The 72,089-nt window shown below is 28.5% G+C and overlaps 2 long non-coding RNA genes across 4 annotated transcripts in view; one reads left to right on the plus strand and one right to left on the minus strand.

Moving 5' to 3' along the window:
* The window catches only part of LOC147816096 (uncharacterized), a 46,301-nt gene extending 44,191 nt beyond the window's left edge, over nucleotides 1-2,110 (plus strand). Inside the window, exon 7 of the long non-coding RNA XR_015431677.1 lies at nucleotides 1,104-2,110. This is a non-coding gene — a long non-coding RNA (uncharacterized LOC147816096). The remainder of the gene's footprint in view (nucleotides 1-1,103) is intronic.
* Nucleotides 2,111-7,163: 5,053 nt separating this feature from the next.
* Nucleotides 7,164-31,949, minus strand: LOC147816098 (uncharacterized). Of its 3 annotated transcripts, none has more exons than XR_015431675.1 (6): nucleotides 28,225-30,764; nucleotides 26,008-26,134; nucleotides 21,429-21,620; nucleotides 14,058-14,146; nucleotides 11,653-11,737; nucleotides 7,164-7,369 (listed from the first exon to the last, which is right to left on the minus strand). It is a non-coding gene; the product is annotated as an uncharacterized LOC147816098 (long non-coding RNA). The 3 variants fall into 3 exon arrangements; XR_015431674.1 differs by lacking the exon at nucleotides 7,164-7,369 and adding an exon at nucleotides 31,418-31,949 and having other exon boundaries at nucleotides 11,485-11,737; nucleotides 28,225-28,393; XR_015431673.1 differs by lacking the exon at nucleotides 7,164-7,369 and having other exon boundaries at nucleotides 11,485-11,737; nucleotides 28,225-30,760.
* Between the last annotated feature and the right edge of the window lie 40,140 nt (nucleotides 31,950-72,089).

A 72,089-nucleotide genomic window follows, 5' to 3' on the forward strand; every position in this document is an offset into this window, starting at 1 on the left:
AGGAGCAATAGAAGAGGGCAAAATATTTATTTAATAATTATTAGAAAGAGAACAATCATCTCCGTAAAATGTTTCGTTTTAGGGGATAAGGGAAATTTAAAAAGTTATTATTGGTCTGCTAATTAGGTTGAGGGGAAAAGTCCTACTCACGAGATAGCAAAGGGAAAAACGTTAAAATGCTTAACACACACATAATACAGAACTTGAAAACCAAAATTGTAGATTAAAAGACAGGATGTGAGTATTAACGTGTGAGAAAGACCTTTTTGTCTAGAATAATAGTTTAAGAAAGAAATTTAGATAAATAAATAACATAAAGTGATTAATTGAAGCTCTTTATGTAGCACACACACCCATACATACTTACATACACAGCGAAAGAGGGTGAGATAGATACAGGACCAACATGAAGGAATTTAAATTATTAGCCAGGAAATTAGCTGAATATAAAAAATATTAGCCAAATTTCAAAATTTTTAGTCAAAGGCATTACATAAAGCGAAATATTTTATAAAATGCAAATTCAAAGGAAGAGTCATTTTGCAGTTGAGAAGAAATTGAGCAATGAATGGTGGTGAAATGATAATAAAATGCAAGTAATAAAGAGGATAATTTTAAAATATCAAATATCACTGCAGTAAATGTAAATGGAAAGTTGACACATCCCGGTTTCCTTCGCTAACTAGTTATCTTTAGTAAATTGAGTCTAATTCGATATTCAACCTAGACCGAATATAGAACTTTTATTTTTAATAAAATAGACGTTTTATCAGTTAAACTCTCAGATCTGTTGTTATGACGCCAGCATTTATTTCACTCCCTCCCCCTCACTAACCCTGCACTCTGCAGAAACAAGAGAGGAGATGGAGTGAAGATAGACAGAACATAAAACTTCACATCGTTCTGCTGAGAAGGATTACTGAACTTCAGGTAGATCAAATTTTTTATTGCATGGACACGTTCTTTAAAAAAATCTTTCAAATTGTCACAACAAAACGTTTAAGGAAATCAGGAGGACTCGAGGTCTACAAACGCGATTAAATGCATCCTTTTGTGTGGAAGTTCTTAAAAGGTGTAATGAAACTTTTCTCGTGTTGTTCTAGGTACTCCCACTCTGACGATGGTTCTTCAGTTTTTTTCTCTCTCCAAGGATACAGAATAAACAGGGATTGAGTGGTCAACACTCATCTCATATGCTTATCACGATGGATCTGGATATGTTCCGCCATACTTAGGTTAAAATATCTAATAACTAAAAATGAGTAACACTGTATGATATTATACTATAATTTATTTTGTATATGCTAAACCAGTGATGTAAGTAAAATATATTTTGTGTGGGCGTCATCTTTCACAACGAAAACAGGAATTTTTAGCAAGGTAGGGAAATATTAGGCTAAGCAATTAATCCTGTTCTGTGACATATTCTTTCACAAAGATTTTAATTCTTTCACTACATATTTACACAGAGACTTAACACATGGACAGGTACGAAGCTATGTAGACTTATTATACATCAAAGTTACCAGATACACAAACAAAAATATATGACGGGTACAATAAAATGCATAAACAAATAATAAATATTAGGTGAATAACAAAAGTAGATAAGAAAGAAATATATATTTTAACTAATGCGATGTGCGATACGGCTCGGTACTTATTTAACCTCGTTAATTAACATTCTTACTTATGTAGAGAAACTTAACACCATTTTCTCTGGCCATATGTTATAAAGATTAGGTCACATATGGCTAAATTAGTTCTTGTAGTCTCGACAATGAACATATAACAGGTTCGAGTGGCGATAAATGGTTAGAGGGTTCGAGTCTAACATTAGAAAGTGGTTTAAAAAGTTAGCAGTTACTAAAGCGAGCAGTTTAAAAAAGCGTTCAAAAGGACACTGAAGTCGAATACTGTTCAAAAGTTAGTAAGCTCGAATAATGATCAAATAATATTGGGTTAGATTAATTACTAACGAAATGATAGTAGCTTCGGCAACCGTTAAATGGGTAATTGATTTAATGTATAAGTGGTCCAAATAATAGTGCGATCGAACATTGCTTTGATATTAGGTATGAATAAAAGACTCCAGTTCATCAAAAGAAAATGATATAAAAAGCGATCACATGATAATAAGAACGAATAATGTTCGATTGATCACATGTGAGCGGGGTAGAGTACCGATAAATAGTTTATTGGTTAGAGTTTAACAAATGAGAATGGTTAAAAAGTTAGTATTTGGAGTGACTTAGAAAATCATTAAAAATATGAAATACCAGAGTGTTCGGTTAACAAGCAAATCAAATGATAACAGAATTAAATACTGTTGAATAATAGATTGTATCATTGATAATAGGGAACGAGTGATGAGCAAAGGTAAGTTAAAAACGTGCCAAATGATAGTATAATCAAGTAATGTTCAAATAATAGTAAGATTGAAAACTGATCATATGATAAAGGGTTCGATTATTGATCATATGAAAGCTGGTGTGAGTAACGATAAATAATTCAAGGTTAACAATTAAACGGTTTAGGAAAGTGCTCAAATTAAATGACCAAATGATGCGTTCAAATACTGATAATGAATGAGTGTGCTCTAGATTTTAAGAAATAATCATATAGTATCATACATATAATAGCCGGTCGCATTATTGATTAAATGATAGAGGGCTCATACATAATTTAATTATAATAGGTTCAAGCACCATTAAATGGGTAGCGCGTTCGAGTATAGTATTAAAGAAAAGAAAATTTGTTCAAATGATAAGTCGATCATTTGATATTTAAATGAGCGTGGGTACCATTATTGATCACGTGATAGCAAGTTAGATTCATCTTATTAGTTAGTAAACCCCAGTTTAACAAAAGAGAGGATTATACCAGATAAATGTAATAACAGAGAGATCGAGTAATATACCAAAGATGATAAATTCGATTACAGATCAAATAATAGGTTTGTGTACTGTTGAAATGTTAGCGAAGTTAAACATTGATAAAATGTAGGGGTTATGGAACCGATACATACAGTGTCAGTTCAATTGCTAATATAAAGCGAGGATTTTGATCAGAATCAACTGTCATTTAATCGATTTCAGAACTGACTCAATATCAGTATTTCACTTACGGGCATTTAATCATTATTTGAATTCACTATCTTTTTATTAGCTCTCGAACCAACATACTTTTTTTTAATCCCTCTCAAAGCCCATATAATTTTATCAATACTTGTAACCAATATTTTTCACGTTGTCGAACTTATCATTTGATCGGTACTTAAGTCCCTTAACTTTCAGTTTGTTCTCTAACACACTCTCTTTTAATTAATACTAAAACACACCACTGATCCAACCAACTCTGCTCTTTGTCAATGCTGAAACTCACTTTCATTTCGTAAATTATTGAACCCACATTTGTACTTCCGATTCTTGAGCCTCCTTTTACTTGATCAGCAAATGAACTCTCGGAGATCTGATCATTATTACTTTAAATCGGTTCTGGAATAAATCGTTTGAGTGAGTAAATCAGTTGAACACTTCTGTAACTAAACTCTCTTGTTAGTGAGATCGAGTTTGTATTATGGCAAACTCGATTGCGGATCAAATCATCGAGTACCAATTAAAAGGTAGTGGGTTCAAATACTGTTGAAAAGACAACAGGTTTGAACAGCTGTTTAACGAGTCTTTGCATAAAATGTAGATTCGAGGACATATATATAATAGGTTGTTTGAACAATGTTAAGGCGGTTCAGAAATTGATAAGATGATAGTGGGTTCGAGTATTAATCATATGATTTAAGGTTTGAAAGCTGATCACTGGAGTACAGTAAACATTTATTGGTTCAATTCCTAATGGTTTGATTATTCGTTCGAGATTCTCTAAAGAGATTGTTGGTTCGGATACTAGAACACGCAGCCATTTAATAAATTCTTATTTCCACTCTTTTGTTATTAAGACTCGAACACAGTATCATTTGATGGATAATCGGTCTAATAACTTTTAATCGGTTATAAAACTCGCTATTATTAGACCGGTACTCAATTTTTCACCTATCAAATGGTACCCTAACTCATTCTCGAACCGACTTTCCTTAAAGTGATACTCTTATCCATTATTATTAGGTCAATAATCGAACCCGCTATCATTGGATCAATAGTTGAATACACATTTTGGTTATTGGAACCTGCTTCTGTTATCATTTTATGCCTTTTAAACAGTTATCGAAGCCTCTTTCATTTAAACACATTTCGAACCTTCTTTTTATATGGCCGGAGCCCACTATCACTTGATTAAGTCGCAATTTTTATCAGGCCACAAACGAACTTTCATTTGATAAGTATTTTCACCTACTGTTTAATCATTATATGCACCCGCTATCTATTCACTAGCACTCGAACCTACACAGTTTTCATCCGGTCTCAATACTCGTAACCCCTAGTTTCCAAATTCGCTTTTAATAGATCAGTACTCTAGTCCATTAGCATTGATGAAAAGTTCGAGTAATGATTTTAGATACCTTACTTGAATTGATAGAATTATCGAAGTTTCGAATGCGCCATTAATCACGCGTGTGTAGACCTCCGACGTCAATTTTAATATAAATATACTCTTTAAATAATAAATAAAAGACATTAAAAATCAAACTTTCGTCATTTCCCCCCCCCCTCAATCGATCGTTTAGATAACATAATATTAGCAATTATAACTAAAAATATAGGCTTAAAGCGTGAGCTGAATTTCAACTTATAACCGAAACAGATGCTGCTAGACTAGACTGTACCAGCTGATACTAATCCTTTTTTTGTTGGGGGATGAAAGAACTTGTCCCCGCCTCCTAAGCTTCAAGGTTAAGAAAGAACCAGTTTTCTTTCATCACAAGGGGGGAAAACAAGGAGATGGAAGAATTCCTCCTTCTGAGGGGATTCCCTTTTATATTCTTTGTTATCTATACAGAGCTGATAAGAATGACTGGAATTTCCTTATCAGCTATGAATTTTCATTCATTTCCCACCTCTACCTCTACTGCTTCATTGTTGCAAAAGAATTGTGGGATTCCCCTTCAGGAGGAGGGGATTTCCCTTTATAGTCTTTGTTATCCATACAGAGCTGATAAGAATGACTGGAATTTCCTTATCAGCTATGAGCTTTCATTCACACCCCACCTCTTCATCTACTGAATCATTGTTGGAGAAGAGTTGTGGTTTTGCATTAAAATTTTTATTCTAATCGACTTTTTTAAAAAAAATTTCTGAGGAACTGGACGCATGAGCAGGGACTGATTTACAGGAGGGCATTCGGGGCACGTGCCCGGGGCCCCCTTTCCCAATAAATGATTTTTTACATTACATGGCCAATACAAAACCTTGTGTAGATCCCTTTGAAAGAATGTTTAGAACAGGGACAACTATCAAATTTCATGAATGGGGTACTTGCATTATTCCATTATATCATTACTATTTACTCCGCACTCACACTAGAGCAAAATAATTTGCTATTGCCATTATTTATTACAGTATTATAACAACTTTTAATGCTCTAGTGCAAGGCCATTCTTTTTACAAGACTAAGCTATAAGCTTCTGTTAGTAATTTCTCTGAAGCTTGTTGCATTAGTTAATCTTAGTTGTTTATGGTATCTTAAAAAGGGGCCTCCCTGGCCGAGCGGTATCGTCGGTCCAAACGCTCTGTTAAGCGTGGAGGTAGCGGGTTCGCATCCCGCCGTAACCCTGGATGTATTCTTTGTGATGTCTTTCTCTGAATTGTTCTATCTGTATTTTCTACTTGACAATGACTTATAAGCCTATATTGAGCACACAAGTCAGCAAATGTATGTAATTTCAATAAATCAAATCTTAAAAATTTTCGAATGTTGATGATTACTTTTAACAGACTTCAATTACTTTTATCAGATTTCGGTACAAATATCTTGTTTCCTTCATAATTTTTAACATTCTAGCCAAAACCTCTAGATATATTTATTAAATTTTTGTATTTTTTTTAACAATTTCACTAAATTAAATTCTGAATATCTGGGGGCCTTACTTCTAAATAAGGTTTCGTGTTACTTGCAATTTTTATGGTCTGAGAAATACTTTTTCAATATTAAGTTTAAGACCTTGCATGTTAACTAAAATTTATTGGCTCTTTAACTGGGGCCCAAAAATTTGTAAGTCGGTCCCTGCGCATGAGTCCGGATTTTAGAGATTTCCGGATTTCAGAAGTTCGGATTTTCGAGGTCGTACTGTATTTGATCTGTAATCGAATTTATCATCTTTGGTATATTACTCGATCTCTCTGTTATTACATTTATCTGATATAATCCTCTCTTTTGTTAAACTGGGGTTTACTAACTAATAAGATGAATCTAACTTGCTATCACGTGATCAATAATGGTACCCACGCTCATTTAAATATCAAATGATCGACTTATCATTTGAACAAATTTTCTTTTCTTTAATACTATACTCGAACGCGCTACCCATTTAATGGTGCTTGAACCTATTATAATTAAATTATGTATGAGCCCTCTATCATTTAATCAATAATGCGACCGGCTATTATATGAATGATACTATATGATTATTTCTTAAAATCTAAAGCACTCTAATTCATTATCAGTATTTGAACGCATCATTTGGTCATTTAATTTCAGCACTTTTCTAAACCGTTTAATTGTTAACCTTGAATTATTTATCGTTACTCACACCAGCTTTCATATGATCAATAATCGAACCCTTTATCATATGATCAGTTTTCAATCTTACTATTATTTAAACATTACTTGATTATACTATCATTTGGCACGTTTTTAACTTACCTTTGCGCATCACTCGTTCCCTATTATCAATGATACAATCTATTATTCAACAGTATTTAGTTCTGTTTTGTTATTCACCTAATATTTATTATTTGTTTATGCATTTTATTGTACCCGTCATATATTTTTGTTTTGTGTATCTGGTAACTTTGATGTATAATAAGTCTACATAGCTTCGTACCTGTCCTTGTGTTAAGTCTCTGTGTAAATATGTAGTGAAAGAACTTAGAATATGTCACAGAAGAGGATTAATTGCTTAGCCTAATATTTCCCTACCTTGCTAAAAATTCCTGTTTTCGTTGTGAAAGATGACGCCCACACAAAATATATTTTACTTACATCACTGGTTTAGCATATACAAAATAAATTATAGTATAATATCATACAGTGTTACTCATTTTTAGTTATTAGATATTTTAACCTAAGTATGGCGGAACATATCCAGATCCATCGTGATAAGCATATGAGATGAGTGTTGACCACTCAATCCCTGTTTATTCTGTATCCTTGGAGAGAGAAAAAAACTGAAGAACCATCGTCAGAGTGGGAGTACCTAGAACAACACGAGAAAAGTTTCATTACACCTTTTAAGAACTTCCACACAAAAGGATGCATTTAATCGCGTTTGTAGACCTCGAGTCCTCCTGATTTCCTTAAACGTTCTGTTGTGACAATTTGAAAGATTTTTTTAAAGAACGTGTCCATGCTATAAAAAATTTGATCTACCTGAAGTTCAGTAATCCTTCTCTGCAGAAAGATGTGAAGTTTTATGTTCTGTCTATCTTCACTCGATCTCCTCTCTTGTTTCTGCAGAGTGCAGGGTTAGTGAGGGGGAGGGAGTGAAATAAATGCTGGCGTCATAACAACAGATCTGAGAGTTTAACTGATAAAACGTCTATTTTATTAAAAATAAAAGTTCTATATTCGCTCTAGGTTGAATATCGAATTAGACTCAATTTACTAAAGATAACTAGTTAGCGAAGGAAACCGGGATGTGTCAACTTTCCATTTACATTTACTGCAGTGATATTTGATATTTTAAAATTATCCTCTTTATTACTTGCATTTTATTATCATTTCACCACCATTCATTGCTCATTTTCTTCTCAACTGCAAAATGACTCTTCCTTTGAATTTGCATTTTATAAAATATTTCGCTTTATGTAATGCCTTTGACTAAGAATTTTGAAATTTGGCTAATATTTTTTATATTCAGCTAATTTCCTGGCTAATAATTTAAATTCCTTCATGTTGGTCCTGTATCTATCTCACCCTCTTTCGCTGTGTATGTAAGTACGTATGGGTGTGTGTGCTACATAAAGAGCTTCAATTAATCACTTTATGTTATTTATTTAGCTAAATTTCTTTCTTAAACTATTATTCTAGACAAAAAGGTCTTTCTCACACGTTAATACTCACATCCTGTCTTTTAATCTACAATTTTGGTTTTCAAGTTCTGTATTATGTGTGTGTTAAACATTTTAACGTTTTTCCTTTTGCTATCTCGTGAGTAGGACTTTTTCCCTCAACCTATTTAGCAGACCAATTATAACTTTTTAAATTTCCCTTATCCCCTAAAACGAAACATTTTACGGAGATGATTGTTCTCTTTCTAATAATTATTAAATAAATATTGTGCCCTCTTCTATTGCTCCTGATGTTCCCAATATTGCCCATTGAGGTTGAGGGTTGCGTTTGTGAATTCATTCACCACGATGTGGCGGTCCCTTATAACGTAACAGAATATAATATATCTGCGAATGAAAAGTTCTATCATTAGGTATAACTGGTTTCGAGCTTTTGCTGGAAGGCGGTGGTAAATCTTAGGTTATAACAGAATGCTTGTCGAAAGTCCGAATTTTATATTAGAGCAAACTTCGGGCTTTTAGTAAGCTACTTTCGGTAAGCTTTTACTAGGTTTTACCAATAAATCCTAAGATTTACAAGATTTCGGCCTTTTACAGTAACATAATTATTCTCAGGGGCACTCTTAACTAGTAACTGTGCAATCGCGATCCTTTTCTGATCATTTCCTTACAGGGTTTCAAATTCCAATATTTTTATATGACATTACGACACAAGAATTTAAAATTGTAGAGTAATAATATTCTGACAAACTTGATGCATGAACATTTTTCCATTTAATGCTTCTCTGATCAACGAACATCATTTTAGTGACATGGGAACTTTCAAATTCGTGATGCCATACTATTATGGAAATATATTACTGTAAAAAAATTTTTTTAATGTTCAATTCAATGAAAATTAAAATGAATTATTACAGTCCTTTGACCACTTCTCAATGAATAAATGTGATTCAGTAAGGCCTAAGTCAAAATTTTTGATGGTTTTCATTTGATGGACCAACATAATCTTGATGGTAACCAACCTGAGTAACCATCACTTCAATGTAGGAATTGGGACTGCTTCTTGATGATCCAACACAGGAATAGCAACTTCTTTTGATGATATATTCCTGAGGATCAGCAAGAATTCCCATTCAACTATCATAAAAATGTATAGTTGGAACCATCATGGACCGCCACGGATTGTTGGTCCATGAGAGTTAAACTTCTCTTGATTATTTACCATTATAGTATTAAACTAGCATTTTCCATCATGGAATGATAGAAGTTTGTTGGCATTGCAAAAAATATGAACACATAATGGATGATGTTGGACCATCATGATATTCTCTGAAACCATCATAAACCATCACAATTTTTTCACATTATTTACGGTTTCTCCGGCCTTATAAAGCAGGTGAGTGTTATGATTTTATAATAAAATATTTACAAGTAATTAATTTTTTTCTTTTAATTTGAATATAGTTGCATAGAATAGAGTATAGAATATATATGGAATTCGTATAGAATAGGGTATGCAGAATGGTTTTCTAGGTCTGATTAAGACTAAGATTAAAAGAACAAAAAATTAAATTAAAAGTGCAAATCTTTCATTCCAAATATTTCAATTTGTTTACTTATGAGCATTCCTTATTAAAAATTTTTTAGTTTATAAGTAATATTTTCTTCATTAAAAATTTAAATTTTTCTATAAAAATAGTCAAAACACTTTTTTTTTTTTTTGAAATCAAATGACAAAACATTATATGTTTTCGTATGTTTCACATTATTTTAATTTTTGAAGTAATTAGATTCCTAAAATTATAGGATGTAAAGTTTAAATAGAGTATAAGATTCCTCTCTTACAAATATATATATATTAATATTTAATGACATATATATTTGTTCCTTTCTTTAAAAAAAAACAAATAACAATAGATTCTATTTTGACATCTATATTGTCACTGCGTTGCGAATAACGACACGCGATTACGAAAATTAATTTTCACTTTTTGATGCAGCTCCAGGCGGCTGCATTACAAATTCATATAGGTTTCCTGTGCTTTTATTTATTGCTCTTTGGCAATTTACATGCGTTTGTGTTTTTTTTTGTTTCTGATATTTTGATTTTGATTCGATAACAAGACTAGACACTACTCCATAGTTGATCAGCAATATATAATTTAAAATAGTCACATATTTGTAAAAGAAGTTTAGATTTTTTCCGAAAATGTCACTTTTGAGATACTTTTTGTAAAAATAATTTGGGCTAAAAAGAAGATACAGAAGGGCTGGTTCATTTCATACTCAAAGCTGACGTCACGCCGCACACAGATCTCAAAAATCAGAACTAGAGGATATGAAAAATTTGCTGCTTTCAATAAGAAATGAGCTGAATGTTCGACACTTTTCTGATACTAGCTGTCAAATTTGACACTGTTCAAAATTATTTCTGTTTAAAAATATAGTATTCATACATTTTCTTGGTATTCCTTATAGAATAATAAAAAAAATTTAGAGTTAGAAAAATACAGCAATGGTTGTCATCGTTTTTTAATTTTAGTTTTAAACTCTTTCTGTTAAGTAAAAAAAGGGCATATAAGAACACTTTTACAGTTATTTATTGTTCGATAATAATATGCAACTTGTGCATATTTAATAAAAGTGTCATAATATATTTTATTAATTGTTATGCCTCGTTTTAATTTATTTGCTTACTTATAATTAAAAGAACAATTTATTTCTATATATTATCACTTGGAAACAAAAATATTAAATGCTAATTACTAAAACAATAATTTTTGAGCATATAGAAATGGAAATAATACACGTCCTCATAAATATTGGAAATTAAGGCGTTATAATTAAAACGCATAAATATTTTCAATAATATCATTAAAATATATCTTAATTGGAAAAATTTATAAGCATTAATGTCTTATTTTTTAAATTTAGGATTTTATTTTCTACGATCAGGATTTCTTTTTTCTTTGAAGATCAGAATTAAAGAAATTCTGATTCTTCTTTTCTGTTTAAAGTTATCCTTAAACGTCTAAATAAAAAACATGAAGTATAATGTAGAAGGCTAAATTCTTCTAATATATTTTATACTTCATTTGATGTCACCTTCATATTTTCTAAAATAAAACAAGGAAAATAGCGCCTTCTCACTTTGTGTTTTATAATAATTCTTGCAGGTCGCTATCGCGCAAGCCGATTTTAAAAATTGATTGCTGAAAACAGATAAAGAAAATCACCTAAAGATTTTTTTTAAATATAAAAAACAATGAATGTATTGAAATAAGTTTAAAAAAGATGCTAGTTACAAGCGAAACAATTTATTTTATAAAGCCAGAAGTTGATGCTTTCGCCACAGTGACGTCACTGACTGAAATCAGAAGCTCGGAGAGGTACGAGTCTCTTTAAAGGAGTAACCCAGCCCTTTTATTCTCTCCTTAGCCCCGAAAAATGGTATCCTTAGTTGTTTTACCTCATTCTTAGTAGCGATAGGTTACATTTCTCTTGCCAAAGGAGGACCTGTAACTCTTCTTCACCAGAAAATTGAATGCGACCACCTGAATTAAAAAATAGGTAAAAAATAAGAAATAGCAATAAAATCACAAAATAAATGTGTACAGTGCGCAAGAAAAATCACCCAGAAAAAATTTTGTATGAATTATTGGATTTTCTCTAAATCGAACACAAAAACGTACTTTCTCTGTATAACTTTCTTTTTGTTGCATATTTGAATTCCTAACCTTCTTAAGATGCTTCATTATTGATATTACTACTCAAATAGTTTAGTTAGGAGAGCGGATGAAAGTTTGGTCCCTTAAAAATTATTTTCACTTTTAGCGTTTTTAGTCATACTTTAAAGACTAATTTAACAACATTAATTAGATTGCACCCACTCATAAAACTAATTTATCTAAAGATTATTTCATGCAAAAAACAATACTTTTTAATATTTGTTTATTAATTTTTATTATTTAATTGTGGATGAAAAGAAATTGAATTAAGGTATAAATTTTTTATACCATATAAATCAACGTATATTACTATTATGAAATCAAAAGTATGAACTATTTTTATTTAGTATAAGCCAAAAAAAATTTAAGTGAATAATTTATAAAGAAAATAATTTGAAGACAAGAAGAAATATTTAGATGGGAAGATTAGTATTTAAATGTGGTTGTTTGACGAGACGAACTTGATTTACGCACCCGTAGCTTAAAATTACATTCATACTTTTGTAGATGGATGGTGGGTTAGAATTCTTTTGCCGTTAGGCTAACCGTGGGAGGTTTTCAAGGTCTTCCTTTACCTTTCACGTAGCGCAAATGCTCGTTAGTTCCCTCAAAAACCCCTCCACGAAGGCAAATTTCTCCCAATACTTGATCCAGAAGTTCCATTGTCTTCTGGATTGGGTTCAAAATTATGAGGCTAGGAAGTTGAACATTAATAGTCGCAAAATTTCTCTAAGAAGAAAGCTGAAGAAAGCAATCTAGAACATCCGTAAATCTTTCTTTTAACTGAACGCAAACAACATTTCAAAACATATTTTTCATTAATGATTTCCTTATCGACGAACTTCTAATATAATTTCGGTGAACTGAGAACTATCGATTTCGTAATCGCATACTATTACGGATACTTATTACTGTAATCAGTTGTCGGCAGTAGCGCGCTGCAAGTAGCGAAACTACTGTATTTTCTACTTTCTTCCGTAGTCGTTCGTATCGTGCGCAGCTTTTTAAAAGAAGTTTTGCAGTGAGTGGTGCGATACGGAAAAAAAATGTGGTTTGTAGCGATCCTTGATAACTTCTTTTAACGTTATTAAATAAAGAAACCAAGTTTAAACTCAAAAAATTTCGAAAAAAATTGATGAGTAATCGGCCCAGTTGTTCCTGAGAAATCAAATTTTAAAAACCGCTCTTTTCCAAAATTTGATTTTGCAGGAACTATAAAGTACGTTTTCGTGTCTGATTTCGAGACTTAAATTATCCACTGCATTTATTAATTGGCATATTGGTGGTCATCTTCTCAAATCATTAAGATTGAGAACGTGGGGATCCGATCATTAGATCAGAAGTTATTCAGGGTGGTCCGTTTTTGCTTTACGCTCTGTACTTTATTTCTTGGAGGATATAAAGAAAGCTTTTATAACTTAAATGACCTTTGACAGTTTCCAAGCATTTCTTAAATCACTGTCGAAAAAAGCTTAGAGTTTGAAAATTAAAGGAACGAATTCGTAAAAAATGCTTTAAAATAAAAACAATTTAAATAAACAATAAAAATAAAAACATGAATTAAGACTATCTCCTCATATTTAACCAAATCAATTTTTTATTCAAAATCATTTTTAATATAGGTGAAAATTAAGATATCCAGTTAAGTTTTTGTCTTCCATAAGTAGCAAAGCAGTGACTACATTTCGAAAGTAGTTTGTAGTCGCAACATTAAAAAAGAAGTAGTTATAGTTAACTACAAAGAAAATGTAGTTTTTCCGACCACAGGATGCAACCATATTAGACTGAAGAAATCTTCAGAGCAACTGTACGTAATAATAACGTCCTCTATAGGTTTGTGAATGACGGCACGCGATTTGGAAATTTAATTATCACTTTTTCATATAGCTTGTGATGATTGCATTATATATTCATATTGGTTTACTGAACTTTATATTGATTGTTTTTCGGCCATTTTCACACAGTGTTTCGGGTTCTGACATAATTATTTGAATTTGATAATTATATTTGACACTACTCGATAGTTCAGCAACAATATACTTTTTAAATAGTCAGATATTTGTAAAATAAGACTAATTTTTTCCGAAATTGCCAACTTTTTAGCTATTTCTTGTAATAAAAAAAATAGTAGCCTTAGTTACTTCACCTCGATTTTAGTTGCAAATAGCCACATTTCACTTGCCAGTGGAGGGACCAGTAACTCTTCTTTTTTTTCAGAAAATCAATGGTGACCATCTGAAATTAATTAAGAATAGGACAAAAATAAGAAATAATAAACAAATCACAAAATAAAATAGAAACTAATTAATAAATTCACGACTTTCATGTTTTACAAGATAAATGTGTGCAATGCGCAATATATATATATAGATATATATATATACACACACACATATATATATATATATACATATATATATATTTACATATATTTTTGAATTCTAAACCTTTTGAATACAATGAGGAGATTGTGGCTCTAATTGTAATTGTTTGGTCGGGAGAACGGTTAAAAGTTTGGTCCACTAACAGTTATTTTCACTTTTTGAGTTTTTAATCTTATTTTTCAGACTACTTGAGCAATTTCTAATTAGATTGCCCCCACTCATGAAACCCATTTACCTAAAGATTATTTCGTGCAAACAATGAAGTTTTATAATCATTTATTTTTAAATTACTAAAGTTTATTGTGGCTGGAGAAAAAAGTAAATCACGAGGAATGATTTTTTTTTTTATACCATATTAATCAACATGTATTTCTAATGTGAAAAAGAAAACTTTAATAATTTCTGATGTAAATAGTGTGAATAAACTTTTTATATTTTTTTCCCTTTTTCTTTCTTTAAAAAGGGTTTCATCCCAATCAAAAGGAATTTTTCTTCATTCAAAAATATTTAAAATATACATGTTCATACTGTCATAAATTGAAAAATTATTCGTTTTTAAAGTGTTTGTAAATTAATTGAAAATGGAAATTTTTGTTTCTGAGTTTTGAAAAAAAGATTTTAAAAAGTGCTTATTTTGTATTTTTTGGAAAATAACTATTTTTTTAATTAACTTAACATTTTTGTTATTACAAATTGTTTTTTTTTTTAAAATTCTATTACGAAATAACATTTGTCTTGTGCTCAAAATTATTTATTGAAATTTCCCTTAATCGGAAGGGGGGGGGGGAGTTTGCATTTTAGAAATGAAAATGCTTATCTCTTACTTATTTGCTTATTGACTCAAAAAAATTCTTTCTTTTGTGCAATGTTTTTATTGCTTTTAGTTATCTGAGTAACAGTTAAACAAAAGCAAATAACTTAAAAATCTATAGCTTATTTTTATTCTTTTTTACTCTCTTATTTTTCCAGTTAGTTGAAGGTAACAATATAAAATTTAAAAAATAATAATGTCAAGACAAAAACTTAAAAATTTTTTTTGATCAACCTTTTGGTAAATAAATTTTAAATATTCATAAGTCAGTTTAAGCTCTTTAATATTACTTTTGTTCACATATGTGGACCTTCGCTTTTTAGATTCAAGAAAAACAGTGTAATAAAATTTATAGTTTTACCCTCACTGAAACATTCGTGAACGTTCAAGCTTTCCAGCATTTCCATACAGTCCCTGGCGAAATTATTAGTTGCACTGTAATATTCTATATAAAATCTTAATTATCAGATGATACTATACAGGTTTATTGTTCTTACGCGATTTGCACTTGTTTTCGATCGTGTATCAATTGGTTAAATTAGACGATATATAATATAAATTTAATGATTGGATAAATTAGACGATATATTATATAAATATAGAATATTTATTACATTATGTATTATATTAGCATAGTATAATAATTAGACCAAATTATTAGATACACTGCGTTCTATAATTACATGTGTTGCACGAGTACATATGCAATACTTTTAAATTTAAACATAAATGTAATGGGTTTCTATGGAGATTTTTTATATGCTTCCCATTTGTGTTTATTTTTAACATATTGCATTACAATGTTAACCAATTAATACACAAACTTAAACAAGCGTAAACCGGTTACAGCCGCGTTAAAACGTTAAAGTTGCAAAGTATCACCTGATTATTAAGATTTTATGTAGAATCTTACAGTGCGTCTAATAATTTGAGCAGAGTTTGTTGATTCAGAACATTTAAAGTATTTGGTAAAATTCCACATAAAAAGAGTGATTTTTAATAAAAGGCCACTAAAAGCATGTGCGCGAAAACTTAAAAAAGCAGTTTTAAATATTATAAAATGTGATAATTCTAAAAACAATTATTGTTCTTTTGACTTAGTAGTTCTGTTATCTTTATGAAGCTCTTAAATTTATATTTATTTGACATTTAAAAATAGTATCAACAGGAATATACATTGTGTACGTTGATAGGTATGGCGACATAGATTTAATCACTTTAACTTTTTGAATAATGTTGAAATGCAATCCCCGAGTTTTAAATATTTCTACTATAATTGATGTTAGATTCTTTACAATGATTATTGATTTTGTATAATTAAAATAGTTTTGAAACTGAGATTTGATTCAGCATTGCATTACACTTAAATATAAAACTCCGCATTTAAAAAAAATAAATTAAATAACATTTAACACTAGAAAAATTTATCGTCTTTTACTCAGTTAAAACTTGAATTCTGCATATGTGTGCTGAAAATTATTAGCCCCCTGGCAAAATAATTCATATTTTGTTTTTCTTATTATGTTTTACGGCCTGTGTCATAGTTTTAATGTCCGTTTGGAGGGGGTTTATCTGTTTCTTACATTATATATGTATGTTACTGTGAATGCCCCAAATCAGTGGTTGTTGACTTCCACCGGTGAATGTTGACAATCACATCGTAGCTGTGGTAAATGTGCAAAATATCAAGTTAAGTGCCCTTGCTCGGTATGCCCTACATCAATGTTTTTTAAAGCTCTAGAGCCACTGCCCTCTTTGCATTTAACCGGTAATCCCAACTCTGATATTTCTCCAAAGCTATCTTCAGCAGATATAAGAATATCGAATAAATATAACTACATCAATGAATAAATTAACAACAAATCGAATATAACAAATATTTCGGACATTCACCAGTGACGATCGACATTATAAATAAGTTAAAATGGAAAAAATGAGTATATATATATGTATCTAAATGCAGGGTGATTCTAAAAAGATGGGCTAAATTTTAGGAAGTTATAGTACACACCCAAGCAAACAATTTTTATAAAAGAATGCATGGTCGAAAACAAAACCCAAAACCGCTAGAGGGCGTCAAAGCTTATGTTCTTATATGAGGCAAAAACACACAAGGAACGATGAAGTTAAGTTATAAAAGCAAATTTAATGGCATGTGCTTACAATAAGTGTTCAAAACAGTGGCCGGCAGCGGCTATGGTGGTACAACGGCGAAGAAAAGATAGGCGAACTTTCCCTGCAGCGGCCGAAAGCTTGTCAACAAATAACGTAGCGCAGTAACTCGCAATAGGAATGGAGCTTTCTCGTTTGCATCAAACAACTTTCCAAATGCGCCAGCACTTTCGCGTTTTGTTTTCGACCATGCATTCTTTGATAAAAATTTTGCCCATCTTTTTAGAATCACACTGTATGTATATAAATACGATATATATATATATACATATATATATATATATATATATATATACATACATATATATACATATACATATCATAATAAATAAAAACAGAAAAACACGAAGAAAATTAAGAAAATATATCAAATAGATTTTCTTTACCTTTAGGTATGCTAACAGAATGGAAATGGGGTGTTTATAATTACTTTAAAAACTTTGTTTTCAATAATAAGGACAATTTAAATAACAGTAACAATTCAACAAATTTTTCCAAAATTGTTTAATCTATTAAGCAACTTCAAAAAAATTTTGAATTATTCCCATAGACAAAGCTAACAATAATTATGCAATCTTCTGTAAAAAATTCTATGTTGAACTTTTAAATACGGAATTAAAAAAAAGTAAAAATTTTAAACTTAGTAAATTAAACAATATTGTCGTTAAAAAAATTTTAGCTTTATATAAGAGATTAAAAATTAAAATTAGCAATATACAATTTCCTTACTTAATTATCAGTCCTAAATATACATACATACATATATATACACACAACTTATTTTTTCTCCAAATGTCTATATTAAAAAAAAAAAAAATTTTTTTTTTCTTCTCTTAACTACAACATTTACCGTACAGTAGCTCGTTAATCAAGTAAGGAGGTTTTTTCCACCAAGCCCTCCCCAAAGCTACGCACTGCTTACTGTAGTAAAATAGAAATTAAATAACTGTAAAATATTTTTTTTATATTCCTTTATACTTTATATTTTTCATATTCCTTTATACTTTTTTTATATTCCTTTATGTCAAGAGGTTAAGAAAGAGATGGGCATTATTGATATCTTTCGGAAATTACTCACAAAATTGTTAAAAATTAAAATATATCATTGTTGAGTTAAAAAAAACTTCTATAATAAACTAGCACTATCTGAATTTATTGTATAAAAATTTTAAAAAATCATCATCAAAAGCAAAGTCATAAAACGAATTATTAATGTTTCTTGTTTTTTTTCCTTCCTTGCTAACAATTCACCTGTTGCTGTATGCTTTCCTAACATACTTATGCATACTAATTATTTTTTAAAAGCATAATTGATGTTTCTGCAACTGTTTTGATTGCATGTCTTTCATTTCAATTTAACTCATTAATAGTTAGGCCATTTGACAGACTTACAAGTCTGAAAGTTATAATTATGTTTTTAAGAGTTGTGAATCTTTAATAGTAATTATTTTTATTTTATAGTAATTATATTTATTTTTTTCAGCAAGTTTTTTTGATTGCCATTAAAAGATGGCCATAAAAGATGGAGGAATTGGGGTGGGTCAGCAAACAGGAGGTTGAGTCCACTGATTAATAGTTCAGGTTCACACTTATAGATTAATGGGTAGGGGGCTGGGGTAGCTCGGTTGGTAGGGCACTGGGCCCATGTCCAAGAGGTCGTGTCCGAAGATTCTAGGTGTATTAAAAGGTGACTGGTGCACGTTAAATCTGTCAAGTCACAAAGTCATCCATGTTCCCATACGTGCAGTTACGCCCCATTGCGTCTAATGCAAAGTTCAATGCACTGACCAGGTTTCATTTGAATGACCCTCTTACTTCAATTCATACTTTTTTTCCACATGTTTTGAAAAGATAAATTATCAGCATAATTTGCAATTATAAACACTTTTCTTTCAATAAAGTGTTCTTGTAAAAATTGTAATAACTATATATTTTAAATTTTTACATAAATTTTCGAAAAAATAAAATATTTTCTTAATATTAGCCAAATAAACGTAAACTCAGGTACTTTTTTAAAATATAGTACTTTGGTTTGATTATTAACATTGTGCTACACAGAATGAACTACTACAGATTGTCCAGTGTTCATAAATGGTTAATTTAAATATTTAGTACACACATGGAAGTTCCTAATATCACACTATAAACAAGCCTAATTTACACACTACACCTATATATAAATAAAAGATTAAGAAACTATTTCCAGCTCACAATAATATATTTTACGTTATCTGTAAATACAATTTGCTTAATATGCCATCAAATATCCAATCATACAAATGAATAGTTTTGCTATACATTGAATCCTAAATAAAAACAGATTTGAGTTTTATTTAAGATTAAGTAATTTTAAGTTGAATTATAATGTTACTATTGAATAAACATATACTATGCAAACAGAAAAATCTTTTAAACATATACAGTTTCTGGCCAAATTATTAGACGAACTATACGATTCTATTTTAAATCTTAATTATTAGGTGATACTATACATCTTTGTTGTTTTTACGTGGCTGAAACCGGTTTGCACTTCTTCATTTTCGTGTATCACTCTGTTAAATTAGACGATATATAATATAAATTTAACGATCGGATAAATTAGACGGTATATTATATAAATATAGAGTATTTATTATATTAAGTATTACATTAGTATTAGACGCACTGTAGTTTTTTTAATGATATGTTTTGCCTGAGTTTATATGCAATACTTTCATATTTAACATACGTGCAGTGGGTTTTTATTTGAGAGATTTTTTATATACTTCATATTTGTATTTATTTTTAACGTATTGAATAACAATGCTAACGGATTAATACACGAACGTAAACAAGTTCTAACCGGTTTCAGTCGAGTAAAAACAATAAAGCTGTAGAGTATTATAATTAAGATTTTACATAGAACCTTTAGTGCGTCTAATAATTTAACAAGGATCTGCACATCTGTAATTAGTTAAAAATTAATACAACTGACTAATGAACATCTTAAAAATATTTAACTGCTTATAATTTCTGATTCATCACTATATATAAAAAATAAATGCTTTTTTCTGACGAATGGGCACATTATTTTATGGGGTTCGTGGCATGTTTAGAGGCAAAATTAAATTGCGGTTTTCTGGTCTAATCTTAGCTAAAGCTAGTTTTTGTTTTATTTTTACAGACGGATAGAGGAAAGAAAATTTCTGGTGAGGAAGTGTGGACTGACAATCTATAATAAGCAAACCGGGATGTCGCGCGCCAATTCCTCAAAGCGAAAGTTCGTCGTCGGCACAATTCATCACAGACACAATTCTTTGTGGGCAAAATTCGTCACGATGATAATTTCATCGTTGGCACAATTCGTCGGCAATTCATCTTTGGCACAATTTCATGCGGTAGCATTGAAATGCATCTATAAACGATGTATTTTAATGCATACATTTATTAAAGATGTATATAATCTTTTAACGATGTATTTCAATGCATACATTTATTAAAGATGAATATAATCTTTTAACGATGTATAGCAAAAACTCTTGCATTGCTTACAAAACTATATATTTAATTTTTGATCGGTCATATAATACAAAACCATCAAGGAGGGCGAATGGCTTATGATTCGCTTATCGTTACTTACAAGGCGGTGGAGGGCTATTTATTTTATTTTATAACTGTCCCAATTAGCCGACCCAATTTAGGATTTAACTACTAATGTGCAATTGTAATTTTGATCACAATACAGAAGACAAAGGAATTCATAGATCAAATATTAGGAGAAATTTATCTTTGATGTGGAGTTTTTGGTGGAACTCGCATTTGCGTTACATGAAGAGGAAACCAAGAAAACAATCTTAATGGTTCTATCAGATGAAGTCACCCATTATGAGTTCCAATCTTAATGGGTGACACCTGCTAATTAATTAGTGTAATTATTAATTAAGTTACGAAATCAAACAAAACGTGCTAGCGCAAAATTGTACTTTTTCTGAATAACCATGCATTTCTTTTTTACATATTTCGATTTCTGACTCTTGAAAATAGTTTAGTTATTTTTGTTTAAAACTTTACACAAGACTTTCTTTTAGAACTATGTTTGATTTAGTACCCCGCAGTTTTCTAACTTAAAAGTTTCTAATCAATATGAATATCAAGACAGAAACTAACTTACTTTCTTCTCCTATGACTCTCCACACGCTGATGATGAAAACATGCGTTGCCATAAGTAGAGAGTTCTTATCTACGAAACCTCTAGTCCATTTCGATCACGAATAGCAAAAAGTTAACATCAAGCACAGTTCTCAATACACTTCGGTGGACAAATTTTGTCATCATTCCCCTTCAACTGCAATAACGACTTCTCCTGCAAGAGACATCGTTTTTCTGTTACAACTTTGGAGCAACAATTATCTCAATGCCGAAAATGGTGGCAACTACTTTACACCAAAGTGAAACACCATAAATAACTCTTTGTACTTAAGTATTTTGTTATCCAAAGAACAAAAAATAATTCTTGAAATAGTGAAACACCGAAAATGTCCTTTTAAAAATACTTGGTTGTTAAAGTAGCTGCCACCATTTTGGTATTCAACAACACTAAAATTTAAAATTTCAGTAAGATATGATACACATAGCTGCCATTTCTCCTGGATTTACCAGTCGACTATTGGATTTTGCCATTTTCTCCTGGTCTACTCGTACAATAAAAATTTTCCTGGTTTTCGGACATTTCAGAAAAGTCCCTATTCCCTAAAAGATAATTTATCGCTTGCTTAAATTTTTAAGTACTAATGCATACCTGCCAACTTTTACGCATTTGGCGTAAAATTTTATTTTTATATTTAAAGTGGTATTAAATATATTTTTTCCCCTTTATAATCTTAATTTTTAAATGATTTTGATCACCACTATTCTTAAAAAAATTAAGCATATATATTAATATGTGTCACTATCATAGTTGTCAGTTTAAGCTTTTTGAAATACAACAGATTTCTATGCTTAAAATGGAAATTTTAATTCCTTTTAATACCACAGGAAAAAATCATAACGGAAAGAATTAAAAGTTGGCAGGTATGCTAATGAATAATAAATTGAACTTAATTTATATTAATCAGTTTAAAACTTTTCTTTTTCTTTGTTCCAAAAATTTCAGTTTATTTTTATTCTGTACTTCCTTTTTAAATTATAATATAGTATGAAGTAAAAATCATCAATTTGGGGTGCATATATACACTAATTCTTAAAATAAAGTTTGTTTGCTAATCAAACTTAGATTTATCAAAGATTAAGATGAACTCAAACTAGGCTTAACCAAATAAAAGAGACTCAAAAATAAATATGATAAAGTTTGTAAGTTTTTGTATTTTCATGACAAAAAAAAAATCTCCTAACTTCCCTACATGAAAAATATTTAAAGTATTATGGAACAGTTATTATTTCGTAAAATCTACTAGATATTTTCTTATCCATGTTGACAGCTATGGATACACATAAGAGTCAGCAAGAAACTTATTTCAAAATAAAAGTTACTTCGAAAAAAAAAGTTTGAAAGTTATTTAATTCGAATATTATAATAAAAGGTAATTATCATTTATTTAAGTTGCATAAATACACTAATTCTTAAAATAAAGCTTGTTTGCAAATCAAACTTATACACATCAGAGAGGACATTAAGATAAAATCTAACTAGGCTAAACCAAATAGAGGAGAATCAAAAATTAATATTATAAAATTTAATGGAATTGACATTTTTATGTAAATATTCTAATGAAAACATAATTATTTTTATTACACAACTCATGCCTTTAATAACAACTTCTGTTATTTGTTACTAACTTGCCTTTAATAACAGTTAACTTTGTTTCTGTGGAATGTTCAGTAGCGAGTGAGATAAATGTTCCACCGTCTCGTGATCTATTATAAACAATCAACAGTTGCCATCTGACGGCTTTCAAGAAAACTCCAAAATTAGCAAAAATAATTAATAAAGCAAATAAATGCATCTAAGCTTCCTCAATTAATGGTATTCAGATTTCACTTCAAGTGCGTATGAATACCCAATTCAGTATAAGCTACAAATAAAGTATTTACTCTTTTCAAGTTGATATTTGTTCAAAAATTGAGTAGCAGAATTTTTAAAATAGTTGGTAAAACAATTAAAAAATAAATAATAAGTTCGTAACTAATTACATTACAGGTTTATATGCATTTAGTACACATTTTGAGTATTTAAATAGTACAGTTAACTAAACGGTACCAAATAGTGTACATTTTGAGCACTCCTGATGATAATTAAAAGCACTAATGATATTAGAAGTTCCATAAATATCAGAAATAATTGCTACAATATCTGAATTAAAAATTAAAATAATCTGAAATAGTTTTGAAATTTCACAGAATAAGATAAGTATAAGATAAGTAAACTAAATATTTTTCAGTGATAAGGCAGGGTAGCGTAGAAGTTCTGCTTAAATGTCATTAAAAAATTCGACGAATGCCACAGTGAAAAGGTTTAACCATTAAACTACGGCCTAATAAATTTATTCACAAAAGCAATATCATTTTTCTACACGTGGAAGAGTTTAGAACATTTTAAAATACATATGTAAAAGACTGGCTTGTATTTTTATGTCGTATAGTATGCGAAATATACCTTTTTAATTCCTTAATTATTAATTTTATTTTTATTGATTAAGGCTTTAAAAACTAAATACTTTTTTCACTCAGACATAACACACATTTTACACAAACTTACAGAAAAATGAGTAAGTATTTCTATAAAAATTGCACAAATTGAAAGTGCCCAAAATCACCGTAGTCCAGATAGTGTATCAGGCTGGCCACTAACATTCAGTAAAAAATTTCTTGACTTTCCTCTGAGTTTTAAAACCAATGGTGTAATTTCATTATTTGTAACTAATACAACACGTTTTTAAACAAAATTTTTATTGAAGTATCAATACTTTTTAAAGAAAAAAAATCTTTTTTTAACATTTTTCGAGAGTGAATTCTGGTAGATAATAGACGTCATTTATAATCGTCTAAAAAACATTATGAACAACATACACACATTGTTTTTCACCATATTACTAATTCTTGAATAACGTACAGTGGTTAAAAACTTTCAAATAACAAAATTGGGAAACTAAATTCATTCAAAAAAAAATTTTTTTTCAAAAGAAAAAAAAAAGTATGACATTTAAAGAATATGACAAATTTGTTCATAAGTGTCAAACTCATTGATCTGAATGATATTTACTTCATTATTTATTACATAGTTAAAATCCAGAACAAATAATGGACTTAGTAAATATGCCCAGAATGACAAATACAGTCAACGAATACAATCGGCTCCAACCAAATCTATGCAATTCAATTATTACAGGTTATTCAATTAAAACAGAAAAGCCAACTTGTTCCGGACAGCAAATACATATTTTAAAGTGGGAGTTTATCAATTGTGATTCTTGGTTTAATAAATTCAATTTAGTAGATTTTTATCCACAACTATTTCGAAATAATTCGTAGGCTTATATAATTCACCACTTTATGGTATTACTATCATTCTATTCCTTTTAAAAAGCAAGCAAAAATTGTCAAATATTTTCAAAATTTACCGTTTTTTAAAATTATTTTGGCGCGTCCGAAGCAGTTGGCATCTCTGTTAAAATGTAAATGCAATATTTAATCGTAAATTCTAAATTTTTGCGAAATTTTATTTTTTAAGGGTATTTAATGCGTAGTATAGTGTTTTGATAAAATACACTCAGTCTTATGATTAATGAACAATTATAATTAAAACTGTCTGTGTTAGTATCAGAAAATATAAAAGTAATTTAAAGTTACATAAAAATAAATCAATATTCGTGAAAAGTATAACACAGATATACAACAATTTAAGAAACATTTCTCCCAACAACAAAAATAGCAAACAAAAACCAGGAGAATTGATAGCAAAATTCAGTAAATTGTTCTGCAGCTATGATATACAAATATTTACATTAAGTATTAAAAAAATTTTTGATGTGGTAATTGGAAATGTAAGAATACCAATAATAATAAACGATTCACACAAGTAAAAAATATTTTTATCCAGCGAATATTATTATGTTTCGGATAAAAAAATTAATCTTAACCCGTACCTTCTCGCTCCATTCAAAATATACCGGTATGATGTTCCACCCTCTATTTCTCATGACCGTGATATTTCCAGGCTGATGTTTTCTTAAAAGTAATCAACCTTATTTCTTATGTCCCGAATTATGCATATTACCTACTCTACACACCAGATGGCAGTGCAAGATTATTCGCCACGTGTTTGGAGATAGTTTATTTTAAATCAGCACTTATCAAACATGAAAGCTCAAAATTAACTCAAAAATTAAAAATGAGTACATCGACTGTATAAACACTTAGTTTTGTATAATTTTCTTTTAAAAAAAGTTACGACTGCTTTCTTCAAAATTATGCGACTATTAAGGGATAAAATGCAATCTTTCACTTAATTGATTTTGATATCGAATCAATTCATCAAAAAAGATCTTTTTTCTAACTCTATAAAATTTTTTACACTAACAATTATGGTTTAACAATTACATTATGATTTAACAATAATGATTTGCAATTTAATGGTTTAACAATTACACTAGCAATTACTACAATATACCCTAGTACTGAACTTTGAAAATGCTAAATTATGCAATATTTTTGAACTTTTGTTATCAAAATATCTGAGATTTAAGAAGACGTACCAAAAGCTCTTCAAGGTCACAGATGCCTGCACTCCACTTTTGTCACTGAGTAGACCACTGCCGGGACTGTAGCCGCACAACGCACAATCATACGAATCATAAGGACTCATCAGACTTCTTCTAAATCCTAGAAATTTGCAAATTTTTGTTACAGTCTCAAACATATTACTTTAAAGTACATTAATTTTATTCCCTTTATTATTTTTCATATTATAATATTTTATTAATTAAGTATTATTTTTTTTAAACTTTAAAAACAAACAGGAAACTATCAAGGTTTTATCTTTTCAATAGGAGTTCTGGGTGAAAAACTAATCTTTTAATTATATTATACGCTTTTTTCGACAGTGGTTCACGAAATGTTTGGAAATTATCAAATATTTGTGATTTATGTGATCAATGCTTTTTATATCCAAAACATTGAAAGAAAAATATCGGTTTTTATTTCATTCTTTTTTATAGCTTATACTTGATTGCTATTTTACGCTGAAACACTATGTATTGCACTCTTTAAAATCACACATTTAGTTTATAATTATTTCAAATTAATCGACCTAATATAGCGATATTGTTTGGCCTTTTTTTACAACAGTGGTCAAAAACCCTAAAAACCCCAATTTATAATCCAATTTTTTTTCTTCAAAATTTTGTCTTCCTCCCATATTTTGAGCGTCAGGTATCCAAATATGTAAAAAAAATGTCTTTTTATTCAGATAAATTATTTTTTGTTTGTTTCTGATTTCGTAATTTAATGAATTGTTAGTACTAATTAAATAACATTTTGGTAATCCCCTCTGGAACCAATAAAATTTCCAATTAGTTGTTGAAAATTAGATTATTAGACGGAATGTCTGGAATTTGTACACGGAACATTAAAGCTAAATAATTTGAGATAAATAAGTAATCAAAAGTATTTCAATGTTTTAAAATGCGATTCATGAGATTGGTTATAAAATGCAAGCATGTATAGAGAAGCTTACATACAGGTTCATGTGGATTTTCCCTCGTTGAAGTTAGATTACAAAATGTCGATAAGTGAAATATGTTCTATTTGCTGAATAATTCGTTTTGCTGACGAAACATTTTAGTGGAATAACGATTTCGTTCGATGGGCTAACGTATCGTGGAATAATTTCAAATGTTGCTCGCAATCAAAATTTTTGGTTATATAAGAAATAGTCAATTCATCAGAAATCAGATACAATTCGTTTTGGCTGTAACTCTTTTAACAGTTGGACTAAAAAAAAATTTTGATAGGCTCCCCAATAACGGTTAATGTGATTGTTTGAACAAAAATTATTTAAAACTTTTTTTACCATATCTGACCAACGAAAATATTTGTTGGTCTATTGCTCTAACATAAATAGGTTAATTTCACACTTCTTTCTTTCTGGCGAAAACTTGTTTAGACAAAACTTTTACCCGTGGGGTAACAATTTTAACTTTTGAAGATAAATTCAATCTTGTGTTTTTTAGGTTAAAATTCGGCTAAAACTTGTTTTGACTGCAGTTTTTTTTATAATCTGCTTATAATTTATCTTATAATTTAACAATATCTTATAATTTATCTTATAATTTAACAATATCTTTTTTAATTTTTGAACAAATTTTTAGCTTAAAATAAAATAATGATGAGCGCTGACATCTAGCTTAAAATAAACTATCTATCTCTAAACTAAAATAATCTAATACTTCCATCTGACCTTGAGAAATATATATGATTCGGGGCATAAGAAATGGATTGTCTGAATCTTTTTTTCGCGTATTACTTTTTAACACTATCAGCCTGGAAATATCACGACCATGAGGGAATAGAAAGCAAAACTTTGTCATTTTGACAGGAACGAGATATTTCGGCGGCTCCTCTGACTGAACTACTTTCTCAATCAATCACGGCAACTCCATAATTTGCGAGAAAAAAAGTACGTTTATTCAAGGGAAGTAGATTTGTTTGTCTAACTTAATTAATAGTTAATTAACACATTTGATGTTACTTTTCTTTGTACCATTATGATTCAACCTTCGATCTGGTTACTAGAACAAAAGTTATTTAGAATTATATCTATTAAATTTTTCGCATAGTGCATATTAGCATAAAAAAAATTATACAATAAAAAATTTAAAAAAACACTGCTTTGTGCAATGTGTATTTAGTTTTAAAATTAATAGCAAGATTTTAAATAGTCGATAAAATAGATTGAAAAATGTTTTACTTACAAATAAAATGGCAATATTCCAAAATAAATTTTCTTGCGTTGTTAGGTCTATATCGTCTATATCAGGCAGTCAGTCCTACAGGATCATTTTGGAATTATTCTAAGCAACATAACAGATCCTATTTTGTCAGATTCTTCCTCTTTGTCAGGGTATTAAGCAGAAATGTATGCTATAAAGATAAATTACGTGAGTTTATGATAAATTAGAGACATGGTAAGTTTCAAAAATTGTACAGGTCATAAGAAAAGAAATTAAAATTGGAAAAAGTTAAAGATATTGGAAACAACTGAAACACAGCATAATAAAATCATTAAACTTACCCAAATTTTTGATGAAAAGAGCTAAAAAAAAGGTTAAAAAGCAATAAAATAAATTAGATAAAAACCAGAAAAAAATGAACTTAAGAAAAAAAAATTTCTATGAAACACATTAGAAAAGAAATGAGAAAACAATTTTTAAAAAATAAAATTAATAGTATAAAATATAATTATATCAAATATAATTATATAAATTAATTACATAAAATTAATAACATGAAAATTAAAATTTGCAAAGAATTGGAAGACATGACATAATGGACATAATCGGAAATACTTGGACTAAATATTAAAAAAAAAAAAAAAAAAAAACAGAAAAACGAATGCGAAAGATGGAAGATAAGGAAAACAAAGTAGACCGATGGTCACGAATGGATTTGATCAGTTGCACTAGAACGGAAATGTTACTAATCAGAAAAACTAGAGCACACATCATAAAAGAAAAGGATGAAAAAACATAGAAGGAAAAATGGTACACCAACTGGAAAAAAAAAACACTCATCGAAAAAAAACATACATATTCAATTAACAAAACAAATAAAAACACATTCGAACTAAATACAGAATATTTTAGAAATTATATAGAAAATCATTGGAAATGAAAACAGCACAAAAATTGGATGTAGGAACAGAACTCATTAAAAATAAAAACAAAAAATATTTAAAAAATTACACATAAAAGAACAGCACATGCATTGAAGATAAGCAGAATATACATATTAATAAAAAAAAAATTTGGAAATAACTCAAAAAATTGAAAAGCGAGAAATACAGAGTTCGGGGAATAAAACGATTCACATATAAACTAAGAGAAAAGATACGAAAAACGAAATAGGGAAAACAAAACATGAGTGGATTTGACCAACTTTAATTTAGAGAAAATATTAACAATCGAAAAACATCTGCAAGAATTACAGAAATAGTACACCACTTGAAAAAACAAAGAAGATAAGGGGAAAAAAAGGAAAGATACAAAACACTTACTGGAAAAAAACATTCATTGAAAAAGAAACACATTTGAAGTAAAAACATCAGCACACATTTGAGATAAAAACAGAACGAACAATACAAACAAAGCCAGAATGTACATTGGAAATTGAAATAGAAGGGATGAAAATTAAACCAGAGTTTTAGGGCAGCTGTAATTAAAAACATACATATACAAAGACACATACTTAGGAATAAAACAAAACACTCAAAAAACTGAAAAACAATGAATAAAATTGGAAAGCGCATAAAAAAAAATAATGTTTTAAAAGTTGGAGAAACGAAAATTGGAAGAATAAAAATACCAAATAGAAGTTCTTAAAATTACTACAGAAAACTGAAAAATACTGAACACGGAAAACATAAAGATTCACTTATAAACAAGGAGCGAAGTTACGAAAACAATATAGAGCAATAAAATTTTAAGTGGATTTGATCAACTTCACTTGAACAAAAATATTGCCAATCGAAAATCTCCCTAAAACAGACAAAGGAAAAACATGGAAAAAATCAAAACAAGGTAAAAAAAAAGCAAATCTTCTGAAAGCTAAAGAAAAATATAGAAAAAATGCAACAAAAAAATTATTACAAAATCTCGCATTAAAGAAATGGAACGCACAGTGGAGGAAGAAAATTAGAAAAAGATTTGCAAGAAAAAAAAAAAAATTGGAACACATATTTTGAGAAAAAAACTGGAACAAACGCTGAATGCAAAAAATAATTGGAATACACAATGAAAAATCTAAATTGGAGCATATATTGGAAAATAAAGATTGGAATACATATTGGATTAATAAAAATTAGAACAATTATTAGAAAATGAAATTTGGAGCAACTATAATGAATTAAAACAGAAGACGTATTGGAAGATAAAAATTTGAACACATAATAGAAAACGCATTGAAATAAAAACAGATAAAAAAACACTCTGAGAAAGCTACAGAAAAACTTGGAAAATGCAAGACACACTAAAAATGCACTGATTAAAAAATGGGACCACATTGAAAGAAACTAATAGGAACACATAAATTGAAAGAAAAAAAAAACATTGGAAAGTACACTGGATGATAAAAAAAAAATTTGGAGCACACTGGATAGATTATAATACCAGAATAAAGTTCTGGAAAACAAAATAGAAAAAAACAAAGAATGAAAAAATTGTAAAACACATTGGATGAACTATAACACCAAAATAAAATACTAAGAAACAAAATAGAATAAAAAAGGATGAAAAAAATGGGAACACACACTGGATAATACTAGATAAAATACTAGATAATACTAGAAAACAAGCTAGAACAAAAAAGGATGAAAAAACTGGAAAACAAATCAGTGAACACATGAATAGTAGTGATTTGGAAAGCAAAGTGAAAAATATTGGGGAAAAAAGGACACAAAACACACTAATTTGAAAACAAAATAAAATTGGAAAACGCAAATACAATGATATGGTACCAATGAAATTCGCCGCTAGTCATTTGGAAAAAGAAAAGCGTAAAAAAGGATAAAATTGGAAAATGAAGTAAGAGAAAACATGATGAAAAAGTTTGAATAATATAGAAAACGAAACAAACGAAATTCGTCGCACATAATTTAAGAGCGGGCGATTCTCGAGCGCATGTTGAGAGCGGCGCACCTGAATGAAAAATACGATAACCGACGCGTCGGTCCGTCGCGACGGGCAATAAAACAAGACCCGAACTAAATTCATTCCAATAATAAATGATGGCCATTTAATTAAACAAAACGTAAGATAAATAAATACATTACCAGTACGATCTTACGTTTTAACATAGAAAAATGCACAACCATTTTGTGATCGTCACGTAAAAAAATCTTTTTACATTAATTAAAACTTACCTCTAACTATTCAATTAATTAAAACTTACCTCTTACTATTCAATCCGATTACACTCATGAATGCAGGTACTTACTGGAGTTCTTAATTTTAAATTTCTTGGTTAAAAGTTTCCTGCAGTCTCTAGGGAGGAAGAAAATTAAACTGGATTCATAATGAGCAATCGAATGACTCGTTCCATGTGTAAATGCAGTTATTCATTCCTTTGAAAATAGTTTGTTTCTTATGCATATGTTACAGTGAAAGACCGAAAGATTTATATACAATACATTAAAATCTATACAAATCGTTATGTTAGATTCCAAGTTAATTCTGCATATCGTTAAAAATTATTGTGAATGCAACTCGTGGCTTGTGCAATGTCACAAGCTCACATTTTCGATAAGCTCAAAATTCGATAAGCTTCTGCAAAGCTCAAATTTGTATTTTGGCACTATTTTATAAGAACTTTAAATGAAAAAATAAATTTAAATATTAAAATTCACAAAAACAAATTAATTGAAAATTTTCAATCAGTTTATTTTCAAAAGTTATTTTTAATATCAAATTTAGAAATTATGCATTTTCAAGAAAATTTCAAGCACTGCATTGATAATAAATTGTAAAATAGTACCTAAAAAATAAAAAGTAAGATAGTTAGGTATATAAAGCACACGTAGAATTTAGTTATTAGAAGCAAACAAAATCTAGGAATAAAAAGGTGAAAAGCAATTATGGGTTAAAGGTAAGGGAGAAAAAATTATTATGCAAAAAAGAAATCAGATTTAAGAAAAATATACATAGAATGAAATAACACGGAGTATAACAAAAAAAAATAACCAGAAAATTAAATCGATAGATTTAAGGAAAAGGAATTAAAAAAACATGCAAAGGGAGGAAAACCTAAAATTGTGAATGAAACACGCAAAAGGAAGTAAATATGCAAGAAATTTAGGAATATATTTGAAATTTGACCCACCCTCCTAATTTGAATTACGCATTAATATGAAAGTAACTCAAGAAGTTAAATTCCGTATTTTTGCAAGGAAAAAAAAGAGAGAAAAAAAAACACTGATGTCCTCACATATACACTATGAGTGTGATAGGTATATCGATTACAGCCCATGAATCAATAGAATGACGCAAGTCATACATATGAAATCACTGCTTAATGAAAGCACCATCGAGTAAACTGTGGTATAGTGTTTCGCCCCATAAATCGAAGGGTTCCTCAATGATGAATTCATGGAGTAGTGTGTCCATAAATTTGCCTCCCCAACATTCCATTGAATGAATGGATATTCCAACTTCACTCATAGCATATATGTGGTGACTTCAGATAACACAATAATGCACAAATACAAAATTGTCTTTACTTTTTGATTTACTTTTGTTTACTTCCTTTCGCAAACCATGGATTTTAAATCCAATTACACTGGAAAAAACAACAAAAAGGGGAATTTACATTGTATTTAATGTCTAAATATTTTTTTTTTGGGTTCATTGCGAAGACCGAGGAAATCCATAACATCATTAATTGTTGGAAAAATGGAATTTTTCAGGGGCACATTTTAAATTCGTGTTAGAAACCCTCCTTATTTTTTCTAGTCATTCAAAACAAGCAATAATTCTCTATCAAACATTCTTATTTTGATTGCTCCTTATAACAGACAAAAACACTTCCATTGGTTAAGTAAATTAATTCCACGAGTAAAATTAATTTTTAATGATCATAGGCCAACTGTTTTATCTTAATGACTTTTTCATTTCAATTCTTAAGCTTTTTACTGCTAAGCAAATGAAGGAATGTAGGAATTAACATTTAAAAGTTGATTATCAGCATGCATCAAGTCTAACTTATTTAGCAAGTGTTGAGAATATATTAACCTTACATATTGAAACTAAGCTTAGCAATTAAGAAGTCTATTTATTCTTTCCAATCATATCTAAGCAATCTAAAAGACTCATTCTTTGGTGAAAATTAACCTGATATTGCTTTGCAGCAATAATTGGATACAATTTCATCACTGCATCTCAAATCTACAACATATTTTCCTTGTACTCACAATTTGATTATCACACGGGCCCAGACTTCAAGACTTTAGTCAATCTTTTAATGTATGGGGGACACTATTCGAGCACAATCAATGGTGCGTCCTATACATAATACTATTCCAAATAATTCGCAGTCGGAAACTAGATATCCATGCATGATACATTTAAGGCAATAGGAAACTACCATATCTGTATGATAGAAAAGGGGATAAATAAGAGAGAAAAGTTTATCCCTACAATAATCAATAATGAAATATTTTCCCCTGAATTTTCCTAGTTTTCCTCAAATTTATGGAATTTCCTTACATTTTCCCGGTTTCAATTTTTGCTCTATTTTACCGGAGTTTCAAAAAAAAAAAAGACTATTTGGTGTGAAAGGGTTAAACTCTTTTAGATCTAGCTCTCTTACTACAAATCTTACTCTCTTACTTACTTACTAAAAAATATTAAATACATCTTTTGAGTATCGAACATAAAGTCTGGAATAATATTAAGCTTTAAAATTATATCTCTTGGGTAACGTAAGCAACCATAACCCACACGCTGCACTCTTTTGTATTATATTGCACAAGAAGGCAAATATCCAATGCAATAATCGTGGTAAAAATGTCATTAATAACAGTACTTTCTGAAAGAGCCATGGTAGAACAGGGGAGAGAGATCGCCTTCTAATGAGGTGAACCGGGTTCAAATCCCAGTGATGGCTGGTTAATACGAATTCCACTCGCACTGACCACAGCGCTGACGTAAAATATCCTCAGTGGTAGACTGATCATAGGTTAGAGTCCCCTTGCCTACAGACTAACCTTTGGAGCTTTTCGTGGCTTTCCTCTCCATGTAACGCAAATGCGGGTTATTTCTATCAAAATGTCTTCCCTGATGGGACATTTCACCCAATACTTGATCAAGGAGTTGTATTCTTTGTATTCTGGATTGGGTTCAAAGTTTTAAGGCAACGGAGGGAAACATTAGTAGTGGTAAACCCAAAATTGGCTGTTCAACGACGGTTATAAAATAAAATATTTGTTGAAAAGAAAGTCGATTGCTATCGTTTGAATTGAATAAAAATGGAAATGGTGTTTACTATATTCATATTAACAAAGTCAATAAGTGTGAGGTTGGAGAATATATAAGCAGATGCCTTTTATTAAGCAATGATAAATGGGATATGAATTAGAATATATTTGGAATATTTTTTTAAAGGAAATCGCTCTAAAAACTGACAAAAATAAGTTAGATTTTAAAAAAAAAATAAAATGCTATGCAAAATGTTTAAATTTGTCAATGAATTTTAAAATCTAAAATTGTCTACAATTTTGAAAAAAATATTCATACTTTTGCATTTATTAATCTTACTTATGAATCTAATACTTGTTACTCCAATACTAATAATCTAATAATGGATCAGAAATTTTTTGCATATACGAAGGGAGTAATCCTCTCTCCATCTGCTGTACTTAAGGGCCTCCCATTTTTCTGAAATTACTTTTTCCCTTTATTTCCAAGATATAAAATTAAAGTCTCCAAAAATTTCTAGAAAATCAAAATCTTTGGTTTTACTTTAGCATATAAGAAACAATTTATTCTTGCTGTCTTTTCAGCTATATATTTTTGATTGAAAGGTAAGCTTAAAGATGGAAATTGTATAATTAAAAACGAATAATTTTGGTCTAAAAGATGTTTACGCTAAGCCCAAATGAAAAAGAAATTAGTATTAAAACAAAAATATGTATATATAAAAAATGTTTAGCATGACAATTTAATGTCTGGGCGTTTTATTTTCGTTCTATTTCACCCAAGAAAAAGGAAAAAGCCCTGCAGAGCCCTGGAGCATTGTTTCTGCTATCGTGTTTACTAGGAAATAGGTTTTGAAACAATTTAACTTATATTTGCAAATTTATTTTAAGTTGAAATAGAAGGTTTCTATGATTCGAGAATTACCGTCTGGTTTTATCTACAACGTAATCATGAATCGTGGAAAGAAATTAAAAAGTGGCTGTTAAATTTTGGGGATTTATCCAAGCTAGATCACTGGCAGAATAAGTGCTTTATTTCAAACTAAGGTATGACAAAGAATACAGCAACTGATGTAATAAAAATAAAAGAAGTGGAGACATGACATTAGTCCAATTCTTATATGTTTCTGGAGTTATACGATTTGATTCTCTTCTGCTAATTATTTGAAAGTTATCGCGCCAAATATTATTGCAATTTATACTTATTAAATATTTAACTGTCTTATTTAAAAAAAACGACAAGCTACAAAAGTAGTGTGTAATTACTGTTCTTGTATTAATTAATAAGCTGCTACTAGAAAATTTAATTTCTTAAACATGAGCAATTAAGAAGAATTTTAAAGAATTTAAAGAATTAGTTTTAAGAACTATTTTCTCACTAATCATTGGAATCATCATCAATTATAAGGGTGGAGGAAACTTTTGGAACGATGATAAATTAGTAAATATTGATCAATTATATTGAAATCTCAATTTGACATTTTAACTGCTATTTCAATATATTATATAATTTTAATGAATGATTTTCAGTGCATATATGGAATTTTTGTACCCTTTTAAATCATATTTTTTTCAACAGGACCCGAAAGTAAAGATGAATATCAAAATAATATTGAAGTTTGCATAATTAACTACATTTCAGTATAATTGAATTTTATTTTAGGTAATTCGTTATCATATAATTCCTTGAACATATTTTGAGACCACTTTAATAAGAAGCAGTAACAATTTGAAAAATATAAAAATCAAATATATTCCACTTCACTACAAATCACAAAATATCTACTATAAAGAAATAGATGAGCAACCATTTAAAGTTTTTAACTTTGTCTGTTTTTATTTCAATAATAAGCTTAGAATAAAAATTATAGTAACGTTCTCTTTTCAAAAAATCAAATTTAAAAAAAGTATAACTTTTTTTACTTTTAAACTGTCAAAACGATCAGCAAACACTGCTGTTATATGTTTCAGCTATTGTTGTTTTATTCAGTTGACGGTTTTATGTAATAAGAAAATCTTTCAGAAAACGGATAGGTTAAAGAAAAAACATAAGAAAATTTGATTGAAAAAATGATAATTTTCTTCAAAAAGAAATGTTTCCTTTTAAAAAACAACTATATAGTTTTTGACTAGAGATAAATGCAATCAGTTTTTTAAAAATGATAATAATACATAAAAGAGCACAAAGTCCTTGGTTTCTGTGATAGTGTGTTTAAAATGTTTACCTTTTTCGCATACGCATAAAGCAAAGTGATTAAGTATATGGTAAGGAGCTGGACAATGGTTATTTTAAATACAAGACAGTACTATTTTTATCTGATCATTCTGAAATTTTTGCAGAATATTGTGATCACAAATTTAAATTTGTGTAAGAAATTTAATAATAAATTCTTCATTTGTTTTAAAGTTGTGTTCTTTTTATTAAAAGAAATTATTTCTTATTTAGTTTTCAAGTTTTAGGACCAAGACTATTTTATTTAAATGAATTGGCTTTTATTTCATATAGAGGAAAATTTTCAAAAAAATGCATTGAATAATAAATTCAAATTTATATTTTGACTCAAACTAAGTATGAAATTTACAAATTATTTTATCCCTCTTATTTTTGCATCAAACTTGTTTTACATCACTGTTTGATTTCATTAAATTGAATATCTTAAACATCCTAAATCTCAAACAAAATCAACGAACTTTGAAGAATCCGCCACAGAAATGAATTGCATATCATTCGATCCCACCACCAGCAAAGAGAATAATATCAACCACAAAATGAATTAAAAACTATTATTAAATTTGAGGATAAGTATATTATGCAACGCTGATATATAAGTGTTTTAATGAAGTTCTGAATAAGGAAAAAATAGTCGAGAATTATGTTTTCATAAATATTTTTTTCCTAAAACAGACTTAGTAAAATGCTATGGTTAAAAAAACGTATTGGCAATTTCTTTGATTCTGTATTTTTATTACTTTAAAATAAAACTCTAATCATTTACACAATTTGCATATTATCATAATATTGAGAATTTTTTATACTTATCACGAAATAAATTTTTTTTTTAATTTCATAAAAATATATTACTGGCAATTTCATGGATTTTGCATTTTCATTTAGCGCTCGAAAGGCAAAATATATTTATAAGAATGAGCTATTCACAGGTAATAATGTCGTCGTCCGTCGCTTGAACTTTATCCCCACCCCCTGTTTCTCATAGTTGAGAGTGTGTTTTTGCGTTTTTTATTTTTAGTTTGTAGTTTTATGTGATAATTCAAAACACTAACGTTAGGAACGGTTGTTATATTATCATTCGTGCATGGGTATTATCATAAATTATTTCCGATACTTTCTGGCTATCCGCGAGTTATAGAGAGATTGAAATTCGCTGGCCCAGTAAAAAGCCTTTTTCGGTTGAAACGCTGGGAGTCACTATCCAAAACCTGAGAGCTCATCTCTAATCTCAGGGCTAAACTACAAAGAAAAGAAGTGCCAACTCACAGTTTCGTTGTTAAACTGTTGACCATAAACGAACAAAAGCGTAGTGAAATTTCTTTTAAAAAAATGGTATATGTAAGATATTTTGTTTTTTTGACAACATGATTAATTGACTTATAAGACTAAAGTTAAGAGAGAATTGTGAGTTCGTTCCTTGTTCATTTTTTTTAATGCAATGAGTTTTTATGGCATTTAAATTCCAAAGATACTAATTTGAATACTATTAAGGACATAAAAAATTTGCAAAATAAATTTAAAAATAAAAAATCTCTTCAATGATATATTGGTTTCTTTTTGACATAATAATCAACCGACCAACAATTTGAAACTCTTCCAAATTTTCAGAAGTTTAAGAAAAAATGAGTGCTCATCACGGCAGTTCATATACTAGTTAAATACTAAACAATAGGGATAATACATATTTAAAACAAAACCTGTAACTGTGCTCTATATATTTAAATTTTTAAGCTGCAATTATTGCCAATGTTTTGCACAGACAATCAATTACTAGTTAAATATTTAACTCATTGGGCACATTAACATTGAAAATTCAGGATATTTGTTTCTTTTCTGGCAGTTTTTCTAACTTGAAAATAGTTAAGATTCATGTTGGAAATGACCCGGCAATTTTTAAAAATCAAAGAAGGGAAGTACGTTTAAAGGAGAAAAACTTTATATTTAGAAACTCTTTAAGATATGTAACTTTTATAATCGACGAGTCACGCATTTGAAAATATTTAGAAAATATAAGTTAACCTATTAATTATGAATTTGTAATATACTCATCACCAAACTGAGAGCAAGCTACCTTTAGTATTTTTATTTTACACATTGCACTTAACCACTCCTTCGGAGTGAATTCTTTCTATGCAGAGTCAGTATAGTTGTGTGCATTGATATTACAGCCACATAATTTTAAGAAAATATATTTCATTAATCAAAATTATTTTCGAAATAAATATTTCAAAAACTGAGATTTAAAGTTTGCACTGAATATAAAAAATCATAAAAATATCTTTTATTTAGAAGTAACTGTCATTAACAAGTTTTAAAAATGTAGTTTCAAAGGAAAACCGAATGAGTTTTCTCAAAAAAGAACAAAAAACTATGGGTAAGTGTCATTTACTGCAGATAAATTAAACACTTACCGACAATATTTAGTAATAAAGTTACAAAAATAACAGTGCATAATTTAATTACATGATTTTTTTTATATTTTGTTTCTGAAAGCTCATGACTGACTCAAGACCTCTAAAAATTAAAAAAAAAAATTATAATAGTTTTATGAAAATATCATAGTTGAAATACTTTTTGTAACATTGCGAACATCATTTTTTATTTACATTGAACATATTTTTCTTCGCTAGAGTCATGAAAAAGTCTTTCTCAATAATACTAAAAACATTTCATAAATAAAGTAAAACAAAAAGCTCAGTTTTAGAATGCAAACGTTTCACCCATTTTTTGCAAATTTGTCCGTGTTACTGAATTAATTTGAAAGCACATTAGAGAAACTATTAGCGTACACTTCTTTTAATACTTCCTGTTCATCACAAATTGAAATAAACTTTTAAAATTAAAAAAATAATAATATATACTAGTATGCATGAAATACGTCAATAAAAATTATGTCCTCTTAATTAATAATTTGGTAGTGATAAAAGAATACCTTAAATATCTCAATACATTAATAGAATCGCAAAACAAAATCCTGATTCTATAGTTAAGATTCCTTATCCTGCCCCACACGGAATACAGGACAGGTATAAAATTTCCCTCTTAGTTAAATCATTATTTTAAAAGTACTCTCACGCAAAGAGTGAAAGGTTTCTGTATATTCCTCGATCCACTTGTATATACAGCTAATTATTTGTTCCATTTCCCTTAAAAATGTCCATTTCAATTCAAAGAAACCGAAACTAAAATAAGCTGGTCGTCTAAATGTTGCAGATCAACAAGTCTATTGGCCTTTTACAGAAAGTGATAAACATCAATTATGTTTGAAAATTATTTCTTAAAAAATAACAAAGGTACATAATAACTGCTAATAAATATTAACTTACTCAAGGTGATTATCGCAACTTTTTTGTGTAATAAAAATTATTTTTTATAATAATTTCCTGCACTTTAGATGCAAAAAAATAATTTTTTCAATGACTGATACAACATTGGCTGATAAACAGAAAGAGACGAAACATTTTCTGCCAATGTCTCGTACAAATAACATTGCATAAAAGTAGAAGAAATTTATTTGCTATGACAGAAAAACTATTGAAACATTTATGAATGTTGACTTTATTAATTTGATTAGACATGCACAATACCAAAAATTTGCTACATTTAAAAAAACTCTTTCAAGTTAGTATATTTTTGCTTATGGCTTAGCAATTACTGTGTTCTTTAATCAACATTTTATTTCCGTTTTTAACTGTTGATTTCTGCATTATTTTATCTTCTGTGACAAAAAATTATAATTTTAATTAAAATATTTGGACAAAATTCAGGTTTTTGTTGTATATCATAAAAGTTTCGCACATACAAATTTTCTAAAAAAAAAATAAAATTTGGACTTTTTTTAGTAATTTGGTGTCTTAGATGAAATGTTGCAATAAAAATAAAGCACGATTGTTAATTGAAATCTTGAAAGAGTAATTAAGTTATTATTTATTTACTCTAAGAACATCTGGCATTCATGTAAGAGGGTATCGTGATAAAGCTTGCCATTCATTTACATACAATCATATAACCATGAATATAAATATCTCCACAATGAAAAAAAAAGCTTAAAAAAAAGAACTAAACAAAAGCTAAACAAAAACTTCAAAATAATTTTTAAAAAAAGTTTGCACTTATGAATTATGTTTTAAGGACATAGAAAGTGTGCGCAAAATCTTATTAATTTTTCTGTGAATGGAACGAACATTTCAAAACGAAAGATTACGCTTCGCTCTGCTTTTAAAAATACTCTTAATTTCATAATTTTTGGCTTCCAGTAAGTCGAACGATAAGTAAAACGAGAGGTATGGCTTCACCCTCTTTTAAAAATAATTATTATTTATTTCATTATCATTTATTATTTGTTATTTATTATTTATTTCATTGTAAATATTTAAAATAACAGGTTCAACTTTTGAAGAACGTCCTCTTAATATTTTATAGCACTGCTGATTAGAATGAAACATTAAGTTGATGATCTGAATAGAAACAGTTGATGAATCGTTCATTTGATTCAATGTTTTTGAGGATTCCATTAATCGATTCAAATTTATTAGCTTAAAGATATTCCAAAATTGAAAATAAATTGTTTGGTTCGGAGTACTTAATTTCGTTCATCAGTTAAAATTTAATTCTTGTGCTGAAGGTTTTCATCATTTCCGAGCTTAAAACAATGTATCTCACCCATTTTATAATGAATAGTGGGGAAAAAAGTGTAAAACACTTGTACAAAGATTTTTAATGCATAATACTAAAATTTTTTTCAATTCAAAGAGTTCAAGGCAATTAATTTATTTCACAATTAACCTATATTAGGTCAAGAAAATTTCGAAAAGGTTTCAAGAAATAAAAAATTTTAATGTAACTCACCGTTTAATTCTTGAAGTAATAGATGAAATTACTATAATTATGGAAAATTGTCAATATTTATTAATAAATAAAATAGTAAGAGCAATTTAATACACAAACCACAACAATTAAAAAAAGCATACAAAATATCAATTTGTTCACTTTTTCAGTAGAATAATACAAAAAAAAGTTTGCATACAAATTAAAAGATAAATATATAAAATCATGATATATAAAATATCCCCACAGTTTGCTTTTTTTTATAATTTTTTTTCACTTTTTTTATTTATATACATATTTTTTTTTTTATTTTTTTTTTATTTATTTGCATTTTTTTTTTTTTTTTTTTTTTTTTTTTTTTTTTCTTTGTATATATTTTTTTTTTCCTTTTATATTTTTATTTGTATTTTTTTTTTTTTTTTTTTTTTTACATTTTTTTCATTCTTTTCTTTTTATATATATTTTTTTTACATTTTTTTTAAATTTTTTTACTTTTTTTTTTCTTTTTTTCTTCTTTTAATACATATATATTTTTTTTTTCTTTTTCATTTTTTTTCTGTATATTTTTTTTTTATTTTTTTAAGCAAACCGTGCGGCTGTTTATACTATACTTTAGTACAATAAATTTCAATCCGGTAAGCATTACATAAATTGAAAATGAATTTGCGAATTTTTTATGGAGGTTGTATAGATAGCTTAAAATATGTAAACCTGCTTTTAATACTTTAAACGAACTTTTCATACGATTTTTCTACAAACCAATGAAACAATGATCATCTTTTAACTAAAGAAAATTTTTTAACGCAGAAAACTCATTCTCAATAGGAAACAAAAAAAACAACAATTATGATTTGAAAACAGTCTTTCTCTAACATAAGTTTTCCAAATTATAAATAATAAATAACAAATAATAAAGTTTTCCAAATTAATGAAAAATGAAATAAATCAGTCATAAAATTTTTATTTTTAAATTTCACATTTCAAAATATAAAAAAATAACAATAATTTGGAACTTAAACTTAATGAGAAAACCATATTTTTGGTGTAATGGAACTCTTATTTGAAAACATGACAAATTTAAGTTGGCGTTATTGAGTACATTTGAAATTAATGATGATAAAAAATACGTAAGATATTGGAATAAATAACTGCAAATTAATAATTCATTATTGATGCAAATTTCTGGAAAAATCAGCTGAATCCGTCATTATTTTACTCATAAATACACATTTGCAGTAATGAAAGAGATAAAATTTGGAATTTAAGAAAATTTTATGTCCAACCATTTTCCATGGAATTTCATTTATTTAAAACACTGAAACCTATTGTATGTTTATTATATATTTTCAAGTAATTTACTATAAAAATATTCGAAATGAGTAAGATACACCTCCATAAAATGGCAAATTTTTGACATTGATTATATTTACATTGCAAACACTTCAAGAAAAATACATTTTAAACTTAAAAGAATATAACTGAACTTAGACATTGATATTTGTTTATTAAGATTATCAAAAAACTTATTTTTTCAGTCACCCCCATTTTATTTAGTTTGTTGACTCTGTTTATAGGCATGAATGTCACTGAAATTAGCACTCTTTGAATCGACACTATTATATGACAACGTTGTGCGGGATCAAAACTCTTTTTACCAAGCAAAAGAGAACATCTGTTATTTCACCAAAATGTCTATCCTGCAGAGTAAATATCAACACCACCACTTGATGGAGCTCAAGTAATGTTGATTGTTGCAATATCGAACAATAATGTCGAGACCTCATGCAAGTAAGTCCTGAACAGAATTTCTGCGCATGAGTAGAACAAATGTCACTGGGAGATTTTTCTCACTATGTCACACTAGGAACTGTCTCATTGTGCTACACGGGGAGATGTCACACAACTATGCACGGGGAGATGTCACACAACTATGCACGGGGAGATGTCACACTACTATGCACGGGGAGATGTTACACTATTTAGATCATGGTTCAAAGCGGAAGCGAGGTAATATCTGAATGGTCAGACTCAGTAAAAGTTCCACTAATTGTCCTCTTTTATCTGTTTCCAAATCGTTTTAGAAGGGATTCTTTATCATCAGACATGTAAGGGGGAAATATTTCACAAAATAGGAATAATTTTTAGCAAAAATGATAATTTTTTATAGGAATTTTAAATAATAGTTTATATAGTTATTGTGAATATAAAGCAATAAAAATTGCAAGATGAATATGGATGACGCAAAGTTCAATCATAGAACAGGTAGGCGATTTTCATAGTTTCATTTAATATTGCATCTTTCCCACAATGTATCTATTTTAGTCTTTATTATTGATCAAAAGAAGAATGAATTTTTGGCATTTATTGTCTTATAGAACAATTAACTGTCCATATACTTGTTGGTATAGTGTAATACGTGTAGAACTGCGTAGCACTTTGCTAAGAAGCATATATCAAATTTGAAAAGGCAAGGAATGTTCATGTCTATCAGTCCACGTTATTACGTATCGTTAACAACTTTCATGGGATTGCTCTGATCTTATGAGTAACAAGTCTATTTCAGTCTTTATCATTAATAAAAAGGAGAAATAAATTCTTGATATTACTTTTTTTCCATTAAAAATATATTGTAAAATTCTTTGTTCGCTCTCATGCAGTATTACGTGTGGATTCTACTTTAATCTATTTTGAGCATTTCTATCTTCCCTATAATTAAAGTAAAAAATTAATTTTCTTAGCTGATTCTATTCTTAGTTGCATCATTTTGAAAGTTGCATCAGTTTTCTTGCACAAAAATCATTTAGCAAAAATATCTTCGTTTTTTTTTTTTTTTTTTTTTTTTTTTTTTTTTTTTTTTTGTGGAATCAAAATCGTCTACTTCTTCATGCATAACTGAAACTTCGGTTGGACTAATTCGTTTGGAGTTTGTTTGGAGTCGACTAGTTTGTTTAGAAGTAGAGTTTTTTTTTAATGTTTTTTTTTTCTTTAAGAAACCACTCAGCCTTTTCTATCTTCTGATCATCAATTACTTCATTTTGTTTCCTTCAAATTTAAACTGGAAATTCTAATGTCTTAGTTGTCAAAACTTCATTTTGGTAATTGTTTTCTGCCTTAGAAACTCTATTAAAATTACTTATCATCAATGGTGAAATTCCCAGTACTTTTTAGGGCATATTCCGTAAAAACGTTGTATTTTCCACTCATCGAAAATAAGTTGGTCTTCAAAAATATTTTGACATATTCTTTTGGTTAATTTTGGCAAGATTCATCTACCTTTTTGAATTTATCATTCGAGACTTGAATTTGCAGTTTATCCAAACAACTTTGTATTTTATCAGAAAAACACTAGAAACTGTAAACATTTGCTAGTTGGCAGCAACATTGTCTGTAAAGTTCTCAGAAACCAGTTTTTTAAGCAGATCAGTTCAATTCTTTATTCCTCATCAGTTTTCCGTTAATTTGTAATCGGCATCATCCTAATCTTTTGGAATATGAAAATATTTATTTTTATAAACAACAGGTAAATATTCTGTATTAGGAATGATATCTTTGAAACTTAAATATTTTCGTTTCATCTTGTTTAACTAAACTTCTTTCAAATTGTAACATTTCCTGACAATTAGAATTTTTGTTTCTTTTTTTTATTTTATTTGCAACCTGCTTTTGATCTTGCATTTCAGAATTTCCTGTTCAGACATGTTTGACCTTGAGATCATCTTTTTCAAGAAGTTACTCAATTTCATGCTCCCTTCCCAAATTCTTGAGATATTTTGAAGTCGCACTATTTATAATTTATTACATTTTTGATTATCACTCATGACTGGATTTTAGTTCTCCTAATAATTCCTCGTCATACGGATCGTATGCTGACATCTTATGTACAAAGTTGCATTTTTATTTAATATCCATAACTTAATGACCCAGGTAAACTGCTATTAATTTTAAAAAATGGCATATTTACAAGGGGGTGATCCTGATAAGTTTAAACAATTTTGTTTTTCAAAAAAGTTCATAGAAAGGAAAAAAATATAGGTTGTGGTTTACAATAACAATCAGTAAGACTATTTTTAATTATAACACTTAAAATACAATGATATTTTACATATTATTTTCAATTCAGAAAATATTTCCATTCTCAAATATACAGTTACAAAAAAGTTAGCTTTTTAAAATAATATATCTAAGAAAATATGTTTAGTGATCGGACAACCAATGTAACCAAATAAATTTTTTCTTAAATTTGAAGCATTAAGACGTGCTTTTAAGCCTGACAATGTACAGAAAAAAGTTAAAATCTGGAAAAAATGTGTTTTAAAGTTTGAATTTTTTTAAAAAATGCTTATAAAATATCGTTCATGGTAAAGTAATTAAACATATTTTTTGAAAAAAAGAAAGTTTTATAATAAGATTAAAAAAATCTAATTACATATTAAAATTAATTACTGAAGTTAACATAAATATTTACAGACAATATTAATAAATATTAAGACTGAATATTCATCAGAAATTGAAATTATTAACAGCTCCGTAAATTCAATTTTTAATAAATGAACTTATTTATATATGCTTGAAATTCATTCATGACACTTTGTTTCTTTTAATTAATATTTTAGTAATAATAAGAAAACGCTGCTACATATTTTGATCCGTTAATAGAATCTAAATGCCGAGCAGTATTTCCTTATATTTCTTATCTTAACCCACACAGGGCAAGAATAAAATTTCCCCAGAGGATATATGGATCATTATTTTACAGTTCCATAATTCTCACGCTAACAGCAAAAGGTTTTTTTATTAAACTATCTCCATCGAAGACAGTGGTAAATGTAGCTAGCTATTTAACTTCGTAAATACCCTAATCTCCTTTGTTGAGTTCATAATAACTGACATAGAATATGTCAAGTTATATATTTATAGCAATTTACTGCTCTTCAGTTTGCAAAAAATCACAGTTGCGGCTGATATACAGAAAGCGACAAAACATTTTCTGCCATACCTTGTACAAATTGCTTTGCATCGGTGAGGAAATTTTTCTGCGAAGACAGAAATTTTAAATATTCAATAGGTAAAAAGTATTGAATATATTCAATATTCAATAGGTGAAATTGTAGGACGGATTTATCACAAAGCGTAAATTTAAAGGTTGAACTTTTAATTTGATTAAAGCCCATTACAAATACAATTAAAAAATTCTTCTAAAAATGATTCAAAACTTTTATGACTTCCATAACTAAATAGGGCTAAATAATCAATGTGTATTTTAATCATCGTACTGTTTTTTTAACATTTTATTTATTTTTAAACCTTAATTTTTAGACAGAAAGAAATAAAAATGTAATTAAAAAATTTTAATGCACTTAATGCATTTTTTTAATATTATAAAAACTTTGCACACATAAAAATCGAAACAAAAATTTGAAAATTTTTAGTAAATGATTCTTTCAGTTAAAAAATTTCAATAGAAATAGTTCAAAATTTCATTTAAGTTCAGCTCAACAAATTGAAGTTACATAGTTATTTTAATAAACTTTACACTTGGAGGGATTTGATAATTCTTTGACTGGCTTCAAGTCGTTAGAACGATAGTTGCAACGAGAGGTAGCTTCGCCCTGTTTCATAAAGAATTTTATTGATTTCATAGTAAATATTTAAGACAAGAAAATAACAGGTTCAACTTTGTAAAAACGTCCTTTAAATATCAACTTATGATGCTGCCAATTATAGTTAAATATTGAGTCGAAGCTCCGAATAGAAATATTCACGAGTCTTTGGTTTGATTCAATGTTTTTGAGGATTCTATTAATTGATTCGAATCTATTACTTTAAAGATACTCAAAAATTGAAAAAAAATTTGTTTTCTTCGAATGATTTAAATTTATTCTTACAAACTCTACTCTGTATTTAAAATTTAATTCGTAAAAATATAACTTTTTACTGGAGGTTTTCAACAATTCCGAAATTAAAATATAATATCACTCACTCATGTGATAAAAAAGTAATGCATGAAAAAGTATGAAGCACTGATGCAAAGATTTAACTTTCCTTAATTTAACAAAATGATTCAGTTAAAAAAGTTTTTAAAAAATTATTATATTTTACAAATAGCCTATAATTAAACAAAAAAAAAAAGAAAGATATTGAAAAATAGAAACTTTAAATGTAACGAATGACATTAATGTAATTAGAAAAAATTGTCTATGTTTATAGATAAATAAAATGATGAGAACAATTTTTCAATAAATAGAACACTAAAAACAAAAAAGCATACATAATATTAATTTGTTAACTTTTCTAGATAAATAGTACAAACAATTTTAAGTACATATTATTCAAAACATAAAGCATACATTTACACAGAAATATTATACAAAATACTATTACCACAGTTTGCTTTCTTTAATTTTTTTTTATATTTTCATTTTTTTTTTCCATATTTTTAATATTATATTTTTTCTTTTTTCTCCTTTTTTTTTTCTTCTTTTTTTTTCTTTTCTCTGTATTTTCTTTTTTTTATGTATTTTTTAAATTTTTCTATTTTTTTTTACTTTATATTTTTTTAAATATTTTTTTTTTAATATTTCTTACTTTTTTTTTTTTTTTTTTTTTTTTTTAAGCAAACTGTTAGATTGTTTACATAATACATAGGTTCAAAAGATTACAATCAAGTAAACATTGGATTTGCAAGTGTTTCATGGAGGCTTAAATTGGTTGGATGTATGTTATATATAATGTCGAATTGGATTTTTTAAGTAATTGGTTAATAGATCACTTTTAAAAAAAATTGAGTGTATTTCAAAAGAAAAAAATTTTTTTCAAAAAAAAAAAAATTCACATTTAAGGAAATAGTAACATGGAATAAAAAATTTTATACCCCCTTTTTACGATGGAGGGGGGAAATAGGTTTTCTTAATGACAAGAATTATAAATAAATGAATTAGCACAATAAATAAATGAATTAAATAAGTATATAAACATGAATAAACAAATGAATTAAATCAAATAACTTTTAAAAGCCCAAGAAAATCCATTCTAACCAAAAACAATTTTTCGAAAAAAAAAAAAAAAAAAAAGATCACATTTAAAGAAATAAAAAAAATTAAAAATTTGGAATAAAAAGTTTTATACCCCATCTTTTTAATTTGTTACGATGGGGAGAAAAAAGGATTTTCTTGATGGCAAGAATTAGCTATAAATAAATTAATTAAACAAATATAAAATCTTTCAAAACACTGCAGAAAATCCATTTAGTCCGAAAAAACTTTTTTTTAAAAATTCACATTTAATGAAATAAAAAAAAAATAATAATTTGGAATATAAAAAACTTTGTGCCCCATCTTTTTTTTTTGTTGCGATTAGGGCAAATGGATTTTCTTTTGTTTAAATTGATTAAAACAATAAAACATTTAAGATATATAATGATTTAACTGACTGCAGATTTTAAACTAAGACTAAATGAAAAAATTGAGCTATACATTTCTTAAAATGTTTATCTATCAATATAATTAATTTTTAAAAATAAAGTTATTTTGCAGATAAAAGAATAATGTTTATATATTACTTATCAAAATTAAAATACTATAGATGAAGTATGCATGTAAATTAACAATGAACGATAAAACACTTTTAGAACAAGCCTCCATAAAAACAGCAAGTTTAACAAAGTTTTCATTTTACTTACATAAAAACGATTCAAGAAAAATTAGCAAATAATCACAAGCTTTTAAAACAAATAGGAACATAATAAATAAACTAAAACATCTTTCTTGAGTAAGTTTGTTTATTTTTAATCACCCCCATTTCCTTGTTTCTGTTATTCGACTGTGTATACTATTATTTAGCGTAGTTAGAGAAGCAAAACTAAAGTTATGTTAGTCGTGTCAAAGCTGCTTTTATCAGACAATCGAAAGGTTCGTCGCACATTTTGTGCACAGTATGCACAGTTTCAGTTTTTTAAACCAGGTTAAAAAAAGGTTGGTAAATATGGTTAAAAGAGTTTTTTTAACTTTTTTGCAGGGTTTTGGTCTTCAGACCTATAAAGGTGTCCCAGAAATCGAATACGATTGGCCTGAATAACATGAACTATGCCTGGTTGCATATACTTTTTATATAACTCATGATTGTAAAGGGTGCACCATTTGTTATTCTCATAGACTGCACCAAATATTCTTCTTAGTATCCCTCTCTCAAATATCAGCAATTTGTTCTCTTTTTTATTAACAGTCCAGCACTCACTACCATATAGGATCACAGGCCGTAAGAGTGTTTTGTATATGTTAATTTTTGTCTTTTTAGAAATTCACTTTTTAGTTGGCGTTTTAAACCAAAGTAGCACTTGTTTGCCATTGCTAAACGGCTATTGATTTCAGTATTTGTGACATTTTTGCAGGTAACAGTAGTCCCAAGATATTTAAATTCATCAACAGCTTCAAAGTCATAATCATTCACATGAAAGGGCATTCGTTGCCTTAGTGAGCCCTCTGTTTATATCCATGTGTTTAGTTCTGTCAGCATTAATGATTAGTAGTCCCATTTCACTAGCTGCTACTTCAAGAGCTTTGGAGTTTTCCACTACTGATTGTCTAGATCTTCCTATAATATCAAGATCATCTGCATAAGCAAGAATTTGAGTAGATCTTTGAAAGATACTGCCTTTTACATTGATTTCAGATGCTCTGATTTACTTTTTCAAGTGCCATATTAAATAAAAGGTAGGCAAGTGTATGCCCCTGCCTCAGACCACCATCAGTGTAGAAGAGCTCGGAGAGTTAATTTTGCAACTCACCTCTGCACTTGACTCTTCTGAGTGTTGCCTTTGTCAAGTTAAAAGGGGGAATACCAAATTACTCCATTGCTTCATACAACTTATTTCTCTTGATACTGTCGTATGCTGCCTTAAAGTCAATAAAAATAGGAAAAGTCTCAATGTTAAATTCGTTTGTCTTCTCAATAATTTGTCTTAAAACTTGTATTAAATCGGTTTTAGATTTTTCTCTAAACCACACTGTTAACTTCCAACCACCTTCTCCACGTGTGGTAAAAGTTTTTTATATAATACATTGGAGAAAATCTTGTATGCTGTATTCAAGAAGGTGATCCCCCTACAACTTTTACAATCCATCAAATCTCCCTTTTTGTAGATTAGGCAGATAAAACCATCATCCCATTCCATGGGCATCTGTTCCATGATGGAATGCAGGAAATATGTGTTATCTCGGCATTAAGCACGAAGAGCTTCTAGCCTATTCATCGAATCTAGTAAGTCCTAAATTATAATGTCCTAAGTTCACAAGATATTTGTAAGATATCTACACAATATAAGTTCATTGCAGATGTTGGACCTGCGTTGCACTGAAGAAAATCATCATTGGGATGGGGTATTCCCCTGAAGAAGTGTCTGAAGAAGGCTGAGTGCCACCTGATTTCTCAAAAGTTCTTGTAACTCTTTCATTAGAGTAACCAAACGATGAGCTGAGGTAGCTGTAGTTGAGGCTTTGTTGTTGAATCTTTTTCTCCTGGGGCCTGACCTCGCACCCAGAGAAATTCGAGGTATGATCCTTACTGCAATTGCAGCAGGTAGGAGGTGTGTGCTTGCTTTCTTTTGCACTGGAATGAGTAGTTTTCTCCGGCACACTTCATACATCTTGTATCGGAAGGGCAGGTACGCTGAGAGTGTCCGAAGCCGTGACATCTAAAACACTGTATCGGCCCCCGGCCGCCATGAAATTTCTCTACACAAATCGGAAAGTCCTTAATGAATTCGATATGGTAGATCTTCATGTAGTTCTCGATCTCTGGTATGATGATGAGGAACAGTGGGAATGGCCTATAGGCCCCGCCCACTTTCTTTTTGAACTGAACAACTTTCAGTATTTCTAAATTCTGTTTCCCTAATTCAAGGGAAATATTGTCCGTACTAAAGTCCGTACAAAGGAAGCCCTCGGATGAGAACTTTTAGGTTCTTGGGAGGTTGAGCTTTATGAACATTTGTGGATGGCTCTGGGACTTTTTCTGTGCTCTCCTCCGGAGTTTCCATCGGGACTGGAGTCGGTTTCACTGGCGAATTTAGAGGGTCAGAGGAACAGTTAGTATGCTTTGTTGAGTCTACATTAGTTGAGTTCTTATTATTCCTCTTTCTCTTTTTGATAGGTGGTTCCTTAGGATTTTCAGTCTGGGGTTTTGTCTCAGAGGCCGAAGGCTCCTCACAGGGTTCCAAGTATTGGTCAGGTTCAGTAGCATTGGTTGTGACCAATTTCTCAGTTGTTTGAGCTATGGGAACTGGAGCGGGAACTGGGTCTTCTTTCTTTGCTAATTCCATTTCCTCCTGTTTCTGCCTGCTTAATCTGTACATGATGTAGTGGGCAATTTCACTCCTTTGAGTGATGTAACGTCGATGAGATCTATCAAAAGTAGGATACTTTCTGAAGAAATATCGGAAAGAGTCATCAATTTTGTACAGTTTCTCTAAGGGAAACTGTAGGTAGAAGGCTTCAGTTTCAGACTTCTCTAAGTTTCCGGGAGAATTATATTGCGGGGGAATCCCGCAGTTAGCAAGTATATCATCTAACGATGACTCATCAAATGGCAGTACTTGAGAGCGGCCGGAAGGGAAAACCTTTCCGCAGTGCGCTGTTTTGTGATACGGCATTGGTCGATCAGAGAAAAAACACGTCCTCACTAGTCAAAGGCTTGAGTACTCTTCCAAATTGGTTATGTGCAGATTAAAGCAACATCAACACTTTAGATACTCTCCTCCTTTTTTATTTAAAATCAATGCCAATCCACTTTCTTTAAAAGATAGAAAGGAATTTTCCTACCATTTTCGCTGAAATTTTTTTTTTTTAATCCATGTGTAACGAAAATTTAAGCTCTGGTAGATATCGCTGAAAGAATTATTTTACCATACAAGCTTCTGAAACTTCAAATAATCAGTTACTTCATTTTGTTTCATTTAACCTGTGTTTACTAATAATTTCGCTTTCAATTTTTTTTTTTTTTTTTTTTTTTTTTTTTTTTTTTTTTTTTTTGCGAGCAAGTTACTGGCACATATGTTTAGAATAGCTTGACATTTGAGATTGAAGTTTCAATTTTCAGGGCAAATTCTGTGCGAATGTTGTATTTTTTTCTTCAAAAGTAAGTTGGTCAACAATTTTTTGACATCGTAGCATGTAAGATTGTTTGATCACTATCATTAGAGCCTTGAAATTGAAGCTTGTCTCATAATTTTTGTTTTTTATGAGCCAAAATGCATAAATTTGAACTGGTTACTAAAAAATGGTTCCTTAAATCCTAATGAACTGATCGTTTAAGCTAATCAGTTTAACTTCTTGGAAATAAGATTTTTGATAGTTTGTATCAGGCTTCCTCATAACCTTTTGTTGATATCACTCGTTATTTTAAAACGAATCACAAGCCCAGATTTTCGAGCTATTCCTAAGAATTGAGAAGTGTTCAAAGTGTTCTCTGAAGTGTTCAAAGCTCAATTTAAACAATTTGAGTAAACTGCTTTTTTGTAAGCGCAATCATTGAGCCTTATCTGACAATATCTGACAATTTAGATCGCCTAATAGATTTAAGTTGTCAAATAATTACAATCCATATAACATGCTTACAGTTTTTGTAACACTTCTCGATTTTCGAATTAAAAGTCTAAATGTTGTGTTTAAAATGGTGAATGCTATATTTGAAGCTTTCAAATCTTTCCTCTAAAACTTATTTAACTAAGTTACTTTCTAGCTGTTTATATTCCAGAACGTTTGGATTTTCGATTTCTTTTTCTTTTATTTTTACGTCAATTCAGTTCTCAGAGATTCAATATTTCCAGTTGATTCTGCATATCTTTTAACACACTGTTCAAGAAGCTACTCAAATTCGAGCTCTCATTCAGCGAGTTTACGAACATAGTTTGCACTATTCTTGGAATTCCAAACGTTTGATCGGAGTATGAAGTAGTTTTAAAAAACAGTAAAAATAGTTTGTTTCTTAAAAAAAATCCAGCTTATTGACCCAACTCAGTGTCTTTAACTTTTTAATCAGTGTGAGGGGGGGGGGTGATTATGACATTCGAAGGAAAGTTTCATTTTTCTGAAAATGTCTGTTTGAAGTATTTCCTATTGTATCTAGTTTTGTAAAACGATTTGTAATCTTTTACTTATAATACACAATACAATTAAAATATATGCTCTTTTAACTAAAATAATTATAACTACATTCAAATATACACTTGTAAATAAAATTAGCTTTTAAAAATAACATCATAAAGAAAAAAGTTTTAGAGATCAAAAAATTACTAATAACCAGTATAAACAAATACATTTGAAACAAAAATTAACACGATTTTAAAGCTTGATATATTTTTCAAAGTTCAGGCATTGTTTAATAATAATAATTCGTTAAGCTCATAAAGCTACGGTCTAATCTTAGAAATGAAAAAGTTACTATGGAAAAATGAATTTTCTAGAGAAATTTTTAAGTAAATTAAATAAAGATCATTCTGAATTTAAAAATAATCAAAAAAAGCTTTTAAACATGCAAAACAACTCATCGTTAAAACGAGAAATTCATTAATTTTTATTTGGGTAAAAAGTAAAAGTTAAAAAAGTTTAGAGCTAGCAAAAGATAAATATTATTAAAAGTTTATAAAAGAACAGTTTATTTATCTATAAACATAAACTACGCCTTTGTAATTTTTAAGAAAATGCAATATGCTTAAAACTATTTAAAGAAAAAATTGAAGGAAAAAAATCATTTAGATTATAATAAATCTTTGCATCGGTGTTTTTACTTTTGTAACATTTTTATATATGAAACAAACAAGAAATGAAACTCGAGTTCTAAATATTGAGTGACAATACAAGCTCTTAAATTTTTGAAATAGAATTTTGACACACATGTCGGCAATGCTGGCATGCTTTGTCGGTATTGCTATAATGAACTGTATCATACATTATATTAAGAGGACGTTATGAGGATACATTTGAAACCCGATCTAACCCTAACAAAAAAGAAATATTTTCTATTTATTTTTTATCTGAAAAGAATTACTCGGGGCGAAGATTCATATAAAGCATCTGAATTAAAATGAAAATTCTTAAAAGAATTTGCTTTTTAAAGTAAAAAGCAGATTTACAAAACTTTCAAAGTCTTGTAAAAATAATTACATTTTTTAAAAATTTTCCTTATACCTCGATCGATGCACACGTTCACGAACGAGAAGCCATCAAAAAATATCCAAAATTTACCCACTACAAATTGATGCTTCGTTTTTTTTTGAAAAAATTTTAAAATAGTATCTTTCCTTAAAAAAAGTATTTGAGATGTTTTAGAGGTATAAAATATTTTCAAACTATGAAGCAAAACTCACATTTACAAAGATTTGCCATTTTAAACTGCGTATTGCCGTTCTATAACTTTTTCTTATAATTAAGAAAGCTACTAAGTTTAAAACACATATCGAAATAAAAGTCTTACTGATCGTGTATAATAAAACGTTTCCCGACAAAGACTTTGATCATAGATGATTGGTGCAACTGAGAACAGACGTTTTTAAAAAGACTGCTGCAATCGATTAGAAACTGGCAGAAAATGTTTTCGCTTTTTGTTAAACCACCTTACACTGTCAAAACTTTTCATTACGGCGCTTTACTAACGTTATCTTGCTGGAAAAGATTTCTATTAATTTCTATTTAATAACAGAAATCCCTTGTATCAAACTTCATTAAAGATTGATAACACCAAAATTTTTTTTTCGTGAAGTAAAGAAAATCTTAAATAAAATAAAAAAGTATTTTTTGTAAAATAAAAAAAATATATGAAATCTCTAAAATAAATTGCTTTTCCCACATATCTGGAATACTAAGGTGAATTTCAAGCATTTATAAAACAAGCAAGGGCTAAGAAATTCTTAATTTGTGTGTTATGCACACGGATAGCTACGAATCTTGTTCAATTTTAAACATCAAATTAAGAAATAACATTTTGGGAACAGCAATCTAGATACAAATTTAGTTATATTTTGAAACAATGCATTTATAATTATTGATAACATCAACAAATTTGGTTGCAGATTACATGGAATCACTAACTTATTACTTCTCTGGTAGTTCATGGTTGTAGAAATGTTTGAATTTTTTCACAAGATTCAGATAATTTAGGTTTAAGTAAATTATCAGTTTTTAATGAAATGACTTCTTGATAATTTTAATTAATAGAAAGGTTACGGGGATTTCTTAGTTTCTTTTAGAGATTTGATATCACATTTCCGTCAACTTTTTACTCCATTTCTTCAAGTTTTGAGACGACTAATCATGTACTGATACATTCAAAGAATATTCAGTTTCATAAAACTGTTTCAAAAGAGTAATTTTTTTAATTAAAAAAGTGTCGTTAAAGTAAAGAGAAAAGAAACAGTAAAACTAACTTTTTTTTTTTAAAAAAAAATTGCTCAAAATTTGACAATTTTCCAAATGATCTGTAATTCCAAATTTTCCAAATGTTCAGAAAAATTGCTCGAGGATTTAAAAAAAATTTTTGTTTTAAATTCAAATTTTTTTTCTTTAATAAACCTTTGCATGAGTCACTTTTTTCCTAACATTTTTCTTTGTACGTCATTCAACAAGCACTAAAATTTACGTAATAAGTTACAAGTTACTTAATATAAGTTAATGCGCTAATAATTTCTGAAAAATTTTTGAGACAAATTTACACTTCTAAGCAAATTCATTTCAAAATTTGAAAAATATGTCACCACTTTATCAACAGTGTTGTATTAAGAGGACGTTACGTGGATGCAGTTGAAACTCATTAACTCATTATAAACCTTTCAAAAAATAAATATTTTCTTATTTTTTTTATCTTAAGAGAATTACTCGGGGCGAAACATTCCGCTCAGAAAAAACAACGGAAACAAAATAAATAAAAAATAATTCTTAAAAAGAGTTATGCTTTTTTAATTTAAAAAGCGGGTTTACAAAACTTTCAAAGTCTTTTAAAAATAATGAAATTTAGTAAAAATTTTATATACCTCGATCGATACAAACGTTAACAAACGGGAAGCCGATGAAAAATTATGAATATCCAAAACCTTCCAACTACTCACTACAAAGTGATACTTCGTTTTTATTTTAAGAAAACATGTGAAAAAATGATAAGATCTCAATTTAAAAAGATCAGCGGAACCATTAAAATCCAATCTATTCATTAAAAAAATATATTTACTTAAAATAATTCATAAGAAAAATACATAATTGCAAAGATATCGCAAAGAGATGCATAAAAACACTCAAACTCATACGTAAATTGAGTATGGTTAGATATGACATTCCTTATCACGAGCTATAGGAAGATTTCTTCAATAAGTTTTAAAAGCTACACCAATATATTTGAAAATCATTTTGTGACAGGAAAGGAGGTTTTTCGCTAACGATCGTTTTAATATTAAGGTAACCATTTAGCACAGTGTGCAACAGAAAAATAGCTAATATTATCTTTGGCATTCTTTTAATAAAATAATAAATTCGGTTCACAGGATTGCTAAAATGTACAACAAAATTGCACATTTTCATGAGCTTTGGCATTTGAAATTGTTCATATTTTATTTTTATAACTACTAATAATACACTACTAAAGTTTAAAACACATTAAATAACAGAGAACTCGTACTATACAAATATCATCTTATAATAGAAAATTTTATCTGACAAAAACAGCCTGTTGCTGTGAATTAGAGGCTAAAGATATCTTCTTAGGGCAGAAAATGTTTTTGTCTCTTTTGTCATCATGAAATTCCGAAATAATTTTGCCACAAATTTTTATTATGGAGCTTTAAACAGCATTTCTCATGAATATGTAAATAAATGTTATATTGTGCGTCCGTGCGCAATTACTGTTTTACAAACCAAATGAAAAGGAAATTAAGAATTATTGACGTCTATGAAGTTTTCCGCATAGTTTGAAACATTTAATATATGATCAATTGGAACTGCGGATATAGCTGGGAACATTAATAATTATTTAATATAATACCATGCTACTTATTTCTTTCCAAAAGCCATAATTCTAATTTCAAAATTCTTCTGGAAATGACATTTACCTTGTTAATCACTTTTTGGTACAATTAATATTATTCAAAATAGTTTTGCTTCATTATTGAGTAAGTTTGATAAAAAAATATTTAAAGCAGCTAAATTTTCAAATTTCTTACGATATAAGGAATCTAAGTTAATTTTACAAGGGAAAAAACATACTAAATTATTAAAGTTTGATTAGTTTAATTTTTCTATGATGAAATTCATGTCCTGAAGAAACGCATATGTGTGATGAACAGGAAGATATTGAAATTGTTAAATTTTATGCATAAGTTATGAAATATTTTGAGACATAGCTACACGTCTAAGGTAATAAATTAAATTACTTTTTAAAACATTTCATTTGTTACTTTTTTTAGCATTAGTTGCACAGAACATAGAGTTATCGACATATTTTCCATCTTTTAAAACAAATAAAAAAAATAACTAATACTTCTTTCGAAGCTTATGGTTGTCGAATTGATGCTTTCACGAAATTTATTTAATTCGTGTTTCGGTTTTTTCCACAAAAGCATTTAATTAAAAGAAATATTAAAAACTAAAGAAAGGTAACAGCAATTTTTTAGAAATCATTGCCTGATTTATTTCCCAAATCATCTTCACACTTATGACGTTTTTCCATTCCGAGACGACTAATCATTTACTGATTGTTTAAATCAATTCATGGTTTTTCCCAATAGAGTTTAAAACTACTTGGTTATCCTCTATCTAACGTAGAAAGTTAAGACTAAGCGTGTAAAGAACTGATATTTGCTCAGAACCACCAGAAACAAAAAATTTCTAATCGACACAATGTAAAGTATTCGGAATCTCAATGTTATTCATTTTTTACTTACTTTCAAAAATTCATCTTAACTATTCATGCAAAAGTAATGCTAAAATAACAATACAGTGTTTAGATAAGTTATATTTCATGGCTGTAGGAAGCTGTATTAGGTTGTATGTAGGTATTATTAATGCTAACTAAACAGTTATTTGTTTGATAAAAAGTTAGCTTTCATGATAGAAAGAAGCACTGATATTAGAATAATTTTGTGCAACAGGTAAAAAATAAAGCAATACTGTTATGAATTATCGTTTGTTTAATCTTTAATTTTGATGTAATTCATAAAAGGAAGTTGCTATGGTAACGGTTTGTCTTGCTTTTTTTAAGCTTGTTTGTTCTTTTTTGTGTAGAAGAAACAAAATCACCTTTAGTTTATATATATTTATTTTTGAGCATTAATATATATATTTACGCCATTTCGTTTCAAGTTTTATTGAGGAAGCTAGTATTTTATATTTTTGTAAACAGAACTGTGAAATAAATAATTTTGTGTGTTGTAAGTTGTTAACGGTATAATCAAGAACACTGGCATTAATAACTAATGCTGATTTGAAGTGAAAAACAAAATAAATACAGTGCAAAGATGTACTAAGATCACAACTTTGATATGCACAGTAATCGACTATAGGGACAATTTATTAATTATTTAAACTTATTTCTCAAATATTTGTTAAGCACTTAGTTCATTTTTTAGTAATACAAGTTTCATACATAAAATGCCTAGTCATTTTAGATAGCAAACATACTTCCCCTCTTTAATATATATAATATACCCCTCTTAAAAATATATATATATTTTAATTAGTCAAAATTACAAAGCGGCACCGGCGGATTCTTCAAACATGTATCCATATTTTTGAAATTTTAGAATGCAACTCAGAAAATTAATATTTATACTTGAGCATTCATGTTTTTATTTGAGAACAGAAATCTTGCTTTGATCAATAATCTAAAATCAAGTGAATAATTTTAGTACTTCAAAAAGAAACCAATATGACAAAAAAATTATGCATAAGAATTGAAATTTTCTACACATATATTTTTTTAAATCAGAATTTTAGATATAAATTTCTTAATTAGCAGAAAAATACTTTAAATATAGAAAGTGTTTAATGATGACTCAAAAATATGGAAATTGTTCCATTTCAATTTTTGCTTCATTCTTGCTTAATTTATAATTTCAATTGATTCTTTTAAAAAATTACTTTTTATGATGCATTAGAGAGAAATCGATGCATGTCTTAAAACTATTAACATAAAGAGAAAGATTTGAGAATTTTATGGTTGGGTGAGATATACTTAGGATCGGGTATAAAAATCTTATACAGCTTAACCAGAAGAAATACAAGTTAATAGATTCAAATGGTGCGGAAAAATAAGTCTGACGCAAAAATAAATGGAAAAACAAACAAAATAAAATAAAACTATGATATTTCGTGTTCTAGAAATTCGTATTAGCTTACAGCAAATAACTACTTATTAACAATGTTTTCAGGAGGGAGGGGGAGATAATACCTCCTAGGGCACACCTAGTTGATTGTGGTACCAATGCGAAAACGATGTGAATTTATGAGCATCGATAAGCATAAGTGAAAATAAAGAGTTTGCCTTTCTATAGTTATAAAAATAGCAATAGTGAAAGTTTATACAGTCACATGAAACCAGTGTTGTCGTATGGCAACGTAAATCTTAAGGAAAAACTGATTTCAATCATAAAAAATTTAGATTACTGTGAAAGAATTTTTTTTTTAAATTTAAATCAATGCGAAGTAGTATAAAAATTAGAAAAATTATCTTAATTGGAGCGAAAAAATAGAGCGTATCTAAAAAATTTTCTGCGACAATTTAAGATTTTTGTGCTTTTAATAAACTTCGGTTGACAAACTAAAGCCGTTAAAATACTATAAACTGTGACCTTCACTTATTATACTTAGCTTCTTAGCTTCACTTATTATACACATTCAAATAATATTTTCTGACAAGTTTGAAAATGTTTTTACCACTTTTTTTTAAATAAAAATCAACCGAATTAATATCGCTCTAACGACCGGACGGTTTCTTAGTTTTCTTTTAAATGTAGCCAAATGTGTATTAATAATTAGGAATTATCCCATAAACGTGAGTTTATATGAATATCTACTAGGAGTTCATATCTTCTAAACTAAGTTCAAAATATGAAAAGATAAGGATCACTACAAATCAATTACGTGAATAAATTGATAAGTTGAATGTATAGTTTAATAGTAAACGGCGCAAGGAAGTTGCTACGGATCTAATCACTAACTTTATTAAGTAATCAATGCAACAAAATCAAACAGTTTTAAAAACCAAGTCTTGAACAAAAAAAAGGAGGGAACGATTACTATTCTACGTCTGAGTCTGTAAAGTTGTAGATACTTAAATTCTATCAAATTTTGCAATAGAAAATAACAAATTTGTTTTCAGCTAATTTTCAAGTTCTGATAGAGCTTTCATAATGAAATATTTCATAACGGCTTATGATTACATTCTGGAAAGAATGTGTAATAAAATAAACAATGCGTTTTTAAAAGGAAACGTTTAACTTAAACTGAAATGTTTCATGCATTAGATTTTGTCACAATTGTCGGAATTAACTTTCGTTGAATAAATTTAATGTGTAAACAATAAGGAAAAAAAAACTCCTTAAAAAAGCACTTCAAGCACTTTTAGTAAAATATCATTTAACTTTCAGATATCTCCAAAGCCTATCAAGGTAAATGAATAAATGTTCAATTCTTTGGATCATTGTCGAGGTTGCTGAAAGCTGACAAAAATGACTAAGATTAAAATAAAGGGCGTTTTTATTTGAGAAGGTTACTGTCTTTAGCCTTTAAAGATTAATAATGATTCTTCTTTAATTATTATTTCGAATATTAATTAATAACAATTCTTCTATCTGCGGCATAAAATTGAAAGCATTATTTTCTGACAGTATTGCGCAGAAAATAATATTCAGGAGATAAATACCAGGTAAAAAATATACCTAGTTATGTCAAAAAATAATATAAATATTAACATTACTAAAGAACTTTTTGGTTGCTCATCATTTGATTTTATTTGTCTTTCTAGTAAAATATATTATAGAAACAAAATTCAGTGACAAGTATAAATGTGCAATCATAAGTAATTAATGCAGTTGTTTATGATAAATTGAATTCTAATTGTTACAAGTTTATTGTAATATATCATTCATTTTTCATTTCATAGAATGAAAAATAAAAGCTGGCAAGTTATTAAGTAATAAGAAAATTTTCTTTTAAAAACATTGTGAGCAAACAGTAAAAATCACAAAATTTTGTTTCGAAAAAATGTTCTTAACAATGATAAATATTTCTGTTGTTAACCATAAACTTTTATTCTTATTATTGGAGTTCATATTAGAAAATAAACTATCTGATACGTTTGATTATATTTTGAAACCCTTCTTCGAAGATTTAATTGTTTTTTTAATGTACAGTGAAAAAAATATTTTTTCGAAATCTATCAATATTTTCCTAGAAAGCGTATCAGACCCGTATCCACAATATTTGTCTGGAGGGGGGGGGGGGTAAACAAAAAATATTTTTTTTTTTTAATAATTTTTCTAACATCATTCCTTTAACTTTAAAAAGGAATAGTATTCACCTATAGTGTCGTTCATGTTTTTTAAATAAACGACAAAAGCTTTACTGTATATTATCTACTTATCAGGATAAGTTATCTAACTTGGATAAAATCTCACCATTGACAAGAAAGCTCTGTTAACCTGGGAATAAACTTTTATTCAACTAGTTTGACAATGCAGACTATCTTCTTCATAGTTATAAATTATATAGTCACACCTCAAGCAATTTGCATGTCGAAAATGTCATCATGCCAATTACAGCAATTATGCAATAGTTCACAATGCCCATTGCAGCAGTGGTTAAAATGTTGAACTAAAGTTTAGTTTTGATATCGGAAGTTATTTTCTTAAATATAATTATCCAAAAACATTATTCATAAATAATATTTTGTTCGTAGCTTTATAATTGAATTCAATTTTATATTATTTTAGAGGGAAAACTAAAGCAATTTTGTTTCAAACAAGAAAAAATTATTAAAATGTTCCATATTAAAGAATTATATCTGTCTGAAGCTTGTGGAGAACTTGAAGCAGGACTTTTCTTTGATAACAGATATCACTACGAAATATGTAATCACGCGTAAATAAGGCTACCAATAAAAATTCTAAAATATTTTTTTTAATGGTGCAAGCCTTTGTGAACACCATTTAAATTACATGAAATCGATGTGAATTTACTTGGGATCAAATTTAATTCAGACCTTATAATCAAAAGATTTAAAAGCAACTACACAGCACCAAACTCAAACGGCATTACGCACCCAAGAGGTCAGAAAATGAAATTGCGTTTAAACCAAATTTTTTTCAAGTAGCAAGAGAGCTTTCAATCTTGAGGTTCCTATCTGTAGGGGAAAATGGAAAGAATTTGCAGATGAAAAATAACACACAATTGTGTGCCTCAACTTCTCAACCCTCACGTTCTGGTTGTACACACAAAGAACTTTTCCCTTTTTTTTTGTTGAAAAAAGTAACTATTTTTAAACATATGATAGATGGGTTTGTTAATGTTATTCATTTTAGCATAAGTATAGAGGAACTTTCGGTAAAAAACCTTTCTCACCAAATAGCTTCATCTAACATAAAACAGTGATGGTTTATTTTTGACGCAACTCTGGTTTTTTAAATTTAAACATTTTATTCCACCTCCGATATTTCGAGATTTTTCACTACCTTTTTACTATTCTAATACAGACTTTACTCTAAAGTCTTATATTTTAAAATGCTGACTTTTGCAGAGGTGCCAACTTTCCAATTTAGCTATCAGACATCAGAGCACCAAAATATAAACGGAATATAAATTAGAGCAATTTTAAGGTGTATATACAACCTAATATGATAAAGGTATAAAATTTTAATAAAATTATGCATGGATTTACTATTAAACAAAAAATAACATTTAGATAAAAAAGAAACTATTTTAAAAATTATGCAAAGTTGAAACTTTATAAGATGGTAAAATGAAATGGAATGAATTTTCAAGGTCTTAGTTCATTAAAAACTAGCCTTCACGGTTTTTTGTCATGTTGCACTTGAACCTTAAAAAATTTATGATCCAGCATCAGTTTTAGTTATCCTTCTAATATGTTCTTCCATAAGGAGAGAAGTTTAGCTTATTGGAAGGAAATATAAAGTTTCTTTCTCTTTTTTATAAGTTTCTATCAAAACATTGTTTTTTCTTACTTGTAGAATTGTTTGAGGAGTAGAAAAAAATCTCAGATTAGTTGCAGACCATAAAAATTTCATAACTCTTTGTAACGGAGAGGAAAATAAGCTTACTTTAAACTGCTTATTACGGAAATTCTTAAAAAGTATAAATTTTATTATTTGAAAGTAAGTAGTAATTTTGACAATGAAAGTGTAATGATTGCGGATAAATTGTAATTGTTGGCACCCCTGCTTTAATCGATATAGACTCGAAACAAAACTACAACTTTCTGAGCTTGTTTTGAATAGAAAAAATAAGGCATCACACTCGTAGGGCACCACAATCTCAGCATGTCCGCAACCACTGAACCACAAAAAGGCTTTGACAGTTAAATGATAGAAGTGTGCTTTATCTTTAAATAAATTCAGAGCTTCGAAATTTGTAAGTTAAAAACTTTAAGAAAAACACTATTTTGAACTGTGGCAAAATCGTTCTACGAGTTGCGTGATGTCATTGTAGGAGCTTATTGTGAAACGCTGCTACAAAAAGATAACTTTTATTCAAATGAGGAATAGATGTTTAGTACTACTAATGAATAAAGCCACATTCATTTTTAAAAAAATTGGGGCCCTTTTATTAAGTATTTTAATTGAATATAATTCATAATAAAGAGATTGTAGACACCCTAAAAATAAAAGTGCCATTTAAATGGCGGTTCATTAAGGGCTGGAAAAAAATTCCCCTTTTTCTTTGTTTCACAATAAGTTATTACAATTAGGGTTTCTAACACGTGATTCGGAACTCCCTTTTTGTTAATGCTTCGTACCTTCTCCCTTAACCCCTTTTAAAATCCCCAGAACATATGCCTACAATATTCCAGCTTTATCATTTTAAAATACCACTCAGAGGTATATGGACGTTTAAAATTGCTTATAATCTTATCATAGATGCAGTTACAAATGAAGGCAACAGAAAATACAGAAAAAATTTCCAGCTTAGAATATAAATATCCATTGCAAAATTTTGTTTTGAAATATATTTTTCTGTACTTAATTATTTTTCTTTCATTATTAAAATTCGATATTTTGCAGTCGATCAAACTCTAGTTTTTAGATTGAAAATTTGGCCCAAAATTCGGTAGCTTTTGCATTCTAATCAAATGTATTAATAATAAAAAAGTATCACTTGAAAGAATAGGATTTGCTGAGCATTTATCAAGCTATGGATAAGTTTGGAAGTGAAGTATTTGCAGCTCGGAGACAAAAAAATTTTAAAGAAATTTAATTTGTGTAGGTGCAATACGCATCGCTTTTTTTAATTTTTTATTTGGTTTCAATCAGAGTAGAGGGGGTTCTGAACCTTTTTCCTCCTCATCTCCTGAAAAATTCCACTTCCTCTTGAATGATGAGATGGAGTTACTCAATTTTCGCAATTACTTTTAAAAAAAAACTATTTAGACAATAAATACTACATAAATTGCCCTAAGCGCGAGCGTAAATTTAGATTTAATTTAAAATTCATGGTAGGAGAAAATAAAACACAAGAATGTATAAGATTAAAAGATTGTAAGAGGTAACACAATGCTTGAAAATTGAAAATGCATAACAGATTAAGATGTTATTTAACTTTCAGTCGGAAAATATTATCTTTCTATTCAAAATGTAAAACTTTTACTATCGTGTCTACTTTTTACACTTTAAAAAAAGTGTCGCTTTACTACCACTCATTCATTTCAATACGCCACTGATTTTTTTTTCTTTCAGAGAAATTCAAACAACAAACTACTGATTATAAATGTAATATTTTTAATAATTATAATAAGTTTATTCATATTATAATAATTTTATTCAAAAATTAAACTTTTAATGTTAAGGGTTATGCCACCAAAATAGTGCAAACTTATGCCTGGCTAAAGATGCTTTTTTGGAACCTATACGACCAGATATGCTTTCCACTTTCAATGAGGTCTTTGCAGAGTGTAAAATAAATGTATAAGAACCTCTGGAGGGTTTCTCCTCTGCATAGCTGGTATTTCAGAAAACGTCCTTTGCCAGTGGTCATTTAAGGTGTCTCTCGTATGTTTGGGGGCGAAAGACTTTCGGACTTTGCACTAAATGTAGGACTGCTCAGGCTTCGCCCGAACATATTCTAAACTGTATCGATTTTGAGATCAACGAGGTTTTTTCAAAACGTCATCTGTTTTTAGATTTTGTGGACATTTTTAGACTTATGGATTTCGTTTAATTGGGATGGACCTCTTGGGGATTAGAACAACAAGGGAAGCATTGATACAAACAACAAGGGAAGCAATGATACAAAAATTTCTAAAGAATAATCTGAAAATGTACTTATCTATTTCCGGCCCTGCCCATAACGATGTGCTACTTGCTGTTCTTGTCTGCAAGGTCAAGGAATTAGTTCCCCTGGCAAAATCCTCAATTGTTGGCTTTGGCCCACTCTGGACTATTTTTATATTTTCAAAAACATAAAAGGACATAATCTGCTACATCTCTGTAGCCTGGAAACAATAATAAAATCATTGTTGAAAAAGAATTAATAAAGACAAAGTTCACACAGTTTAATAAAAAACACAAATTAAACAAATTAAATTTTCCATGTGAAGTGAACAAAATTACAATTCAAGTTGTAATTTTTTTAATTGATTGCGAAATAAAGAGCTCCATTCTAATCATTTCATGTTCACTTAATTAAATAAAGCAATTTTTTTTCAATTGTCGATCTGGATTTGTTGAAACTTTGAACAGCTCTTTCAAAAATTTTATTTTATTTTTAAATATCAAAAGGTTAAAATGGAGCTTTTAACTCTAGGTGTGTCACCCTGAAGATGGTGAGGTATTATTTTATTTTGGTATTAGTTACAGGAAAAAAAAGGATATTTATAATATCAGACACGCAATCTAATTTTAGATCTAACTAATGAAGACAAATTTTAAGTAAACTACAATCACTTTTAACAATAATGTGCTATATGTTTATTTTAAATTTATAAAGCTTAGATTGAATTTAATTAGCTTAAAATGAAAATGAAAAAGGTGCTTGGGGATTATATCCCGTCTACCTGTCAGCGGGAATGCGCAAGTCATTTAGTGCCATCGTAATGGAAAGTAATTTCCAAATATTCTAAACTCATGAAATTTATAAAATAATAAAAAACTGTAAGTGTAAAAATACGCAATAAAGAAGTGTTATAAAAAGAATCAGAACAAAATAAAAACCTCTATTTTTCCTCACTTAACTTTCAAAACTAACTCGCGTAGTCAATGATTATACACAGAAAATATGATAAAATTTGGTTTATTGTCACGGAAGCTACCTTTTGGTGATAATATCGGTTTTGGCGAAAATGGACGCCATGATAATCCCAGGGTACTCAGAGAAGAGAAAGTATTAAAAATTAGTTTTAGTTTTAAATTACAATGGCAGCAATTAAAAATTACAAACTCTTCTGTTAAAAAAATTCTATGTTTAGCACATCTTAATCGTCATTGGTATTATAAAAATATTAATTTGCATATTCGTATAGTACATCTATAACAAATTCATGTATTAAATCATATCTAAAAAATAAACTGATTGTAATACTAGACTCAATTTACATTTTTATCTCATTTCTGAATCTAGTTATCAATAGAATGTAATTACTTCAACGAAAACATTCATTAAATTCAGGAAGACTTTTCGAATGTTTTATAATAATGTAAGACATTCAACAAATATTTACTTTAAAACTAAATGGAAAAATAGTAAAAAAGGGTGTGAAATTGACGGTAAGGAAAAATCAAGTTGGTACCTAATATATACGTAACTTATTATAAAAAAAAGACATTAGCTGAAAAAGAACATTAGAAATAAATAACAAAGTTCATTTAAAGCTTTAAATTGGTATTAAAGAAACAAATATAAAACATAGCTATATGCTTATCATTAAAAAAACAGAGTAAAATTCACAAACGCCGTTTTGAGATTTCTGATGTGATAATAATAAGTTCACGTGGAACAATTAGCCGATCTTCAACTGAACATTTATTAATGAAAAATAAAATTAACATTTTTCAGCAACTCTTCGAATTAGCGGGTTGTGTAATCTGTATATCTGCCATTTAGGCAGAGGGGGTGCGTTATATCTGTGTAAACTAAGTGTTTTAACATCTGTGTGTGTTCTTAATTTCTAGATTTTTCAGTTGATATTTATTTAAGAAGCTTAATATTTATAACAATGATGAAAACATGAATTTTGCTTTAACGTTTCGATATAAGTAACCAAATAAAATTATATTTCAAATAATTCGAAATTTATAAAACTAAAAAAAAAATAATAATCCTAAAAAGGATTCTTTAAGTAATTTAAAAGTTCAATGGTTATTAAATCAAGTAAATTTATAAAACCACAGTTTTGTATTCTGTCCATAACATTCTTAAACTATTTTTTGTTGCAGAATCAAATCACCTTTCTATGAGACAGGGTTGGAGTTTTTGCCAGGACAGTGGCAAAAACCTGGTAAAAACCGGCAAAAATTGTAAGAACCGGCAAAAACCAAATTATCTAAATTGCTGATTAAATATTATTACAAAATACTTGAAACAAATTTAAGTCAATCCTAAGGAATAATAATTTTGATACAATACATGAAAAAATTATTTTTAACATATTAATAATTAATATAAAGGCAATAATTTTTAAAAGATTGAAAGTTTTTGACCTCTTTTCATTTTAGAATCCTTAAATAAATGTTTTTTTTACAAATGAATAAATATTATTATTTGTATAATATTATTATTATTTATTATAAAAAAGTATTATTTGTACAATAACTAACTACACATCTTGATAGATATTTTATGCTTTAAATTATAGTTATATTAATTTAAAATAAGTTCATTTCACTGGAAAAAGAAAATAATTGCAAATTTTCCAATCAATAATGCTTTAAACTACTAAAATGGTGTATTATTACATTATGATTTCATTATGGAATAAAAATTTTGTTAATTTTTTTGTAATTATTCATATTTATAGTATATATTTCAATTTTAGGAATAATTTTGTCACAAAAATGTGTTTTTGTCCTCTCATCTTGGAAAATATAGGTTTTTGCCAATTTGCTTGGCAAAAACCTGTTTTTGCCAGGACGGTTTTTACCAGTATTTACCATGGTTTTTTCCACCTGCGGCAAAATCTTGCCAACCCTGCTATGAGATACACTGATTTCTGTAGACAAATCTAAATAGCATTTTGGTATAGAAAATAAAGTAATGTTAGCCTAGTTATTGCCATCGATTTACCGATAGCTAGGTAATCGATAGTTATAACGAAATAGATTTTTAAAATTTTCCTCTTAACAAAAAGATAATTTTTATCCAATAAATTAATGTTCTATTTATGTATAACAGTAATATTAATCAAAATGTTTTGGTAAAGAATTTTAAATAAAAGAATCCACAATATCGAAAAAACTTGAGAAAAAAATTTAAAAGTTCATGCATTTTTCTGGAATAAAATTATTTAAAATTTAGATTTCGACATTCAAAATCACATATTAGTCTAAAAATATATATAAATTATATTTTGATTTTCAATCATGGTTAAACTAGAGAGAAAAAAATATTTCATTTTTGGCATTAAATTAATGTTTTTAACGGTTATAATATTTTTCAATTGGTTCTATTTTTTTATTAGCTTGATAGTTTAATACGCAAAAGTAAACAATCTTTCACACTTCCTCTTGCCTTTAACAATCAAGCTAGATTTCACATGTTGGAGACAGATTCATCAATTTCTTTGTTTCATGAAAAAAAAAAAGAAGTCAAAATCTTTACGGAAAATATTTCAGATTTGGAAACAGTTCTTGCACAATAAGGGCTACGAATCCACAACTCATGACACACACACATTATATATATATATTTGAGAAAAAACATCAATGATGCAGATAGGAAAAGTAAAGAATTGATGTTTTAAATTTGAGTACTACAACAGAAACAATATTTAAAAATATATAGCAGCATTTTTAGACAAATATACTTTGCTTGGACACAAAAAATGAATTTAACATAAATAAAATTAAAATTTTAAAAACAATGTTTTTTAAGTAGAAGTAGACAATAAAGTAGAAATAATTCCATGTTTGTCATAAAAAAACTATAAAGGTAAGTAAAACGATAAATACGTTTGAAAGACGGTCGGTATTAGTAGCCGTTGCAGATAAGATTACTTTCTCCTTTTTTTTTTAATTTGATAAAAAGTTTTAAAGAAGTTTTTCATTTTATTACTTTCCTTTTTGTTATTGTCTAAGTTTACGCCAGAAAGTGGTCAGATTTTCAATTGGAATTAAAAATTGAAACAAAGTTCAGCTTAGAATTTTTAGAAGACAAAAGTAATTTGTTGTAGCCAAGATCAAAACACCATTTGAAATTTAAACACTCTAACTATACGAAAAGTAGTCGCAGTTTTGTTTGGTAAGAAATTTTGTAGGGAATATAATTGTAATGATATTTTCCTATCGCTTTCAGGAAGCTATTAAAACATGTATTGTCTTTTTTGAATAAAGCTCTAGTCGAGATTTGAATGCTCTGGCTAATCGGAAAGTTGTTGAAATTTCGATTGACGATAAAAGCTACTTCTAGCAATCAGAAAAAATGATAGAAACTTTGTCATTCGGCAAACAGGTCCAGCTAAGCCGTGATGGCTCAAGGGATAGAGCTTTTGCCTTAAAATGATGTGAACCGGGTTCGAATCCCAGAGATGGATCGTCGATACGAATTCCGATTCTGGTTGCACCGACAAGAGTGCTGGCGCAAAATATCCCCAGTGATAGACGTATCGTGGTTTAGAGTCTCCTTGCCGTCAGGCTAACCGTGGAAGTTTTCGAGGTTTTCCTCTCCATCTAACGCTAATGCATGTTATATTTCCATCAAAAAGCCCTCCACGAAGGCAAAATTTCTCCCAATACTTAATCCAGGAGTTCTCGTCTTCTGGATTGAGTTCAAAATTACAAGACTATGGAGTTGAAGATAAGTAGTCTTAAACCTAAAAATAGGGTTGGCGGTTTAACGACGGTTATAAAACAGTTGCAGCTAAACTTTTAGTCCTCTAGATCATCAAAGATAGGCCGAAAGTTTTCATGATTCCAACCAAATACATACAAAAGCGATTTAATAAAAATGTAGCAACCAATGATTAAAGCTAAACAGTTGTCTATTCAGCTCACATTTTTGTTAAAGATATAAAGTATTTTTTTAAAGGTAATGCAAACGCATAATATCTGGATTGAATAATTGACATTCATTTCTCATGAAAATAAAGATAATATTGTATAGGAGAAAACAATTTTTATAAAGTGCAAATAAGTTTTCACATCTTTAATTTCAAGTTAAGCTTAGATTCTAAATCAACTCAATACGTAACTTCTAAAAAAAAACTTTTTAAAAAAAAAACTTTTTTTCTCCATATTTAAATACGTACCTTACAATTATAATAGCAATTTTGTATTAAAAAAAAGTGAATAAACAATTTAAATGTGATAAAACTATTTCAAAAAATATAAGTACAAATACTAAAAATAAAACTAAAAATAATTTGTTTTGAAAAATATTTTTAGTTTTTAAGTGTATGAAATATTTCGATAAATTTAAAGAAAACAGTTCAAAGGCAAAATAGGGTTGATACAGGGTAGTTCAAATATCAAGTAAGAACTTAACAGTGGGAGGGGGTTAAGTGATTTGAATATTTTTGCTGATAAGGGGAGGGATGTTAGTAATGCTTATGATAAAATTTTGTTATTTCCAAAATTTTTCCTAAAATGCAAAATAAAAACTTTAACAAAAAACTACACTTTGAAAAATAACAAATTTGATATAAATGTTAAATTTGGGGAGATAAAAAAACTTAAAAAAAGTTTCTTTCAAGTGTTGTGTATATACACAAATATGCAAAACACAAAAGATTCCAAAAAATATTACTATCAAAATTTTATATGTAGAATTAAAACAAATTTAAAGAGAAGTTCAATATTGTATTTGAATTTAATCCCGGAACAAAATTAATCCTCAATTTAGAATCAAAGATTGAGATCACGATCACACTACTGTAATAAATGAACCTAGAAATTAAACCAAAATAACTTAATATCTTTAAACAAATAAATACCATTCCGACTTATATTTAAAGTTTTTATCACAATTAAAAAAAAAAAAAAAAAACATGAACATGAGTGAATGGGGTTTCATGAAAAAACAAGTGACATTTAAGAGGCAAAAGAAGTTTACTTAGGAGGCATGTCAATTCATTATTGTGGTCAATTTCAGCTATTAGAAAATTACAAATTTTAATTAAAATTTTTGAAAATGAGACTATGTTTACTTTTTAATCTCATTTGGGAAATAATTAAAGTACAAATA

Source organism: Parasteatoda tepidariorum, chromosome 2, assembly GCF_982258835.1.
Source record: "Parasteatoda tepidariorum strain Cologne lab strain chromosome 2, Ptep-v5.0, whole genome shotgun sequence".
NCBI lineage: Eukaryota > Metazoa > Arthropoda > Arachnida > Araneae > Theridiidae > Parasteatoda > Parasteatoda tepidariorum.